Consider the following 68853-nt stretch of genomic DNA (forward strand, 5'->3'; position numbering starts at 1 on the left):
GACAGCGAACAGAACCCCGGAAATGAATCATTCCTTTTATTATCTAAACCCATGATTTGTCTAATGTGACCCGTCAAAATGTTGAACATAAGACCACAACTTGTCACTTTGTTTGTTTGCTTGTGGATTAAAGAAACTGAATATAACATATTATTTAATAAGGTATGTTTTTTAGCTTTGGGCGGAGCTGAGCCAGCTGTTTCCCCCTACTTTCAATCTTCATGCTAAGCTATGCTAACTTTCTCCTCCCGGCTCTAACTCCACACTTAACATGCAGCCATGAGAGTGGCATCGATCTCGCCATCTAACTCCTGCCAAGAAGCAAATAAGCAAATTTCCCCAAAAATGTAAAACAAACAAGCTGATTCTCAATGTGCTCCAGTTAAATGCTTCCATTGTAGCTGCACTGTGTGTGGCAGGACCCACGCTATATTTAGACACCATCACCTGTAAAAAATAAATAAATAAAGCAGACCATCTTAAGGGGTCACAGGCACTACATGACCCCCCAAACTTCGCCTGGTTTCATCTGACCATCACTTTCAGGAGAGGAAGCCCCCGGTGAGAACGCAAGGCGTGATGTCTAAGATTAGAAATCCCCCTCGACCTCCGGCTGAAAGGTCACTGCAACAGAACAGAGGCCACGCGGGACCCAACACGGAGCTGTGTTTAAGTACAGACCGCCCGACTTCCACATCCATGTGTGTGGCGGCGAATCCACAGCTGAGATTAGTTTCTGCTGTTTGTTGAAAGAGCAACAGCCCAAATTCTCATCAGCGTCTCCAGTCTAAACACTTTCCAGGACACAGGTTTTAAAAAAGGCACTTTACACTCTCTCCCTCTCTGCATTTGTCATCCCAGCCATCCATTAATCCTCCTTGTTATATCTGCACAAATGTTCCCGTGCACTATATCAAGCGCTAGTTTCCACCTGTGAGCGTCTGCCAGCCAAAAACAATGCTTTGTCCAAGAGAGATGAAAGCAATATCTTCTCCCTTGTTAACACAGGCTGGCGAACGCATTCCCCTAGACGTCCCTAACTCAATGATTTATGAGATAATTTGACAAAAAAAAAATGCACTTCACCTTCCAACTATGCCCCTCTGGCATCTAACGGTCAATATATTATACCTCGGCCCATTACCCCAAGTAATCCTAAACCCAGCTATTTCGTGCAGGCCGTGCCTAAAAAAGATTGAGTCTCATGCATGTTTCCAGTCTGAACATTTTCCGCCACCGTAAGCTTTAAATAGACACAGTTTCCATCTTGACAGTTCATCTGCCCACCAACCCCATTGTTAAATCTCAACAAATCATCCCAGGCTCCATTATTACTTTCCACTGCTTGTCTCTTCATAGACCCACTTCAAACAAAGTTTCCAAGTCTTTCATCTCAAAGTGATTGACCTGTCCCTTTTCTCCATTGTTAAATTTCAACAGATCACCGTCCCATCCGTTTCAAATTTTCATCCCGATTGTTTTTGCAGATGGGCTGCAAACTGTAAAAAGAAAGCATTTCCCCCGATACGTCTTTATTAGCCTATTTGCTTCGCTGATGGAGCACATTTTGCAGATGACAAAGTGTTGTTTTGCACTTATTCTAGCGTGTTGTCAGGGCTGTTGGCTGGTATTTCTTATGGCTCGTGTGTTGATGGAGATATATGTGATGATTTATCCACTAGCGGAGAAGGCGACATGCCTAAAATGTCAATGAGTTACAAAATAACTATTTTCTCTCCTGTTTGGAAACCATGTTGTTTTCAACTCCTCTGCCCTCACCGTCTCTTTCTTTCTCCCTCTCTCTGCAGGCGGGCAGCCCAAAAAGTTCAAAGAGGCAAGAAATATACAGGCAGGAAAATCATTTTTAAGATTTTGGTTTCGTGTTCAGTTTGCACAGTGGTATATAGATGGTTGGTTTGATGGCTAAAGCCAAGGAACATTCCTCGAATAGTCTGCCAGCCACCACTAATGGAATTCAGTTTAATGGACAGCTGAGTGCAGATAGCACAACCAAACCTTCCAACGTGGACCTGCCCAGTTTGGGAAAAACACTCCGGGTTCGCCTGCATAACCATATGCTGTACATACTCATATACATGCATGTGGTAGCTTCAACCTAAAGTGAATATTTTCATGCATATCCATGTTATTTCGGTGCTGCTGCCCCATTTGTTTTAATGAATAAAGTCCACTTAATCTCACACCTCCTTTTCAAACTGGCATAAAATGTATAAAGTACACAAAAGCAAAATGAAGGACAGATGCTTTTAAGAAAACGCCACACACTGTGTTAAGTTAAAATTCTATATCCGTCCCAGGGTGGGACAAAAATGCGGCCTCGCTGCGGAGTATTTGCCGCGACTGACTGGCCTTTTTCACATATGATGTTTATCTGCCTAATTGGCTTTAAAAGTGCCGGGAAGGGTATGACTGGGGCAGTGTGTGGCAACCATGGAAACGGCTAGAAAGAGGCCTCGTCTGTGACATCAGCAGCAGGTATGACATCGTGGAGCGTGGCGTGATGGAGCTGCACACTCAAGAGTCGTCAAAGAAAACAGGGAATGATATTCAGTTTCCAGGACAGTAAACAAGGATGATGTCGTCACCGGAGGCCGATGTGGGCATTTAAGAACGCCGACTCAGACACCGCCTTTCATCTTCACACGTCCTCGGGTTGGAAACTCCCCCCGGTTATGAACCACTGGTGATGTCACACGGCAGCTATGAAACCGGCAGTGAAGTAACGAGGCTATAAGCGGCGGGCAGTGATGTAAATCCAGGACAGAAGGCAGGCCTTGACCTGGAATGACTACACGGGTCACATGACTGTGACTGCAGGGATAAATTAGGCACATCACTCGTTAAGGGGTGGAGGTGCTGAAGGTAGATTTGGTGTTTTGGAAAAATAATCAGCCGTGAAACAATACGTGAGTTATCAGTTAATTACAGCGGAGTCAGCAGTAATCCAGAGACTGGATCCTGTGTTGAGTGTCACTCATGTCCTGCTGACGTGGTTTATGTCACAAATTAGGTATCACGGTTTAATATGCCAGCATTTACACTTTGGCATTGTTGCTTTTGTGATTTTCTAGACTAATGTTGGTACAAAAAAAACACTTTTTATGTGAGAAACACAGCGTTTGATACCGCCGCACAGAGGCACCCATTGGGCGTCTGCATGCTGCCACCGGGCTTTCAACTAACTCCAATGTAAACCCACCCACGTCATTATCAGACGGTGAGAGCAGCTGACGTGGTATAAAGAGCAGGAGGGGGGGAAGTACAGGAATGCTGTCCGTGTGAAACTAAAAGTAAATACAGACATTTTGTCATGTAAGTCATTAATCATGAAGTAAAACATCAACTTTTCCTCAATAAGTGGTTTTGCTGTCAAAACTTCCTTTGAAGAAAAGTAGCGTTTTGGTTAAAGAGACATTTCCCCTTAGGAGATGGTGGAGACCAAAACAGAGCTAAAAAAAAAGAAGACAATTTGGACCCAAAACCAGCTCTAAATGAATGCTAATGTGGCTCCATATCTGCCAGATGTGTAAATAGGCAACTGTTTGCTAACGAGTTAACCACGTCAACTTCACGAGGTGTTAATAAGCCATTGTTCTGTTTACAGAACAAAAAAACAACCTGTTTATGGAGATTTAAAGGAAATCAAGGTATTTTATTTTGTAGGGGAGCTATTTTGTAATGTTTTACTGGTGTCTATTTTGGTTGGGTTTTATATTATGTCCACAAAATACCTACCAGTCTTACATAAAAACATTATTTTTAAAGCTGCAGGTGTTTACTTTTATCAACGAATCCCATCATCACCAGCGTACTTAGACTTTGCATGCATTGGTTCGATTCATTTTTCAAACGGGTGAAATTAAGAGTCTCAGCCACGGCGATGCCAACACAAAGCCGTACAGACTCCTCCCCCTTCCCTCCGACATTGTCTCGCCGCCACAGTTCCATTACTCGTTTGAACCCGCGGCTACTCTCCTAAACAAATACCTTGGTCTATACTTAGCCTCCACATATCTGGGCCTACCACACACAGAGCCGCGTGTTTCCTTTGGCCAACCCGTCCACTCATCCAGATCGGCACAACAGTGAAGCGTGTGGCCCCTGCCGACGTTCAGCAACAGGAAACCCCAGAGACCGACAGAACAGTCAGCCTGACAACGAAAACAAACCGAGCGCATGACAACATCCCGACCCACGCTCCGATATATGACCGAGAGAAACCATTTTCACTTTGTTTTCTTATAATCCTGCAACTGATAGACGCCTTTATCGTAGTATACCTTCAGCACTCTTGATGCAAAACAACAGAATTCCACTTTATCTTCAAACAAAATCCGGACAAAATTGCCTGTGATGTGAGATAAATCGACTTAATAAACAAGCCGGCAGAAAAACCGCATTACCGAGCACGTACAATAAAGTGTGTTTTGTTTTGCAGCGTGGCCGGAGCACGTTCCTCCATCAGGCTGTTTCCTTTAGATATCATGGAGTTGACCTTTTGGGCCCCCGAGGCTGTAATGACATGACGACACACACACACACACACACACACACACACACACACACACACTTTCTCTGGTCTGTTTGGAGAGACAGAATCCACACACACTCACCACACTTTCACTCACTGCTGTGTTTTTCCTCACTCAGATGGTCTAATAGGAGTTCCTACTGTACTGAGCCAGCATGGAGAAATAACATATCCATATTAGGAAAAGAGCAGGCGCCCTTATATGGAAAAGCTTCCTCTGTAGTAACAGCCCTGTCTGCTGGCTTCTCACTCACATTCCTTCAACTCCAGGTTTCTCTGGGAGTTTTTCATTTCCGATTCGCCGGCTCGAGAAGGAGCAGGGCCGCCTTTCATAAGAGTCTGGTGTGTGATCCCCCTTTTTTGTTTAAAAAAAAAAAAAGAGAAAGAAATACACAAACCTCCGTCTAGTCTCTTTCCTGCAATCCTCTGATGTAGTAAAATGTGCCAGGGACAGGGCACACCTGGCCTTTTTTAACTCCGTCACAGACTAAACCTCATTAGGCAGGTGAGAAGCCGGAGAACATGTAGCCTTTGTTCCCGTAATATCGGCTCCTCGTGCCTTCAACTTACACTCACGTCGACTCAGGGTTTTTAATCACGATTAGTCCTGACTAAGAGCCCTGGAGTCAAAACGTCCAGTCAAATGGGAAATGAAATCCTCAGCCTTTGTTTTCAACACAATCCTCTTTTTGTCAGGAAGTGAAGCAGCCTAATGCATGAACATTAGCCCCGAAGTACCTGTCCTGCATACCTGGGCAAGGTGATGCATTCAGGTACCTCAGGGAAAAGGACCATCGGGTTCAAGTTCAAATTATGTCATAGGACTTTGATTATGTATTTGTACATGTTAAAATTATGTATTTTAATTGACGCTATTTTATACATTTATTACTTTCCAGATGACGATTTTACATTAATAATATAAACGTAAAAAATGTAAAGCATTGTTAAACATTAAACCTTTTTGGCAAACAACACTCGACTGCTTGTTTGTTGCCAGCTGTTTGTTGTTAGCGCTAATGATAGACTTCCCCTGTAAACTTATCAGATGGTGTCATTTAAATAGCTGTCTGCATCCTAAAGAGGCAGACGTTCATATTTTAAAAGGCTAAGATTAGAAAAAAATGTGTTTATCAGAACCCATCAATCATCTCACGACCCCTCAGATTTATCTTTATGACCCTTTGGAGGGGAATCACAACCCTAAAGGTTGGGAAACCTGTGAATATAAAATGCTATCTATGCAGATTAATAATATATTTTGTAATACGTGTGACTATGTATGTATTTAATATGATTTAAAATGCAGGACTTTTATTATAATGGAGTATAAGTTACTTCTTAATACTTCCAAACACGACTACTGTATCTGGTGTGTATATTATTAATCACAAGGGCATAAAATCATAGCGAAAAAAACAACAACTCTGCATATTCTGTTTTTCATAACAAGATTGGAGGAAAATATTTGTGAAGCAAATGCTTCCCTCATGCAAAAGAGATCATAACGTGCTCATAGTGTGTTTTAATGTTCAGTGCTTAAAGCTGCCGCTGATGTCAGAGCACAAAAATGCCACTGCAGCATCCCAGATGTAACCGCACAAGTACACAAGACCGAGTTACAAGGAGTGTATGAGCACCTTGTTAGATAACTTAATGACTCAAATGAACCAACAGTTTACTAAAAGTACTAAAAGTACAGGCTGTCTGTGCCGACCGGACGCAGTCACTGTATTAAATCATCACTTGCTGATGCATCTTTAATAGTTTCTACCTGTCGTCTACTTTTTAAAACTGTGGTGCCTTCACTTTTGAACTGTGCTGATTTTTTTTTCTTCTTCTTTTTTTAAATTAATATTTATAGGTACCGGCTGTCTGTTTGTGAAGTCAGTGTTCAGGAATTCCCAGTGTGGGGTCCCAGGCCTCTAACCAGACTTAACCTCCCATTCCAGATGAAAGCCGCTCTGAGAGAGAGAGTGTTGTTTGGCTGAGCAGCAGAGCCTTGCCTTCAGACGGCAGGAATGTGGGATGTCTGGAGTGGGGGTCAGGAAGTGAGGAAAGAATGCCAAGCATGTCCATGTTTGTCCAGGGCTGGCTCTCCATTCAGCCCCCAGTGACGTGCAGCGAGGGCCAGCGAGTATAAAGGGAGCCGGGCTCCGCAGTCAGAACTCAGATCAACTCCTCTACCGAAGCTAAACTCTAGCTTTCACCAAGACAAGGGAAACAAAAAAAAGGGAAGACTGTGAGCGGGACGAAGGCGAACGCGACAAGAGATCAACTTGATCAGAAAACGGTTTTCTCTCGAGCTCAAAACTGTGAGACTACAGGAAGACTTCCTCAAGGAAAAAAAAACTAACTAGAATCTATATTTCTACAAGGAGAAAGCAAAGATGTCTGCTGGAATGAAGAAAATGATTTTGCTGCCTTTCCTGTGCATCACGCTCTCATACATGGTGAGTTAAAACCTTCACATTGCTGTCGAAGCAGTTAAACTGCAGCCTTCTCCGTGTGCTGGATGTGTTACTATGACTTTATGGGCATCGTGTCTAACCAAGCGTGTGCCGGTGTGTGTTCAGGCTGCAGGTCAGGAGTGCAGCAACCAGTGCTCGTGCCCCTCCGCCCCCCCTCAGTGCCCCCTGGGGGTGAGCCTGGTGCTGGACGGCTGCGGCTGCTGCAGGGTGTGTGCCAAACAGATGGGGGAGCTCTGCACTGAGAAAGACCTCTGTGACCCACACAAGGGCCTCTACTGTGACTTCGGAGCCCCCATCAACAGACGCATAGGCGTGTGCACAGGTGAGGCATTGAACTGTGGATTCGCCCTGCTGTAGATCATTAACTGTCCTGAATGCACGAACCGGATCATGACCTTTTTGGCCCCCCCCTTGCTCCACAGCTCGAGAGGGAGCCACCTGTGTGTTCGGAGGCATGATGTACAAGAGTGGAGAGAGTTTCCAGAGCAGCTGCAAGTACCAGTGTACCTGTCTGGATGGAGCCGTGGGCTGCGTGCCGCTTTGCGCCATGGACATCAGGCTGCCCAGCCCCGACTGCCCCATGCCGAGACGCGTCAAGGTGCCGGGGAAGTGCTGCGAGGAGTGGGAGTGTGATTCTCCCAGCAGACACAGCTTCATGGGCTCAGCTTTGGCCGGTAAGTTAGTCTCCTTTCTCGTTAAATCAAACAAGCGTTGGAGATGAAACATAATCCAGTTTTTCTAATCCGGCGTTTGCTTTCCTTTCTACAGCCTACAGAGAAGAAGAGACCTATGGCCCAGATCCCTCCATGATGAGGGAGAACTGCCTGGTTCAGACTACTGAATGGAGCGCATGCTCCAAGACTTGTGGCCTCGGGGTTTCCACCAGAGTCACCAACGATAACCGCGACTGCCGCCTGGAGAAACAGACCCGGCTGTGCATGGTGCGACCGTGCGAGTCCCAGCTGGAGCAGAGCATCAGGGTGAGTTTTTAGTTTTATTAAACTGCACCGCATTCATGAACTCTCCAGATGACACAGTATCCACACTGGAACATAATTATAATGAAGTTGTTTTTTTTCTCCTCCTGCAGAAAGGGAAAAAGTGCATCCGTACTCCCAGACTCTCCAAGCCCATGAAGTTCGAGATCTCCGGCTGCACCACCACCAAGTCCTACAGGCCAAAGTTCTGCGGCGTCTGCCTGGACGGCCGCTGCTGCACCCCGCACAGAACCACCACCCTGCCCATGGAGTTCAAATGCCCCGACGGACAGGTCATGAAGAAGCACATGATGTTCATCAAGTCCTGCGCCTGCCACCACAACTGCCCCGGGGAGAACGACATCTTCGAGTCCATGTACTACAAGAAGATGATGGGAGACATGGCGTGAGCCGCTGAAGGACAGCTTATGACTTGAAAAACAAACAGAACTCCATCTCATTTTGCAGCTCAGTATAATATGTGTTTTGTCATTTTCTCATTGTTAAAGTAGTCCAGACACTTATCTAAGGGTGTGTTTTGTACGGCTGGAGCACATCGGCCAACTAGACTCAGACAGAGGGTTGCCTCGCAGCTCCGAGAGATTCCTGCACTATAACTTCCATTTTTTTTTTGACAAACCTACTGTCAGGTTGCCGCCCCTTTCCCCCCCTTGAATCCCCTTTACAGACCCGTCCATTTTACTGTATTTTTAAACCTTATCTAAACCTTGACGTCCCCTAAATGAGGGTTTAATAACCCCCCCGCCCTCCCTTTGAGCCCAGACCAGACCTGGAAACTCTAAGCAGCTGTAGATGGAGCACGCAGACCACAGCGGGCCAGTGTTCCCCTGTGCAAACAGGTCTGAATGTGTGCTTGTGTGTGAGAGTGTGAGTGTGCTTGTGTCTGTTAGCAGGTCTGAATGTGGGCCCTTGTCTCTGCCTCCCCCCCCACCACCACCTCTACTCCACACCGAGTAGAGGAAAGGTCAGAGTTTCCGCCCAGCATGTGGATGAGAAGGCAGCGTGCTGAGTTTAAGGTTAGATATGGAACACAGTTGGCGTTGCCACGGCACTGAGAACAAAGAAAATGACGTGTTGACTATTCCTGATTCAGGTCAGAAGGAAGAAAAACCAAGCGGTTAAAGGAACAAAGTGTCTATTTTGTACAAAAAAAATAGAAGAAAAAGACTGGAAGAATTGTTATTTCATTCCTTTTTGTTATTGTTGATGTGTAAATGGTGTATATATTTTGTACAGTTTAAGTTAATTTAAAAGCCAAATTCCTGTGCTTCGAAATGTATCGATAGTGTCACTTTTTTGTCGACAGTATTTTTTACTATTTTATTGAGAAGTGTGACAAAAATGTTACATGTTTCACTTTGTAGCTGGAAATAAAATGTTATATTTTTTTATACAAGCATGAGTTCTCGAATGTTTTCTGTCGAACACAAACTGAGACACATCGTCACATGTTCATGTTCAACTTTTGCCAGTTCAGGTATCAATACATAATCAATAGAAACATTGGAGCCAGAGAGCAGGAAATGGAGTCTGCAGCTGGAGTGAATTAAAGCACAACGATTGTTTTACTCCCACCACAGGAGGAACATCAAAACCAGGGTTTGTTCTTTCCACTCATGTAAAATCATTTACTCTGATGCCGTTTTCAGTAAACAAAGGTTTCAAAAATGCATGAGTTCTTCCAGCAAACAGCATGAATAATGCACAGAACCGCTTTACTAAATTGCTCCCTTGCTGATTTGTTGGATGAGTCGGAGGTGGATTCAATTATATTAGTTCACGCGTCGATGAGAAAGCATTCCTGCTTGTTTTTCCCTCTATCATTGTTACATAAGACGGGATGGAAACAAGTGAATGTGGGTTCTAGTGAGGAGCAAAAACAAACCAACACAACTTTGGAAAAAAAAGGCAGAAGCAGCCGAATGTCGCCATCTGGTGCCTTTTTCTCTTAGTTTTCATGGATTTCAAATACGATTTCCATCTTGTTCTGGCTCTCACACAGAACCTCTCTGATCCACATTTTTAATATTAGTCATAATGGTTTGCTGCAGAAAGTTTATTAAGTAATAAATAATAAGTATTGCCCCAATGGGAAATAAAATAGTCAGCCCGGGATGTAATATATTCTGTTTCTTCATCTTTTGCAACCATTTCCTTCTTGTGTTGAATTTTCTATTTATTTTCAAATAGTTTTAGTATTTTAACTGATGTTTCACCTGATATTCAGACTTTTTATGTATTTGTATTTGCCTAAACTGGCTGGTAGATACTGTAGCCTACATACACACAGATCTTCTTTACAGTGTCAGTGTCTGCAGCATCTGTATTATTAGATGTTATTATTCAAGCTGCCAGAGGAAGCAGCATTTTTATTTATTTTTTTTGCACATTCAATTCCTCCTCTGCCCACATTCTGTTTTTTTTTGTTTTGTTTTTTTAACCTTGTGTTCAAGGGCTGTTGGCAGTTTGTTGTCCAAATACAAATCTCACTTTTATGATTCACTACACCGGCTCTTTGTTCCATAAATGACTGTCGTGGAGGCAGCACTGAGGGTTAAATCACTGTCGTCTTGAATGTACAGTAAACAGCTTGTGTGTCGGAGCGATGATTCATGAGCTTCTTCGCCCACAGAGTGCAGACTAACTGCAGTGTTCACTATGGGCTGGTTTAAAATACACTGCATGAAAATGTCACACCGTGAATAAATCTCCACTCTAACGCCGTTAAAGCAGCTTCACTCATTAAAAAAAGATTAAAAGTGATGCAAAACCACGACATCGTCTTTTAACAAGGATTTACCAAGACACAGATTTCCATTTAAACTATTCAATTTATTGGTTTTCTTACGTAAATTAATTACAGTTCATTAATCTGCTAAAAATATTCACTTATTGCCTTGGCTTAATTAAACTGTATCCACACAAAGTAAACGTCTACACAGTTCTTCTTCAGCTCCCCGTTAGTAAGCAAAGCATCCCAGAAAGAGCTTTGTACATGTATACATGCCGTTACTGTACAACCTGTGTGTGTGTGTGTGTGTGTGTGTGTGTGTGTGTGTGTGTGTGTGTGTGTGTGTGTGTGTTCCTGTATCACATAAATCAACGTGTTGAAATCATTTGAAAAAGCAGGCGAAGACACGTTTGCAGAAAGAGAGCGGGATGATTGTCGGAGAAACGGGAAAGGTTTTTCCTTCACATGTTCTGTGTGTGCGTGTGTGCGTGTGTGTGTGTGTGTGTGTGTGTGTGTGTGTGTGTGTGTTCTAGTGCACAGGACCGGTGCATTGGTTTGTTTCTAGGACGCATGTCTAGCTGCAGTGTGCATCTACTGTCTGCTAATCTACGTGAGGGACGGGATGAGGCTGCAGCAGCGCGGTGGAAGTGAGCACCCTCCGGGAAAAACACACGACGTCGTCACTTCTTCAAACGCTCGAACCGTTGAAAACCAGCAGCTGGTAAAGCGGAGGAGGCAGAGGAGGTTGCAGTGTCAACTTCTTCTTCTTTTTTTTCAACCAATCGATTCCCGTCTCAGCCTCGCCGCATCTCATGGAGTTTCTGGGCAACGTTCTCCAGCTCTGACTCAATGGCTGCCAGGCTTTCGATCTCTGGCTCCTGCAGAGATAATGAGAGGACAGCAAGTGAGAAAAAGGACAATCAAATATACAAGAGCTCTAAAGTATCCGGATACATCATCATACATCAAACATGGAACAATGCGGGGCCGCTTCATTTGAGCTTTTTATATCTTTATGGGATTTAAGTCGTAGGGAGGATTCTGCTTTATTAGATTTTAGTAAAAAAAAAAAAACACAAGAAACCTCATCAGACAGGTTAGCCTTGATATGTAGAATTTAACATAATGCATGGAGTCCTTTAGTAGTTTAACAAAGTGGGGAACACATTTATTCTCTTTCTTTGTGAGAGTAAAGCAAGAAGATGAATATCTTCTAGTTAAACTGGCAGGAAGAAAGTGAATAAACGTCTTTCCCAACATGTGGAAGAGCTGTTTTTATTGCTTGTTGGGAGATTAACAGACGGAGAACACCTCTGACTTCCGGCTGGCGCTCCCCTCTTCCTCCGACCCCCTCCTCTCCTCAGGCGCCCTCCTAGCGATCATCTGCAGCTCCTTCTCCTCCGGACTCCTCTGCGTCTTCTTCTCCTCCTCCACTGCCACCTCTTTTGAGTGATGCGGCGCCTCCTCCTCTCCGACTGCTTTCTTCTTCAGTGGCAACAACTTTCCCCTCTTGGTCCATCGCTTGGAGCTCTCCCTCTTCATCCCCCCTTCCTCCTCCTCCTCCTCCTCCTCCTCTTGGTTAGGCCTATGTGAGAAAAATGCAGATCTCTTGTCTTTCTCCAGGTCATCTTCTTCACCAGACTTCTTCCCTTTTGATTTGATTCTGGGTGCGTCTCTCTTTTCACCGGATCCAGCAGCTGAGGAATATAAAGAATGAATAATGAGAGATGTTTGTACACCAGAAACTCTCCACCATTAGCAAGAGTCCACTTCGGGTAATGAAATATTTCTTGCCAGCTGGCACCACCACCACCACCACCACCACCAGGACTGCAAGCTGTGCTTTATGGGGATTAAAAGCATCACTGGAGCAATCAGATAACTTGGCAGAGGCTGCCTTTAAAACAGAACAGGTATTTCATTGTACTTTTTTTTTTTAGCCGTTTTTAGTGCAAAGAAAAGAAATCATTCTCCGTGAAAAAAGGGATAGCTGTAACCGTGCAGCTCATTTAAAGTCTGGGATGGAGGCATTTAATCATTGCTGTTGTTGTGCTGTCAGCGTGCCAGACATGTTGGGGGGGGGATTTCATCATGTAGATGGGAGCACTTCCATCAATCACCTGCTCTTGTGGTGGCAGGCAATTTTAATCTACAAAACTTTGCACTCGCTCGATCGAGATGCTGCTTAATTCATATTTTAATTAGCTTGGATGTCATTTATTTTCTTGAATAAAACGTCGAGCACTGAATCTGAATCTGCACGTTTTATCTTATTGGTTTCTTTAATTGGAACTTTATGAAGAAACCACAGAAAGAAATGTGATACTTGCCTTTCTTATCCTTGATCATGTTTTCCTCTGAATGAACGTTCTTCTCTTCGTATTCTCCTTCACTCCTCCTCTCAGCGTCGCTCCTCTCAGACTCATGACTTCCTGGACTCTCCTCGTTTTCCTTCTTCTCGTGCACCTCGTCCACGCCGCCGTTGTCGTGCCGGGACTCTCCGTCTCCCGGGCTGTCATCCTTTTCTTCGCTTCCCGTCGTCCTCTTCTTCTGGGACAGGATGGATCGTTCACCCGGGCCTCCCAAAGCCTCCAGCATGGATCGATCTGAGAACCGGGAGGGGGAGATTTGATTTACTCCAGGACATTGATTTTCCCGTGTTGTTAGAAGAAGCAGTATATTTCCGTGTTCGTTGTGTGTCGGAACTGAACAGAACGGTGTACTAAGATTAAAAAACAGTTAGCTTAGTCAATTTTCATCACAAATACCAAATATTAAACGGTTACAGCCTCTTAAATACTAATGTTGTCAGTGTTGTATCATCAGACATCAAGTACTGACATTTCAGACTAAATACTTAACTTACTTAATAATCAACAATGGAAATAACTGTTAGTTACACCTAATAAAAAGTAAATGCATCCTAATGTTATATATAATTATATGAACTACAATAACATACTATAATATATACAATTCTATTTACAGTTATAAAACAATATCCCTAGATAAATAATCAGATTGAGTCCATATAAACTATAACTAACATTTTTTAAAGCTTTTTTTCTGTTTTGACTCAAACAATATCATAATATGACATTTTGATCAGAGCTGAAATGATTCCTGATGCATCATTGATTCGACACAGCAGGTCAGAATGAGTTCACTTCTCATTAAATATTCATTTTACAGACACATTGCCAGTTGCTTGAGTCCTCAGGTTCACGTTTACTTACATACTGTACTTGTACGTCATTGGTTGGAGCCCCTATTAGTGGCTACTGTACTTGTGCTTGTACTTGTACTGCTAACCCACTGTGTGGGAGTCTGGCTCTAACTCAAACACTAAAAAGCAGGCGTGCTGTCAGGCAGAAGGACCTTGTGTTCGTCCGGATTCTGTCCACAGAAAGCATCAGCGGAGTCTAAATACCCCTCAGCACATCTCCTCTGTGTCAGCTCGGCTTCGCTGACGCCATGAAACGGGAATTAATGGAAGCCATACATCATTTTGACAGCTGGCGCGTTTAAAAATTGTTGATTAGAGAACTGGAGCGACTGAATGTTGCTGAAATACAAGAAATGCAGAAACGCAGGGACTCACCAGCGACATCGGCGGCGGTCGGAGGAGGAGTTTTTGTGTTTGGTTCAGGTTTACCAGCGTCTCTGTGCAGCTGAGCTCTCTCATGACCACCTGCAGTTAATACGAGTCTATCAAACGTTCTGTCGTTGCCATATTTCTGGTCTGTATGAACATATGAACGAGCGTGCTCAGCACCCAAACCTGTATGTGTGTGAGACTCACCTCGAACAGCGATCTCCTGCAGCTCCTTCAGAAAGTTATGATGGCGAAGGATAGAAACCAGTCTGTCGTCTGCATCACACACACACACACACACACACACACACACACACACACACACACACACACACACACACACACACACACACACACACACACACACACACACACATCAAAATAAAGCAAGTTAGTGGTTAAAAGTCTAAATAATAATAAGAAGAAGAGACCAAAGGCAACCTTGGGATCCTTCAGGAGGTAAAACACAGGTATATACATCTTTTTCACAGCGCTCAGCGACTTTGCTTCAGTGGTTCATCAGAGTTAATCACCCTGAAATTCACTGCCTTCAAAGCAGGAGCTCAATGAATCATCTGGCCGACAGTGAGTCGCAGCAGCAGTGAGCGCCGGACTTTCTGCTGACCCACAAACTGCTGCAGCATATTGTACGCCGCGAGCACAAAAGGGACGACTAAGTACGGAGCTGCGTGCTCTGATATCGGTCAGTGATCTTTCTTTTTTTTAACACATTGACTTTGAACCCCCTCCATCCCTCTGGCGGTGTACGGTTTCCCTCTCTCGAAGGCTCGGTGAAGTAATGCTCCGATTGATTTCTTTCACAACAAGGGCAGCATCAAGGTAACACACCGGCTATGTAACTGAATATTCCCCACTCAGCGCTAGTGACCCCCTGCTGCTAAAACGGAGCCAGTTTTATACCCGGCAGCCGTCTCATCAATCCATTAACCTTATGAAGTGGGCGTCAAGCCCTCGGGAGGAAACGGAGAGCGGGGATTGGCTCTCCCAGAAAGGCCACGTTGCTCCAGGGAGGGCTGGTTTGTTTCACTCTGCCTACAAGCCAAGTCCTTTATGAATCATCACTGTCTGATTGTTATACAGCCTTACATTATAAAAGACAGCCTGGGATGGAACGTGCAGAAACCATTACATGGGATTATACGGTCAGATTAAGGATTACAACACGTGAAAACACTCCAACTAAACGTTTCCATCATCATTAAATGGATGAAAAGTGTATGTTCTTGTTGAGTTTTGTGTGTTTGTATTAATTGGACCATACTATAAAAAAAAAAAAAAAGTAGATATCCTGACAAAGGAAGGCTGTTAATCTCAAATGTAAATTAAGTATTTGCACGATCCTCTTTTGCTGCTCTAACCCTGTAAATGTCCCCACTATAAAGGATAATAAAGGAGTATTATATTATCTTATCACTATGGAATACTGTGAGATTTAGTGTGTTCTCTTTTGGGTGGGGCTCACCTGTCTTCAGTGTGACCAAACACTCCTGACTGACAGGCTTGGGGGGGTGGGGCCTTGATAGCACATCTGCCAACGCCTCCACGATGCATTTCATCACCTGCAGACACACACACACACACACACACACACACACACACACACACACACACACACACACACACACACACACACACACACACACACACACACACACACACACACACACACACACACACACACACACACACACACACACACACTCCTGATAAGTTCCTAACATCCAAGAGTTGCTCCACACGGATGCTTCATCCTAAAGATGCTACAACAATCAGAATTATTCAAAGATGTTATGATGAAAGAAAAAGTCCTTCCATGTGGGAATTAATTAACACGGCATTATAGATGGAAAAACTCATCCCGCTTCTCTTTGAATGCTGCTCTTGTGCCAAAGTCACCCAGTAATTAAAAAAAAAAGATGTGAAACGCTCCAAAGAATCATTTTCAGCTCACATTGTGCTTTCAGTGTCGAGCCCGACCGTTTCCCTTTTTCCATTTCAAAGCGTTCTGCTTCTGCCTGCCAGGTCGCTGAACCTCACTCAGTCCCATTTCCCAAATCCTCTCCTCCTTTCATACAATGTCCCCCTCGATGGTCTCATCTCTCTGAACCCTAAACCCCCCCTCCCTCTCTATCTCTCTCTGGAGATCTGAAATGGATCCAACAATACTAAATCCTGGTGGTAAGGCTCCATTACTCCCAGAATTTACCCTAACAAGGTCATACTGAGATCCCCCCCCTCCCTCCCCCGTAGAGAAGGCAAGTGAGTTAAATTGCTTGGATTTAATTTTCATAATCACTGCAAGTGGATACACTAATGAAGCAGCATATTCGTCTTCTGCCACATGATTAATAATAAGAAATAGTGCAAAACGCTGCGTTTACCTTCACGTCCTCATTCTCCAGCTGACTCGGAGTCACTGGCAATGACAGAACTGCAAGAGAAGAAGGAAGAAGAAAAGATGCATCATTCTATCATTGTCCCCGGGGGTGGAGGGGTGGAGGAGGGGGGCTGAACGTGGAAGGCTGCAGGTGGATCCACTCCATCTTCCGCCGCAGTTTAAACAGCAGCGTGTCGCTGTCCTCGGTGCTGAAAGCAGGCAGCCGCACATCTCTACTACAAACACAGCAGCGTGACGTGGTCTGCTTACCGCAGCTGGACAGGACGGTCAGGAGGAGCAGTCCTCTCCCGGTCATGTTGGGGGAGACGAGGAGCATGAAGCTCTCCAGGAACAGAAAGATAGCGGCGCTTATGTCGAGGAGGTGCGTTTCCAACACTTTTGGAGGAGACAGCGCGGTGCCTTCACGGACGCATCCTGGACTAAACTCGCCTTTCTGGGTTTCTGGAGAGCTAGATTTCCTGCAGCGGCAGCAGCAGCATCGGTGAGCCGGCAGCCGTCGTCCTCTCCGGTCTCTCACACCGACACCCCGCTGCAAGAGCGCCCGCTTTTATAGGACGACGTGAGAGGGGGGGGGGGGGGGGAGGAGGAAGTGACATCATCATCATCCCATAGGCAAATGATCACTGGTGTACCTGCTCATACCTCCACGGTTGTCAGGGCGTGTACAGGTTTACACAATCAGGTATCCATGGGTGCTCCTGGAGCAGATTATGCAATATCAGTATTTATTTTAGGTTCTAAAACAAGACATAAAATATATAAAAAATACATTTTATTTGTCACCATTACAGTATGTTCCCAAACAAAAGCTCTATCAAAGCTTTCCCTGATCAGTGATTGATTAGTTGATTTAAGGATCAGACACTTTAAATCTCGTGTTACTACCAGAGACGTGCTCGTAGTTTCTGTTAAATAAGTAATAAAGCATGTGAAAAGTGTAAAAAGCCTCGTCTCCGTCAGATTAATCCGTGTCAAGTAGGACCAAAGTGAAGAAGGGGCAGCTCTGTCTGTATTTGCTGATCTTGTCTCTGTCTTGACGTGTTGCTATGGTGACGGTTTATTGAAAATGATTGCCATCATGGTGACTGTGATCTGGTGGCTTGAATGGATAAAAAAAAAAAAAAAAAACGTTTCATAACTCATGACGATGCAGCATTCACTGAGCTGTGAGCTTCATATATTATATATTCCATAATTATGAAGCTTATGGTTAAATATTCATTGATAAATACTTTAAATGCACTCCAAAGATGTTCGGCACAGGCTTTGCCTTTTTGAAAGTGGTTATTAGATTCATCCCGAACAGATCACTGTAGGAACGTTTAAGATTAAAATAGCATTATTTTCTAATAATGGAAAAATACAACTAAAGGGTTAAATATGACAGATTAAGAACATTCAAAAGACAGATCGGCATACCAAGGTTCATGGTTACCAGTTGATTTTACAAATTATGGGACGGCAATGCACGTTTTTGTTTTTATTTACCATTTATTTTATATCTTAGTACTATTGATTATTTTGGATTATTGGGTCACATGACAACATGTAGATGTTTGCATCTGAAAAGCTCCCGTCTGTGTAACTTGGTATAAAATAAGCATTATTAATATTGTATCACTTAAGCATGTGTGTGGGAACCTGTTATAAAGTGTTTCATTAAAATAAAGAAACACATGCATGTTTTACAGTGTCATTATATAAAGGTCTACATATACTTGTACAACCGATGGATCCTCAAAGTGATAGCCGTTTAAATCATAAGCCAGATGTATTTGAGCCTATAAGGTCGTTTTCTCTATTGTTAGCGACACAATCATTTAAAAACCCGACGGACAAAGAAAGGTTTCCACGGCGTGGGCTTGCTCTGTTTGCCGTTTCAAATTTCCTATTGGAGCGTCCACCCGGATCCCAAAGACCTCATTGTGCTGTTGGAGACACAATAAAAGGCCACATATGCGTCAGTTCCTATTTGTCCCACATAAAACGGCAGCAGGCGGCTTTGTTTAAATATGAAGAGGGTTTTCTTTGAATGCAATTATGAGATCCAACAGCTGCGGGAAAAAAAAACCTCATTGCAATTCTGAGAGCTGAATTACAATGAGTTTCTAGTAATAGAAGAAGGCACACACTCGAGGAAAATATATATTTCACATCCCGGAGTGTTTGGTTAACGACATCCTGGGAAAAGTGTTCACTTAATAAAGACATTAGAACGGACCTGTCCCCATTCAGTCTTATGTAAGAGGGGTTCTGGTTCTGCCACCATGAGTAAACACCACACGGCTTTCATCTCCATTCAGCGGCTGAATTAACATTTCTCAGCAAACCACAGTAACCGGAGCGAATCCAGCTTCCACCTGCCCTCCAAATCACACTAATTAAACAGAGTCAATACATGAGGGACTGTACACTCTTAGTGGGATGAATAGGGAGGGAACCGCAGCATCTGCAGATGAACAACAGTGACCCTTCGGTAGGAAGGCTGCAGGACATTTGGGTGGTTTGGCTGTAAAAACTCGGTTACTTCGCCTCTTCGTGAATAACAATGCAGTGATTTGGGAGGACGGAGACGTGGAAAGTGGGCCAAGCAGCAGCCTGGAGATCTGAGCAACAGACGTGTGACTAAGCAGTCGAAAAGTCACACATAATTTAACATGATGCTATTTGATAATATCATAGGAGCTGAAATAAAGAAATAACATTTAAAAAACACATTATTTTTGGGGCAAAGTCTAATGAGTTTAATGTTTTAGGTATGAATGTATAAGTGTCACAAAAACTGATACTTCTACTACAAAATCTGCACTTTATGAGTTAAACAGTGAAGTTAAAAGACACTTCCTTCAAATGACACCTAGAAGATAATATTCTAGAAACAGGAGATCTCATCCTCACAGTTAGTCTGAAGTCAGAGCAGGAAAATCATCATTTTTAAAAGTAAAAATAGAAAAGCTGCTTTCTGCTACGATCCGGATAAAGCTTCTCAGCAACAAACCGACTCCAACTGCCTCTGAAGATGAAATATTTAAGTCTGCAGGATTCGCCGTCACACATGCACGGCGCTTCGGAGCTTAGAGCCGAGTCATTTCCTGTATGCTGCTGCGAGGGGGCCGCAGGACACGCAAAGTGTGGAGCGGCTCGTAGACTCTCCTTTGCAGGCGATCCGCTGCATCACCTCACCAGCGAGCCGTGTTAGCGTGATTGTAAAAAACAGCACCGGTTAAAAGTGGAAAAACTACACCAGTCCGAGACACGTGGAAGCCACGAGGAGCAGCAGGACGACGGACTGGAGGGGAGGCTGACCTGAGCGGGCTGCTATGGGCCGGGTGAAGATGTACGGGTGTTCCTACGGGGGAGACATGGAGAAGATGGGGTGTTAGAATATCATAATCACCTTTATTTTTTGCTGCTGAAAGCCAGACTCCAAAAAAAAAAAAAAAAACAGAATACAGACAATGAGCAAATATGTGCACACACACAGGGAATTTGGTCAATTCGACATTCAAAGTTTGAAGGCCTGACTTTAAAAGACTCAGACACAAAAAATGTGTATAAAATCTAAACTAGGGCTGAGAACGTATCTAAAGAAGGTTTCAAACATTTTCATTCCTTTCCTCTCCGACAACAACGTCCTTTAGAAAACGCAGCTGAAGACCAGTTCCCTCTTGTTCAGTTTAACTCCATCAAAAGAATTCCTGAACCTTTCAGGTTAAAAAGCCACAGGTAACTGCTGCTCTGGTGCCATGGCAACCGGACTTACCAGGGAGGGACAGATGAGGCTGATGGGATCAGAGAAGCTGCTCACGATCATCTTTCCTCCCTCCGGCTGAAACTGGGACGGAGAGACGAGATCAAATAAAACTTATAGTACTACATTTTCTTGAGATCTACAGCTATAAATTATTAGATTATTCATCATCTTTTCATCATTTTGTGACATTTCTGCACACGTGAAATCCCTCTGGATGGGAGTGATTGTTGACCTTTAACCTCCCGTGCCATTAAATACAGTCATTGTTCACCATGTTGTTCCACAGGCCCTTGGCCAGCTCCTCGTGCCCCTTGATGGTGAAATGGAAGCAGTCGTGAGTGAAGAAGGTGGTGTCGATCTTCCCGTTCTGCTCGGAGAGACCAAACACACGTTTACTGACCGAGCATCTCGGCTACAGCCGTCACACTCGGGATCTTAACGAGCCAATCATTACTGGAGGACGGATTACCGGGAGGCGGGGCGGGTCGGCGTGTTTCAGGAAGGGCTGAAGAACGACGGCGAAGTCGCCCTTGAAGAAACGGTCGCTGTTCAGCAGCGACTCCAGTCTCTTCTGTGGATGAAAATCCATTCGTAGTCGGTTATTGTTAATGTGCTATTTTAGGTTCGTGCACCACTTTGTACATTATAGTGAGTTGCAGGATGGTCGATGATGATTTTTTTCCCTCCCATTAAGGATAATATGTTTAAACTGGACCTGGAACTCCAGATTGACTTCGACCAGCTCTCGGAGCTCGGCAGACCTGGCTTCTGGCTCTATCAGGCACGAGCAGAAGGATCTAGAGAATAGGACAGAAAAATCAGTTGCAAAATGAATATAAATGGTGTGCCGTTTAAATGCAATGAATTCCTAATACTAAACATTGCATGAAGAGCACAAAAATGACTCAGGCTACATTTAAAGAACCGATACAGGAGTTTAATGCTCCTGCTGCAGGATTTAGTACTTGAAACTTCAAATTCTGAATATGTCAAGATGTCTCCTGTAGTTTGGGTTCAACTTTCAACAGCACCCTTATATAAAGGTAAGGTAAGGTAACTTTATTTATACCCGAGGGTAGATTTGGTTGCAAGTAAAAAGAGGGCTGCATACACACATTACACATAGGCAACATTGACAGAAGACAGTGACGTAACAGCAAGGTGCTTCAGACATGAAGATATAGATAAAAGGAAAACAATATTAGTGTTAAAATACAGGGGATAATAAAATACAGAATAAGCCACCATGTAATATTCAAGAAAGCTGGGTCAATAACTAAATAAATAGATTAGGAAGGCTGTGCAGTCCATAATAAGTTTCTAATTGGACCACGAATGGCTTCCGAACCAGTCCTTTTATGACCAACCTCTGCAGAGTGAAGGTCAAAACATCACGTAACGGTGTGCAAATCACTGAAGAATGAACGAGGCTCACCTTTGGAGCAGGCACCCCGGGGTGGGCTTCTGCACCTCCCTCAGCGTCTGCATGGGCAGGATCTGCGCCACGTTGACGATCATGCGAGGAACCTGGAGGAACACGGAGGAGTGACTTCCAGCGGCTTCCACGCCGACACCTCGCCAACAACAAACCGCTTTCTGTTTTTACCTCATTCATCAGCATTTCCAAGGAGACGGTGATGTAATGTATGAAGTTATCCACTGAAAACAGAGCCTAGAGGGAACACGGAGACTCTGCAGATATTAATGACGTGTGTCTGTAAAAAGCCCTTTTTTAATTAACATATCTTTTTTCTTTGTTTTAAAGAAAAAGACAGACCGTATCTTTGCAGTAATCGCAGATGTCATTCATTCCCATGAGAATGGTCAAAAGCTTCCAGTCCTCCTCGAAGTTCAGACCCTGAAGGAAGAAACCAGAAATCTGCTGCTTAAAAGACACGTTCAGGGACGGCATGTTCTGCAGGATATCTCAGCTTCCTTCAGATTCTAACAACTCTAACTCTCAGGCATTGCTGTACCTCGTAACCTCGCAGCGTGTCGATCAAATGTCTCGTCTGGCCGGGGAGGTTGCTAAATAATCATGAAAATATAAAACAGAAGGTCACAGAGGGGTCGCCGTGCACATTTACAAAGCGTTGGTCACTCTGACGGCTCGTTACAAGGTGTTGTGTCCGGTCACAGCCAGGTTGAAGCCCGTCTCGCTGATATGAGCCTGCAGCCCGTGAACCGTCTTGCCGGGAGCGGCGCCCAGCAGTTTGGGATTAAACAGCTTAATGATGTCTGGAATTACAATAAGAAAAGAAAAGTGTTAAAACAACATATTGGGTTTGTTTAGCCGACTTATATGGAACACAATGATGTCAAACCATTAGATTAAAACATCTTACTTGCCAAAGTAATGACTTGCTGAAATGAGCCGTAGCCTCCGATGCTGCAAGATGAAGAAATGCCAAAAACTAGCTGTTTATTTATAATTTGTGATAATTAAACGCTGGTTGGAAAATGAAAATCCCCCCAAAAAACAACATTAAGAACATTTAAAAACGTTTTTAAAACCATTTAACGAAAGTATGCACATAATTATGAATTCTATCAGAGCCAGTGATCCATTAAAGGTTTCACACATGATGACATCCGTTACCTCCACGACACGTGACGAAACTCAATAGGAATCCCGAGGACAGTGGTGGCGTTGGCACCGATGGCAGTCTGAAAGGGGAAGACACAACAATGACATTTAAAGGTATTGTCGACTACATTTTTAAAATACACGTAAATACAGATATTTAACAATCCAAGCTTTGGCTTTTTAAATAAAAAAGCTAATTATTTTAATGATATTCAAACAGATAACACCTACTGTCAGTGAGTCTCCCAAAGCAGCGATGACTTTGATATCCGCCGCCTTCACAAACTCGACTAGATGTAGATAAAAAAAAAAGTAGGTAAATCCACGGTTTCGACTGTTTTATTTAAGAGATTTAAATTGGGATGCGACCTGGAACTGACCTGAGGAGGGGACGGAGGTAGAAGGACTCATGTCGGGGCACTGAAACGCAGGATGCTTGAAGCTCGCCGGGCGAGTTTTCTCCGGAAACTCCTGAGGAAGAAACAGAGAGACGGTCAGGACCGAAGCCATTACTTTCAGGTACATTGAATGTGTCCCATATCTCCTATAATGTGTTGACCTTTCACTCACTGATGCTTTGCTCTGTCTTTAGTCTGATACAGCTATGCTGGTGGTGTGCAAATTCCCGACGGTTGGAATCCTGCCTCATGTTAAACCTATAGCTCTCCCATGTTATATACACTCTTTATACACCTCTCAACCAAGGCGTGGATCACAGTCCGTCATCAGCCTGACAGCCTAACATACTTTTACTGTGATGTAGCATGTAATAATGATGGTACCTTGTTGAGGGCCTCCTTGCTGTAGTGTCGTATCCCCTCCTCATACTCCCACCACCAGTCGTTGCCTTAGAGAGAAGCATAACACCACGTCCATACGGAGCTTTTTAAATGGCCTAATTAAACAGGTTTTCCTGACAGGCATTTAAAAAAAAACAAGTTTGCTTTCATAAATGGATATTTTTACATTCTATACACACACACCGTAAACAATCCGTCTAAAAAAAGGCCCCGTTTCAGAGGCTGATGTAACAATAAAATACAGCCTCACGTGTGCCCTCCTGCTTGTTCCAGCACTTACCTTTGACAGAGCAGGACGCGAGCATACATGTTGCCACGGCGATCCAAAGCCACTCCATAGTAGCGCGTGCGGGCCAGTCAATGGGTCACCCCCTGCACAACGCACAATGTGATGGCCGGCGTTCACAGCGCTGTCACTTTGTCTCCCTCGCCCTCTAAAGCTGAGTGACAACCGGCCGGCTCCAGTGAGAGCCGTTCAATCAATGTCAGCAATACAACAATGCACCAGGACGGCAACGGACAAAGCATTCAAAAAAACGGGCCGCTAAATATCCATATATCATTTATTCATTTCTTTATAAACTTGTATTTTTTGCGATGGTAAAAATGCCAGTCTCCTCCACAATCTCCACCAGTGTTTCATTTGGGACAGATTGTGAGTTGTGGGCGGGGATCGAGTCATTTCTTATCATCCTATTTGGACTTCATACACTTCATGCAGACGTATTGTCAGATCAATTCGCAATAATTCTAACATCGAGCACACACGGTGGAACTGAACAAATGGACTTTAGGAGAGGGGGGGGGCAGAAAAAGAAGAAAAAAAAGAGCTTTCTAATATTGTTTTGTTGAATACTGGATGGCTTAATTTCTCAGATTTAGGGCAATGTGAGCTGAAAAGTGGAGGCAGGGCTCCAACTTGGACTTTTGGTGCGGGGGTGGAAACTCTCACAACAGCTGAGGTTGTGTAACCAAACACACAAACACACACAAACACACACACACCGGCTCTCTGATGTAGAAACAATCCAGAGTTTGAGGCGCTGTGCTGCTTTCTTTAAGGCTGCTCCAATTTCAGCTTAATAAACTTTAAAAAAAGAAGATTAGAGGGCAGATGTGAGATGAGAGGAACTTCTACCAACAACTAGAATGAACTCAAAACCTGTTGATGTAAAAATAATCACAAAAAAAAGGTACACGACATCTTCAAGAAGCTGGTTCCTCGGCTCCTGTTTACGTCACATATCGGTTTTTCCTGACTTTTGCTCATCAGATTGTTGAAGTTATAAAAGCCTGTGCACTCTGCTTTCACTAACGGGAGTCGGTGACATCTTCGTGACTTAGACTGGAGCAGCGTCTCATTCTTTGCGTTATATATTGAAAACGAACATCAACCTGTGTGCTCAGAATTAAATCATCTATCCGTACAGCCGTTCTATCAATTAAAGCGAAGCGCTTTTTCATACTAATGACACATCATGGCTTGAGTACATTTTAGCACTATTACTAATGAGGAATCACATTAAATTATTACTTCTCAGTGAATTGCAGGTAGGAAAGAAACAAAACGTACTGACCCGATACATCAACCAAACAAATTATTAATGCGAAAACAATTGCAAATTTGTTCAAAGAATCGGAAAAGGGTACCTTAAATTAGAGTCAAAATGATCAGAGAAAACATGCAAAAACATGACTTATAATAATTTGTATTTTCCTGCCTGATTACTTTTCTTTCTCTTTTTTTTTAAATACTGTGCTAAATTAGGATTGAAGCAGGTCCGATGAGTGTGAGGTTCTCAAAACAGGAACGTGAGAAGAAACTAATGCACATTTTAGAGTCCAACTATGTTGACTAGTCCAAAAAAATGCTTTTGATCTGGCAACCACAAGGCTATTTCCACAGTGAGGACACGGGTGCTTCTGGCAGTATCCTGAGTCACAGTCCAGCAAGTCCCAAGTCTGTGGCGTCCTCTCAATGCTCGGTCCTGTAGCATTGTCCACTGTCTTTTAAATGGAGGAAGGGAGTTGTGAGACTGTTCGGCAGCCATCGGCGTCGTCTTTTAGCACGTGGAGTGGGAGAGGTGCTCGGACTAGTAAGCACCAGCTGCTCCACGGGCCGGGCTGGCAGAGCCTCTCGTCTGTCTTTTTACTCTCCTAGCTCCGTCTGGCGTTCTCTCACTGCTGCTGCTGCTCCTCTTCCTCCTGAGCCGGGCCCTGGGCTTGCGTTTCTCCCTGAGCCTGGGGCTCCGCCTCGGCTTGTGACTGTTCCTGAGGCGGTCTCGGTGGGGGTGCTGGGGCAGGCGCGGGTGGGCGAGGGGGGACTATGATCTGGTGCTGGCGCTGCCTGTAGGCGATGACTGTGCCCAACAGCAGAGCGATGACGGTCATGAGGTAGAGGTCCCACTCTGGGCCGAGAAGCTGGTCCAGATCCACCTGAGAAATCAGCTCCTTTAACTAACAGGAACGGGGAGAGGATGGAGGACAAAAGGCACATGTGATTAATTTAATTTCCCTCTGAGCTTTTGAGTTTCCCTTTCAAAGCCAAATTGTCACAGGTCCAGAATTTAGGATGAAGTACTCACATTAAGATCCTGCAGGTACTGCAGAGTGTAAACCAGGCCCAGCTTGCACAGAGCCAAGAAAACGGGGACTTGGGCGTCAGGACTGGCTTCAGCGGCCATGTCGTAGAAACGCTTGGCTAAATGGATGTCCTGCAGAACCACATGAAACCATTCTGAATCACAGATCAGTCCAGGGACTACATTAACGAGACTCTGCCTCCATATATCAACGGGACTGAGTTGATGTGAGGGAAGCGTTAAAAAAGAGTCACCAGTGACTCACCTGTTTAATGCCAAGCCCCTTTTCATGCATGTAGCCCAGGTTAAACATGGCCTGGGCGCTGTGCTGCTGCTCTGAGGCCAGCCTGTAGTGGATGACGGCTGTCTCATAGTCCACGTCTGTCCCGTAGCCATAGAAGTGGTAGTCCCCGAGTTTTATCCTTGCCACAGTGTAACCTGGGAATGATATGATAGATGATGATTCTCAATAAATAAATAAATAAATCTACTCATACAGACTGAAAACGGATGAGATTGTCACCTTGTGCTGCAGCTCTTGTCCAGTGGAGCAAAGCACGAGGGTACGTCTCATTCTCGGTGAAGATTCTTGCTCCTTCTGTTTGTTATAATCCAAACAAAATAAAATGAACAAAAAAATAACTTTGGGAAATTTGCATTTTCACTTAAACACACTTTCTCTCGTCGTGGTTTCTCTTACTCTGGTCCAGAACGAAGGCGACGTTGCTCTGGGCGACCTCGTAGCCCTGCTCAGCCAGCAGCAGGTACTGGACCAGCGCCGCGTCGGTCTCACCCTCCTTAAAGCTGCCGTAGGCCGACATGAGGCGCTCTGACCAACGGCCACGTTCACACACGTTCTTAAAAAGCTGCGACAACAAAATATGGGGAGAAACGTTTGTGACGCACCAGCAAACTGGCTCTGATGTGACAGATGTGACAGTCCACAGAGAGCGGAGAGGCGGCTCACCTCCACGGCAGTGTGGCAGGAGCGCATCACACCGGTACCAGTAGCATGCATCTGGGCCAGGTTGTAAAAGGCCAGGATGTGGCCCGCCTGGGAGGCCAGGTTGAAGAATTTAAGTGCCTGCTTGTAATCGCGCTTCACACCGATGCCATCTGAGAAACAACAGTGGATCAAATGAGACTGCAGGCCAATAAAAGAAACAGATTATTCAAATCTTCATATTTACCGAAAGGAAGACAAGGGAAAGGGAAAAGCTATGACACACACACTATGCACAGGTGTCCAGACACGGACTCGGCTCTGAACACTCACTGTAATACATCGTGCCCAGCTGGAGTTGTCCGTCCACCCAGCCCTGCTCGGCCGCCTTCTGGAAGTATTTCAGTGCCAGCTCGTAGTTCTGAAGACACAGAAGGATCAACTCTCAAACGGTTGCTCTGATTGAAGCACGAGGGACACGCTGGCAACAAAAATAAAAAAAGGTTTCTTACCACTGGGACACCTCGTCCGTAAAGGTAGGCCATGCCAAGGCCACTCTGTCCCACTGGATTACCCTGGATGTAAAAAGAAACGCGCGACTGAAAAGGAAGTACTGGCAAAGGATGATAACTCAATCAGCTAAGAGGTAAAAGTGTAGAGTAACAGGAAGCTGTTCGGCTCCAGAAGTAATAGGTCAGATCTAGATAACAGACAGTCATTCTTACCAAGTCAGAGGCCTTCTTAAAGTACTGCAGGGCTGTCTCGTTGTTCTGAGGGAGATACTCGCTGCCTTCCGAGTACATCTAAAAATAGGACAGAAGGATTGACATTTCGGATTGATGCCTCAAATATAAATGCAGCGCACCGTCCTCCGTTAAAACAGCAATGCCAAAAACAATTTTTGGATTCAATTTCGACCATCTCCCTCTGCTCTCCAACTAGCCGACTGCTTCTCCCAAGTTCTCCCACAGTTTAGGCAACCAAACTCATGATGTTTACAAACAGAGAAGTGAAACAGATGGGTAATATTAACCGATGAGCTCGAGTCAGTGTAAAAAGAAAGAACTCTAAGAACACAAAAACACATTTCCACCAGCTAAGAGAGAGAGACAAAGGTCATGTTTCACCCACCTTGCCGAGGAAAGCCATAGCATGTGTATTCCCTGCATTTGCAGCCTGGGTGAAGTAGTCATACGCCCTCTGTTGGATAGAAAAGCCTTTTACAGACACACGTTTAACAGTGCAAAAACAACAAAACCATACTTAAAATTAATCTTTAATAATAAAAACCAAAGGTCACCTGATGATTCTGTTCTACTCCGCGTCCCCCGTGAAGGTGCAGCTGACCTAATCCCACCTATCAGGGCAAATAACCAAGTTCACTTCAGTGACACTTAATCAGGGTTATAAATATGAAAGAATACATTTAGATTGATGATGGCTTCAAGGACAGAAACCGTAAAACTTGGGAGAAGATATTAAAAAGTAACCAAGAAACAACTACCTGAGCTTGAACATCTCCTTTCTCAGCCAGGAACTGGTAGTACTGGATCAAGTCCTCCTCCAACATCCCACTGGTAGATCCCGGGTTCTCCACCTCATCCAGCAGCCTGATCCTCTGCACCGCCGAGCCCCCCGTCAGGGACACATCGCTGGCCACTGGAGGAGGAGGGGAAGAGTCGAGTGGAGGATAAGAAGGAAGAGAAAGAGTACTGATCAGGTTGAACAGAGCATCAAACCTGAAGATGCTTTTTAAAAAAATGCAGAAATGCTCACCCTGATTTGCCACAAGCCTGTAGTGCGTTAGTGCCGACTCACAGCTCTGGGGAACACCCACGCCTCCCCAGTATCGGTATCCCTAATGAAACAAGTGTCATTTTCTATACTTAAGAATTAAGGTGACGGTACATTGCTCCATTGACGGACAAATCAACTCACCAGGATCATGTGAGCTATCAAGTTGCCACCCAGTGCGCCGAACGTGTAGTAAACCAGGGCCTGACACACAGAGAATGTAGTTAATAAGTGTTCAGAGTAAGTTGGCGTAAGTGAAAGTCACAGAGAAAACAAAAAGTACCTTGGCCTGACTCGAGTTAACGCCGAGTCCTGCTGCGTACAGAAAGCCAAGAGCCTATGGAAAAGTAACAAAGCAAAGTGTTACACGACTGCTTCTCTTCGGACAAACAGGCCGTGTGATAAAATGTCAGGTCATGGTCTGTCAACACTTTTCTCAAGTGACCTAATGACATTTTTGGGTGAGATTTTTACCGTCTGAGCTTTGGGCGAGCCCTCTATGGCAAGCTTCTCAAACATGTCTTTGGCCTTGGTGACGTTCTGGGTCATGTAGTCTCCGAACAGCATGGCGTACGCCACCTTCTCTGTGGCTTTCTGGTGGCCTTTCTCCGCTACTTTCAGCAGCTTTTCATATAACCTGAGAGTGAAAGAGTGGTTGGATAAGCAGTGGTGCCGTGACAGAAGTCAGATTGACACAGGCGTAAACAGAAATGGTGTGTACATAACAAGCAGCATATCCTTGTGTGCTTAAGATGTACTAAGTCACATGTCATAAAGCACACATAAGAGATATAGCAAAACCAAATTTACAACCACATCAGATACTGTTGAGAGCTAGGTAAATGACAAGCCTCAGGTCACATAATACATTTTGTTTTTTTCCCCCTCTGAACAAAATTATAGTATTTTTATTATTGTTCAACAAATGCAAATGCTTCTTATAGAAATACTGCCATATTCAAAAGCAGGTGGATGCACACCAATGACATAAATCATAAGAATACTCACTCTTTCTTCTGGGTCCTCCTGGTGGTAGAATTGAGCATGCGCAGGACAGTCACATACTGCTCGTCAGCCTCCTCCGCCTGCATTCTCTGCTGTGCCTCCTCCTCCGCTAAAAGGTAAGGAGAGCAGATGTCAATGAGAACATACATATGACACCATACTTTCATAAGCAAATAATGATCTATAACATTTTATCTGAATTTAGGCTTCAAAATAAGACACTAAAAAGGTTATACTTTTGTCACATTTGCTTTAGGGCTGTGTTATGATGGTAAAGGTATTGCATTGAAGACTCACTCTCACAGAAACCCCACTTCTTGTCCAGGTCGTAGTCATAGGTTGTGGCGCACCACAGCCGTCCATCCCCCCGTCCATCTGTGCTACAGTCGAAGTACTCCCTTCCCTGGAAGAGGAAGGGGAAGACGCAGGGATATCCATGCGCCGTACCTCCATTCACCACAGGAACTGCATGAATTAAATAAAAACAAAAAAAAACATAATTATAATAGACAAAACCAGTAAGTAAATGGATATAGTATGATAACATATTTTATATGTATAAAAATGTGTCGTTGTGGAGTGTAATATTAAAAATGAATGGGTTGTCCAGTATTGCACACGTTTAATTTGAAATGTAAGGATGGTATTGCCCCTGCCTTGAGCTGAAATCCTGTACTATACAAGTTTATCCTGCACTACGTTTGCTGGAACAGAAATTTGAAGCAAAAGCTCATTTCCATAAGAGATAAGTAACTAGTGGCCAAAGGGACACGGTAAGGGACTTCTTGGAAACACACTATGTGACATGGCTTTCCTGTTGTTTCATGTGTTCTGTATACGCCTTCCTTTGTCTGGAGTGTAAATAAAAATCTTCAGGAGGAGAAAAAAAAAACATTAAAACAGTCTCGTTAATTTGAATAAATGTCAGTTAATGTCCATCTACATCCAAGCTCAATTATATTCTTGTGCAAGATAGCAGGAGGGAAATGAATAACAATCCCCGAGTAAAATGATGAAACTGAATGCAAGCGGGGCCACAGGTGCAAGGCGCTCTTAATTTCTCATGGGGTTTAACCGTTTATCAAATCTGGAGTTGCCCTGAAACCACAAACGTCTTTGCTCAGAGTCAGCAAAACAGACTCAACAAAGCTCACAAAAAAAGGCAAGAAAGTCAGAAATAGATGCGACATAAGACAAGGTGTGTAATATATGAGATATAAATGCTTAATATAAGAGCTTATGTTCTAAAACTGTACATTGAACATACAAGATGTCCCTCCAACAAGCTCTACCTACAACAAAGTGTTGAAAATGAGGTTATGATATTTAGCTGCCATATTTGATACTGCAGCCCAAGGTTTTAAACCAGATGCCCAGTGGTTCGCCAACCAAACACAGCTATGTGAAGCGTAACCGGATACACAACAGAGATAATCAGCCACTACTCATCATAATCACATTTAAGTGTTGTCCAAATGCACCTGCATGCTGCGGGAGCCAGTTTCTAGTGTCTCTGGCTATTCCAGCCATTATGGCTTTAATTGCACGGGCAAAAGCACTCAGCTGAAAAATTAGTCATCAAATGACTCCAGCTCATGACCTTGTTTCAGACAGACATTTAGAGACGCATTCATAAGCCAAGACAACAAACTACGGACAGAAAAAGCAGAGCATATGTTCGGCAGTAAAACCACAGAAGCAACAATAATATGTTGAAGGATTTCAAGTACTTATATACTCATACCTAAGTATTTACAGCTCACTTTTGAAGCTAAAATGTTGGTCCTTACCCTCTTTAGCTTTCTCCTCAGCTGGAGGAGGCTGCTCAGGCAGGTCCTCCTTCTCCTCTCCCTCCAGTACATCCACAGGCGACTGTTTCTCCTCCTCCGGCTGGCCGACTTCACGACGAGAGGTCACAGAGGCACCGGACACAATTTCTGACACCAGACGGACATCTTCCTCTTCAGAGTCCGGATCGTGGTAAGACTGGAGGGACGAAACAAGAAGTTATTGTAAAAGGAATAGATGGAAGTAATAGATTACTGATAGCTTTGCATAAGGCAAACGCTTTGCGTGGCTGTGTTACAGAACAGTTGTGATATTAATCATTTGTCTTAACTTTTTCTACTTCCTAAAAGTAAATTATGCATTTATATAACACAACAAATTAGCCTCAATTGCCTTAAATCTGTTCAGTTCCTCTTTGCTGCATTAGACTTTTTGATTCGTCTATATACCTGCAACTTTTTGGCACTTCTAATGCAATAAATTGGAGTGAGTCACTTTGTGAGGTTGAAATGCCAGCACCTGGACAATATCACATTTTGTTTTCCTGACATAAATCAAGCTATTCGTCCTCAGGGTTTGATGTGCTAACTTTTAAAAACCAGCATGAAGGTGTACCTTTAGCTCTGGCCCACCATTTCCGTGTTGCTCTTCATCTGAAAAGTATAAACAAAGAGTAAACACACTGTAAAACTTGAGATGGAAGAGAAAAAAAGAAGAAGCTGCTCGCTAAATATAAACAGCTGCTTGCAACAGTTTTAAAGGAACGAAGACACATCTATCCGCGTTATTAGCCAGTTATACATCACACTTACCAGCCGTTATTCCTTTGACGAAGACAAACAGCACAATGGTGAACAAATAAAAGGTCCGTGCCGTCTTTAAACACCTTTTATAGCCCATCGCCGTTGATGTTGACAAGCTAACAATCTGCTAGCCGTTAGCTGCTGCCTGTTTCTACATCCAGTTCCGGTTGAGTAACCGGTTACAGTCTGACACGAAGCATGAATAAATCCCAACACACCGTTCAACGAAGCAGAACCTGAGTTTAGCTCCTCTTAGCTGTCAAAACAGCTAACAAATGCTCCAACGCGAAGCTACGCTAGCAGAGTAGTTACTGACTGAATGACGTGAGCTAGCTAACAGGCTAATGTTACACTGCCAGACAAAAGGGAGCAAACAGCGCAATGTTTGACGCAACTCCTCGGTCTGAAACAAATGGTTGCCGAGCGGCAAGTTGCAAAGCGTACGCCAAGAGCGACACGCAAACGCTTTTAGCCTTTAAATGATATTAAAACCCAAGACACTACTTAGCTGCCCATGTTAAGCCCCCCACTACTGATCGACACTTCCTATTCTCGCCGTTCGACCAATCACAGCGCGTTAAACGTGACAGTAGCCAATGAACGCGCGCCAGAGATATGTCAGCCAATCGGGTGCGTACACAATTATGTTTCCAGTTGATGAGTTTGTCCACGACACCGAAACAGGTAATTATTGTGCGGAGGTTGTTTTTGGAGGCGTTATTAGTATGAGTGCGACATTTTTGAGTTTAACAGTTTATATAAATACATAATTGAATGTGAAATACATTTGTTTTGCCATGACAGTCAGTAATTATGTAATTAAATGCTTTGCTGTGCTCACTACAGTGCACGGTTGTCACCATGCAAATGATGTGGGAGCTCAAAGAGCACCAACATTGAATATATCTTTATTGTCTTTTTTAGATTATACATAAATAAACTTTTAACTAGTCAAAATGACATTAAAGATACGTTAAACTAATGTTGTAGATAACTCAAACTGGAATTATAGAGAGTTATAATTTAATTGTAGATATCTATTATAAATTATAGATATCTTCAAATGAACATTGATTAGAGAAACAACTCCTCAACTACCCAATACCCTTGAGGACACACACATTTGCTTATATTTAAGCCTATTATGTAATCTTTAATTGTGATACTACTGTGGCTATATTCAATGCAGTAGTAAGACTTTATGCAAATCAATGCATTTGCATAGATAATGAAAGCATATCCTCCACCATAACCTGTTAAAATAAACTACAGACTTCAGAGCTGTTATTTCCAGTAGTTTATTTACTGTTTTAAATTGGCAGACAAAAAATAATCCATCCGTTTCATGGAAGTCCTTACATCAGGTAAAGATACATTTACATTTATTTTCCTTTCAGCTGAATATTGTTCTTTGTTTTAGCAGCTTTAGAATAATAGTTTCCACAATTAATTCCTAACCACTCGTTGATGTTATTGCAGTCAGGATTGGTGACTGCTCCCTCACATCTAATGTCTGCCACTGACACAGCAAACCAGTGCAGCTACAGAATAGCCCACTAAAACCATTAGCACTCTAACCATTCGACTAATCTGGGCCATTAATTCTTATAGGAAATCATCAGGACTGTTAGCTACGTGATGGAGAGAGGGGAGGTACTGTAAGGTCTGCACATTGAACTGGTTTTCCCATGTATTCTGTTAGGTTATTTGCATAAATAAGCACTCATACCAGCAGATGTAGTAATTAATAACTGCATGTTTATTTACAGGCTGCTTTAGTGGTCATTTCAGAGGCAATAGACAAAAAAACATTCACAGTAAACGAGAATACAAGGCATGGAGTGACTCAGTTGAAGACATTATTTCTACTCCACAGCTTTCCGCCAGAGAAAGATCTGTGATGTGTGACCTGGTGGTGCAGATAAGATCCTCCGCAGGCTGTCGAAACTGTGAGAACCGCAGTCAGATTAGACAAGAGAAACACAAACTATGTGCCAAAAGAAAGAAAAAAAGAGAAAAATGCAGGTTTCCTTTTTTCCACCAGTGAACGTGTATCATTGAAGCGGTTTTTTGAAGGTGGACCAAACATCAACACACTCGAACATCAACAGTTTAAAGAGTTGTAATGGACAGAAATATTAATGTACCATTAAAAACAACAATGTCATCATTGCGTGCCCCGTTTAACCGTCAGTGACGACTTTATTCTGAAAGGTCACCGTCCCTCACAGATGACTTACAGTACTGTAGCACAACATCACTTCCCCTCACTCTGAAGTCTCCCTCACATACATTCACTCCCACATTCACCCCCTCCTGTTACAGTGAAGTGCTTTGATATATTCACATTCATGACCACTTCTTTTGGGGGCTTTTAATAAAAATATAAATAAACAAAAGCCCATGTTCTCCATTAGTTATATAGAATATACATGTATTTATGTTATGTCATTTAGTCATGATGATTCAATAGATTTTTTATAATATTATTATTGTGCCAAACATGCTATTTCAGCTTATTACTGCAGACACAACAAAGTGATTAGTGGCAAATAAATCACAGTGTGCAACTGAAATACTTACAGTATCACGTAATATTAGGAATCACGATGTTGTGGCTCAAGTTCTGTGAAAAACTGGAATATGGGATATTTTCACCACAGTATAAAAGTGATCCAAAGACGATCTTCTAAAAAAAACAAGTCAAGCTACTTCACCTGAGGCCTGGAATTCCAAGCGTAAGGCAGGCTGGAATAAATGATTCTCATTTCAAGCATGTTTTCCTTGTCTGACGATCTGGTTATTCAATTAAGTGGCAGAATTTCCCGGTAGTTTTCAGGGCAACCCAATCGTGTGAAACCATGCAACCAAACAAGCCGCCCAGAACTAGCAGAAACCAGAGAACCAGGTGTCTTCTCTCATTAGGACAGACTGGTGAACATTTGCAGCAGTCCGTTGTGCAGCAGGGCATGATGGGTAGGGAGGAGTTCATCGCTGCACGGCTTTGATGACCCATTCTGCTGTCGGGTTGAGCTGGAAGAGGTCTTTCATATACGTTTCCCCATCGAGACATCTCTCCTCTGAGGGACGATAAAAGAGGAACATGATGTAGTTACATTCTTCCACCTGTTGGCTCACTACCTGGGTTAAACATCATCATAAATCAGATTTTTAAGAAGCTTGACTTACTGATGTTTCCACCAATCTCATAGAGACACAGCTCCTCCCGTTTCACCGCCACCGAACTGGGAGGAGAAGCAAAGTAAGGATAAGAGCTCAGATAAAACCCGCTGCGTGTATTTGTATGAGGACATGACACATTACCTGTCCTGGCTGAGGAAGCGTGTCAACACCTCAGCAGCCTGCAACTCTCCGGTGAGCTGAACCGCCATGGACACTTTACTGAACTGTGGCGCCTGAACTCGAATGAATCCCTGCGAACTCTCCTGCTCGTAAAAAACGCAGACGGAGACGAACGAGAAACACACAGATATAAACACATGACAACGAAACACAAACACTCACACCCGGCCGAGACTTCAGACGACAAAGAATGTGGACTTGGATCAACTCCTGCTCTTCTGTTTAGTAAACTCTGAACGCCGGCACTTAGCGGAGCCTGCGGGGTCAAGTGTTGCTGGCTTAGCTATAAAACGGTGGCCTAAAAGGAACGACAGTGAACACCACGACAAAATAATGGTTACATATTTCTAACTACATCCAATTAAAGATAAATACACTGTATGAATGGACGGGTGAAAACCATCACACCAGTGTGATCTGATGGGCCGTATTCATAAAACTTCCCAGTACAAAGAGTTGGAAAGAGATGGAAAAAAAGAAAAGAAAGAAAATTCTTTGAATTATGTTTTCTAAGAAATTCCATTAACAGCTAAAATAATAGTAAATATAAAAATGTGTTCACGAAGCATCTGACCTTTAGTGAGGATAAAGCAATCACAGAAACTGATAAAAGCTGACTGATTCACATATATCACCACTAGATGGCACTGTTTCTCTGTTGATAGATGATGACTGGTATTGGCAGTGGCGCAAAAAGTGGGTAAAAAATATATATATATGTATTATTTTTGGGGTATTTTCTATATTAAGCTGCTGTTGTGCGTTTCTAAATCAATTCTGCACTCCCTTAATGTTACATAGAGTTGGAATTGGGCAAAATTGTTGCTTCATACCCCTCTGACATGGGTAGTTGCACCCCTGGGTATTGGTATGTTGTCTTTTTAATATTTAAATTGAGCTATATTTTATGGTCAGTATTAAAGGATGAAGGGAAACCGTTTACTGGTGATATGGCTGTCAACTAAATTATAAAAATTCCAATCATGACATACTTTTTATGTGTTTCATTGTATAAATAATTAAAAAGTTACTGTGAATTTTAAAATTGCAGTTTCTCATTTGCACATTTTCTTCGTATCTCATAAACTCCTACCTCGGGGACGGTTTTCTCAGGCGGTTTGTCGGGGGTGATCTTCTTCAGAAGCTTCCTCACAGCTCTCTCTTTATTTTGTTTCCGATGGCTCTCCATGTTTTGATGTCTGACCTGCGTCATAATGAACTTGGGGATCTGGAGATAAGGGACACAAAAGGGAGATTTCACACCGTTAGTACACGCTGTACCATCATCCACACCTCGTGGGAGAAAAGTCTAGATAGTAACCTCATCAGGATGCTGTGGGAAATAATACTCTCTCCTGATGCATGGATGTTGGCATGGTAACAAAATGTACAGCTTGTTTACATCGGTGATTTGAACGACTTTTATCCTTACTGTCCATAGAAGATTCTGGTATCGAATCAGCAGCCGGACGATGTTGGCTGTGCTGGTTGCCATGGAGAACTCCTGTTGCTCTGTGACCTTGGATCGGAAGCCTTTGAACATGAAGATGTTGGGCGCCATGACAACAGAGACGTTGTTGAGGGTCATTTTATTCTTTGCCTGGTGGTCGATCACGCGCTGAAAAAACTCCACTAGTACCTGGAAATCAGATTCACGACGGAGACGGTCAGAAGGTCTCTTATCTACTGAAGTGGAACGTGGGGCTCAATGCGTTTACCTTCAAAGTGTCCCGACTGGCCTCGGGTAACAACAGGACCAGCAGGTTCAAAGCCTGCAACTGCTGCTTCTTTGTGGGAAGCTCTTTAAAAACAGAAACAGAAAAATGCTTAATGCGAGTGAATGTGGCGTCAAAGCTCTTGTGTTTAACAACACTTCATGGACGTACTGTTGACGGCAATAAACGCGTTGAGGTACTCCACAGTCAGCAGCGGATGGGGCAACTCCCTGATGAACAGCTTCAGAAGGCTAGCAGCGTCGTGCTGCTTCAGCTGTTGCCACGGAAACACCCCGTCGTAGAAAGAGGACTCCAGCTCCTGACACAGGGACTGGATTCGGGGCAGATACACACAACCTCGGGGGGTAAACCTGTGTTTAACTCTGCTGGTTTTTACAATGTGTGTGTAGTGACGACGGACAAAATGCTTCAACCAACCTTGACTCTGGTGGCCGCCCCGGGGATGCGTAGCAGCCCCTCCGTGTCTAATCCTTCCTCCTCGATATGATTTATGAGCTACGAAACAACAGAGGAAGTTTAGGATCACCTGAAAACCTTGATTTGTTAGTCAGATGATGAGAGGATGGCATCTTGAATTGTCTTTCATGCTTTTAGGTTGTAGAAAGTCCTCGTTATAAATCGATGTGATCTTGTAGGAATAATTTGCACACAAAAAAAACAACATTTTTTTTGTGTGCAACCAGAATGATGATTAAAAGGTCAAAGGTCCCTCTGAGCAGCAGCTGATTACAAGAAATTCCCAGTCGTTTGTAAAAGAAGCATCAAACCGTGTGCAGATTTAAAAAGGAACACGTTCCCGTTTCACTCACCCTCTGCAGGATGAATGGCACTTTGGTCCCAGGAGCCCGCCTCTGGTCCTGATCCAATAAAGTGGCAAGGGGGACACCGAATAGACCACTTTCTGCACAGAAAACCAGCACAAATACTTAGTAAAATACCCATGTACATATTTCCCCAGACAAAACATTAATTGTAACTATTTCTAACGAATTGTGTTTGTTTTTATTTGTTGTTTATTTCCTGTAAAGGTCTAGCTTTGTGTCTCTGTGCATGTCTGAGTTTACCTTCGGGGATTTAACTGTGTGTTTGTGTTTACCTTTCGTCTTAACTTTGACAGCTTTCTCAGCCTTCAGGTCGATCCCGGCCGTGTCGAACAGCGCCGTCGACTCCACCAGCACCAGCCGTCGCACCTGACGGATCATTTAAAACAGACAGAGACATGAATAACACAATGATGTTTGAGGAACAACTCCACGAACTGATCTCAAAATGTGTCTCATTAAGGCACCGTAAATGAAATAAACACACACACATCTAGAGATCATGTATATAATTCCCCTTCCTTACCTTTTTCATATCCAGAGGAGACAGATCTCCTACTCTGGTCTGACCCGTTTTATCTCGGAGCAGCTTAAAGTTCTTGAGAGGAAAAACAAAGAGAGAGGCGTCAGAGACTGTGGGAGAAAACATGGGAAGTAAACAGAAAACATATGTCAAATCAGCTTTATGACTTTATTTCTTTTCATATTGAACAATGCATGTGAACTGGATGTTATAAACACTTAAAACACAGGACGTAAGCTGTTATATCAGCTTCAACCACCAGGTGGCACTGGAGCTACTCAAACTGCTCACACTGCTTTCTGCTAATATCATTTATATATTTTGTTTTTTACCGTTTACTCCTTTTTTTATAATATTTGTTCTGTTTTTTTCTCTTCTCTTTGCTGCCGTGGGACTAATAAGGGATTATCTTGTGTTATCGTGTATGCCATAATGTATGCTTAGTGAAAGTCAAACTGTACTGTTTAACCATCACTAACATATTCTAATGTTTGTTTGCATTCTCTGCTCTATATCCTGAGCTCCTAACTGGGCTCATTGTTGATAACGCAACACAATATAACCCGACTGAACTATGATTTAAGAATATTAATTGCAGATCGAGCACAAAGATAAACCTGTGGTCATAAAGTAGATACTTCTTTGGTCGTAAAACATCCGAGGCCAGCTATTTTAATATTTAACCTGTAATTACATGACGTATATGTGCAACGAAGGCATTTTGTTGAAGCTCAGATGCACCGTGAGAAGGGAAAAAAATCAGTGTGTGTACGGTTCTCACATCTGTCCCAGCTAATCATTGACCCCTCGGTGATTAATAAGTGATCAAAACAAGCTTTAATACAACTTTGAATGTAAAAATGTAAATAGGTGGCATTCATATGATTCCACACAATCAGTGTACGCAGTTTAATATTACTATTGGTTCAATGTATCACACACAGCTGAGAATGTGTATGTGTGTGTGTGTGTGTGTGTGTGACTCACAGGTAGTTTGTCGTCAGGCGAGTTGGGGCTTGTGGTGACCTTTAACCTTTGGTGGTTGTCCCTGTAAGTGAGCGCCTGCTCGGAAAACGCCACTTCCACGTTGAGTTCCGTCTCCGTTTCTGCCGAGACACAAAAAGGAAAGTACAAATGTGTCCGTGTGGGCAAAGTACCGTTGTATAAATACACACAGAGAGGCCGTTAAATGTGTTTTTCTGGAGATAACGACACAATGTTTAAGTCACTGCATCATAAAGAGTTAGAAAGAACGGCCCGCTGCGTTTCCTGTGCCTACAACGTCTCTATCGGTGGATGAAGCAACATTTTTACATTTTAAAGAAAAGTCATCATCATTCTGATGTTGTGTAGCTATGAAATGGGGAAATTATTCATCTATCTATTTAACAACAGGCACAAACAGCACTTCCTATAAACATCTGCTGAGCTCTGCAAGCTGAAAAAAACCTGCGTGTCGTTGTTTTCCATTGTATTGTATCAAGTTTAATCGTGTCTATTATATTATTTCTATATGTGTGTGTGTGTGTGTGTGTGTGTGTGGGTTGCTAGGCAGAAGTTTATTTGGGCCTCAGTTGGTCATTCTGCATGGTGACTCACGCTGTGTGTGTGTGTGTGTGTGTGTGTGTGTGTGTGTGTGTGTGTGTGTACCTGCTGAAGTGACATCTTGTTGTCCATTCTCACTTCCCCCTTCCAGTTTACTCGACTCATCATCCTGCAGAACACACACACACACACAGTATAATGTTCAACCTGCAGACTCACACAGACTCCCTCGGTTATATTTTCCACGTTACATATTATCTTATCTGTTAATTAGTGGTCAAACTGTGTCCAAGTACATAACAGTTCATTCTGCTGACCAGAGCCGTGTTGGAGAAGAGGCAGTATTTCTACCCAAATCAATATCTCTATGTTCCATATGCTGAATAAGAATCCATCCAGAGTATTGAAGGGACTTGATTTGGTGACGGCTTGGTATTTGGGTCATGATGACCAACAGACAGAAGTAAAGTTGTGACCGCTTCCTTCCTTTCTTTGTTGTGGTGGGAAGAGACTATGAAGGGGAAATAAACAGTCTCAAGTTTATCAATGATCTGACATGACCTCAATTAATTCTAATTCGGACCAGCTGTATATCCCTGTTTTCAGTCTTTATGCTAAGCTAAGCTAACTAGCTGCTGGCTGGAGCTTCATATTAATCACATGATAGTGTTATCACCCCTCAATTAATTCCCAGCACGGAAACGTGTATGAACTATACCTTTATTGAGGTCCTAAATTTTCAGTTACACATATTAAAATGTTAATATTCTAGCCAATCACAGTTTATAGAGCTGTAAATGTCATTTCAAGTGTATATTCCATGATACTGAGTGTGTGTTTGTGTGTGTGTCCAACCTTTTCAGGAGGTCTGAATATATCCCTAACATCGGGGACGTGTTGGCGGTTGCGTCGCCGTAGCAACGTCTGCTGCAGCGATGTCACGCGGCGTTCCACCGCTGCCACCTGAGATCTGGTCAGCGTGGACAGGAACACTGCGCTGTCTTCTTCCTGTCAGCCAATCAAATCAAGCACGAGTCAACATGAAAACATATACGTATAAAAACTGTGACTCAACCGGAGGGGTATTTAAATGATTTGACACCTGATCCTGGTCCGCTGCGAGCGAATCATCAAACAGCCGCGCCAGCCCCGCCTCCGTAAGCCACGCCTCCTCCTGTTCGCCTTCTGCGGGGGGGAAATGAGAGGAAGCTGAAAATATGAATATATTACTATCACGATGGTACAGAAGAAGACAGGAGTGTTTATAGTAAGACTACAGGTGCAGGAAAGGTGTGACCACACACACATTATACAGGAAGTGTGTGTTTGGTCCAGAGAACAATAGTCTCCATAAACAGGAATAAACACACACAATGTGGAATGAATGAATGGATTTATGTCTGGTTCAGGCCCGTCGTCGGACGCGGTGAATCCTACCCTCAGGGAGTTTCTGCTGCTCCTCCTCTTGTGCTTCCCCTTCTCCTCCACCTTCCCCCCTCCCGGCTCCTCCACCCGAGCGACTGATATTCTCCACCTCCTTCCAATAGTCGTCCATCTCCAGCTCGTCCAGGGAGTCCTGCGAACAGAGTGCACGAGTTTCACATTCCATCTACAAAAAAACAAAACAAAAAAACAATCTATCAAATCTAATCAGCTGGTTTTAACAAGTATCAAGAGTGTCCTTAACTTCTCTCAGATACACTCATCCACATTTGACATGAACCAGCTGGAATTCATAGATCAGAGCATGTTTTCTCCGGTTCCCTCGGCTTCCTTTCAGAGAGAAAGTTGATTTGTGGGTCACGACTGAGTCTCCGTGCTCGTTTCACACAAGCCCGGCCTCCCAGAGAGCCGTAAATCACCTCAAACCATGTGAGGGACTACGATTGTGTGCCTGCCGACCGAAAGCCCCGGTAACATTCTTTTCAGCCGACATTCTCATCCCGGGTCGGTGCGAGCGTAGAAGAGGCTGATCCTACCTGAGAGTTGCACCGCTGGCATGGCGGCCGCGGTCTGGACCTGGTGTTGGGACTGTGTCTGGGGCTGGAGCCCGGTTTGGGGCTGGAGGAGGGCTGAGGTTTGGGGCAATCGCTGCCGTGCGTGGTGAGTAGCACCGGTGGGTCGGTGCCGGTGGGTTTCACACCGGGGGTGGGAGCGGAGGGCCCGGATCCGTCTCCCTGGTGCGTGTTCTGGTTTTGCTGGACACTGTAGTGGCCGGTTCTTCGGCTGCAGGAGAGACAGAAAGATACCTGGTCAACATTCAACAAGAACAACAACTAGTTTTAAAAAATAACATGTTGCCTCCGGGACACAACGGTCTCACTTATGGCCGCGCACTTTGCACCTTGTGACGTTACGATGGATGCCTCGGACCGGCTCGGGGCCCCGTCGTAAAAACAACCCGGCATTATAAAAGTGAGATCGTCGAGAACCAGTCGTACAGCAGCGGTTTTAAAAGATTTAGTTTGATTTAGATTCACGTTGCAATGGGATAACTAGAGAGAGATGTTCTCTAAGTCAGTCACACTGACTGATTTCTCCTTAGGGAGACCAATAAAGTAACTTTGAACTTTGAACTTTTTGGACACAAATGTCACATCTTTAATATTTAACATCTTCTTCTGATTCATTAACTTTGTGCGGTGTAAAAACAGACAGATGTTGGTAAATCCCACTATAACACACAATGCGTGCTTTGTAGTCGTCGGGTGTAAACTCTCCTGACTCCGACTGAATGTCCCCTTTTGTTGTGACAGGAAGTCCCATCTGACACAGCACATTCTCTCTCTCTCCCCCCCCTCGGAGCCAAAGATAGAGTTATCATGGGGCGAGCAGCCACGTTATCCTGCCTGATGACTGACACCTGATCCTGATGATGGGTTTCAAACATACCATGGGGACCAGGACCAGTAAGAAAACATCAAAGTAATAGTTCTAATAACCAGAACCACACGAGGCCGCCAGGAAGTCCAAACAGCATCGAGTCGATATTAATTAATTTGGAATTATCAGCAGAGCATTACACTGAGGGTTCACGCTGAGCCAAGGCCACATACCACAGCAGACTTCCTGCCACACACACACGTTTAAATATACACACACTTTGATATGGTTTGAACAAAGAAAATCTGGTGTTTTAACAACAATGGCCTCCTCCTGTCCTTTCCTTCCCCCTGGTCTGTTTCCTCTCCTCCTCCACCTCACCTTGTGTCGTTCCTTTGCCTTCCTACTCACTTCTCTGTATTCCACCCTGGATTACTGCCCTGTTTTCTCATAGATCTCTCCGCGTGATAACGCATAAACATGCCATCCGACTCCTCTCTGGCCCTGTTTGTTTTTGAAAAACAGCAAATTTAATTTCATCTACACTCATCGGCCTCCTGGAGGAACCCAGATGTTTTCATCTGTGCTGAAAACAGAGAGAATAGAGGAGATATTTGTTTAACTTGGCAGCGGATTTAAACCCGGGCAGACCGCACACATGAACCCAGAGTTAATCATTAACCTTCATCCCGAGCTACAGCCCGGCAGTACAGGACGGTTGGACTGAACCATAAATCAGAGATCAGCAAACACACACCCACACCCACACACACACACACACACACACACACACACACACACACACACACACACACACACACACACACACACACACACACACACACACACACATTATTAGTTGGTCACTCATATGTAAATGAAATTATAAGCAGCGTCTACGTGTGTGTTCCTGCTAAAAACCACAGTATGATACTTATCAGTATCGTTATCTCTGTGTTCACACTGCTCTTACGTTGTACTATCTTTAGCCACACTGGTGTCATGGCAACGTCCCTCTGTCAGTCAGACAACACTGGAGTATCCAAGCCACTACCTGCTGGGTTCGCCCTGAGCTTTATGTACACGCATTCATGCTCCCCAGAGGATGAATCCGTCTTATTTTGACGGCTATGAAATGAATTAATGAAATGTGAGATGAGATGCAGTCGTAGACCGCGTACAGGAAGTGCAAGTTGCAAGATGGAAACACGGCGTCTCCCAGACCGGACAACGCCGCGGTAGCGACCAGCCAAAGATCGACAGAGCCCGGATCATCCTGTCCAATCAGCACGCAGGGCTGTGTTCGTGCACACACAGAGCCCCTCCCCCCTCGGGTCGTTCCACTATCACAGGGGGGAGGCGGAGGGAAGTAGCAACAAGCTTCCAATTCATCGTTAAAAACCCAAACGAGGAGGTCCAAAACAACCAAGGAGAAGAAAACACCGGTGGAAAAGAAGGAAAAAAGAAAGATGGCGACGGTGCCCGTGATAAAACCAGAGTCAACATCGGACCCGCGTTTCAAAGGTGGCGTGATCTAAGGGAGTTCAAAGGGCACGGAGTCGAGGGGAAGGAGCTCGGTGGTCGTGGGGGAGGAGCTCGGTGGTCGAGGGGGGAGGAGCTCGGTGGTCGAGGGGGGAGGAGCTCGGTGGTCGAGGGGGAGGAGCGTGAGAGTTGTAAACATTCAAAATCTGAGTGCCCTCCATTCGCCGGACTTGCCGACTGGGACTTTAATTAAGTGAGAAGTAGTGTCATTTTCTCACATACTTCCATACAATCAGATTTATTTATGTAACCAGAGGAGCCGCCCTCTGCTGGCTATGTGAAAGAATGCAGGTTAAAGGCACCTCTGCATGGGCTTCACTTTTCTTTCACCTTTCATCTGAACTAACGACATAATTAGCCTCGGCCGTACGTGTGTTTAAGATCATCCTCATCGTTTCAGATAATCCTTTATCAGTCCCACAGTTCGCAGGCATCTTAGTAAACATCATTATTAGGTCACATCTGTCTGATACATCAGATCCAAAGTCAACAAGACGTGTGGCACATGGACTATCTGATTGGCTTAGACACCTCGCCTTCCATCCTGTGATAGAAAACATATTTACGACCATGTTGAACATTAATCTTTGAAGCCTCCAAGTCATTAGTCGTCCTCCAGGCAGTGAACTCGTCGTGATAATGAGATAATAATGAGAAACACCGCCGCTAATGTCAACATATTATTCACAGTATTACAAACAACAGGCCACACACACTCCCCTGCTCTCAGAGGTCAGGTGGGCTGCCCTTGTGAGTAAAACAAACACACCTCTCTCCCAAGCATGCACACACAGTAATGACCTTCACAAGGAACGCCGTGCTGCAGCCGTGTGAGCCATCGTTTTTACTCTTTGAACCTCCGTCAGCACGCCGTTTATCAGCTGCTTCGAGCTACAAAGGAGGAGTGTGTGTGTGTGTGTGGAGATAAAAAACACAGCCCTTGAACTTATCCCACGCTGCGAGGTGCAAACAGGATCAGAAAGGAAACTGTGGTTAAGCCCCGATGAGTTGAACGTGCGTGGAGATCCGAGGACGTGAACTCGGTGAGACAGAGCTCGAGTTCATAGAGTCCAACCCGCATTGTTCAGCACGTTTATAGGCAGATTTTGCTGCAAATAAGTCAGATTTTTAATGGTTTTATTACTGCTTTCATGCAAATTCAGTTTGTATTTGCTTTCTTCAAAGGGCAAGCTGAGAAGCCACTCTTATCTGGACGGTAAATATGGAGCTACAGCCGGCGGCACAAAGATGGGGAAGGAAAAACTCACTCACTATTTAACACGTCATATCAAAAACCACAGAGCGAAACTACATCACAGAGCCTCTTATTCATCCTACTGACACATCCGGATTTCCCCAAAAGTGTGGAAGAATAATAGTTGAAGGGATGCGAGTACTTCGTCCAACGATGGAGACGGAAGATCAGATCAGATGCATTGTTTTTGTAAAGATTTGGAGGCTTCAAAAAGTGAACAACGGAGACTCATGTCATGGCGTTCCCACTCAGATCAACAGGTGCCAGCTGCCGTCCGTTGCAAACAGAGGATCCCTCTGTCCCGTCCCCCCCCCCACTCTGACCCTGACTGGTCCCAGCAACGACCCACTTATATGAATCACCCGCCAAGCTCCAGGTTTCCTGCCATCTGTTCCTCTGGATCATGCCGTTCATTTACATTGGTAATTCCTGCTAAGCAAATTTCCCCATGCTTGCCTGACAGCTTTCCTCTTCCTTTCTGCAGATGTCATTTCCTGTGCAACAGGGGGGGGGGGGGGGTTCTCTGATCTGGTCCACCACGCAGTGAATGAATCCAAACCACATGTGTGCTCTGACTAAGTCACACATATGTTGGGGAAGCGTTGCCTCCTACACAAGAGTGGGAAACACGACAGGAACCCACTTCCTGTTAGCTGGAAGCTGAAATCCTCCTCAGAGCGTCCGTGTGCATGACGGCCGGTCTGCACGTGACCGAAGGCTCGGATGTCCACAGCTGGTAAAAGGCCAGAAGTGTTCTGTCTGTCTGCCTGCCTGTCTGTCTGTCTCTCGTTTCCTGACCTGGGAGACAATGACCACACAACTAAAACCTCCACAACAACCTAGACAGGACGCAGTAAGTCTGCCGTGGGAGGTGAGACAAAGGCGAGGTGTAACGTGATGCTGTTCTCGTTAGCTGATGTGGAACACACACACACACACACACACACACACACACACACACACACACACACACACACACACACACTGTATATACACACAGATGCACGTGTGGACTCCTGAATGCCAGCTGGACTGACGCTCTGTGAGTTGTTTAGTTGTTTGCCGGTGTAAAATGCACTGACACATAAACAAGCGCGCCCTGTTGTAAATAAAAGGCCGTACAGCTGTTTCCACGCGAGCTTAGTTCCCATTCAGCGTTTCCTCGGTGTGAGGAGCTGACGGGAGAACGGAGGATGTGAAGAAATGAGTGGAGCAGAGATGCTTCTACACAGTTCAGGCCTCACTGAAAAGGTGTGAGATACTAATTAAACAGACGCCCAACGCCTTGTTTACACACTCGATGTTGCTTTTTTCCTTTCATTTGTATCCATCTGTAAAAATAAATGTACTTTGAAAGTTTACACATCATATTATACTTAAAAAGTCAGTCGTTTATGAAGCAAAAGAGTCAAACATGCTGGTTGAAGCTTCTCTCAAGTGTTTCATGTCACTGAGAATTCAATATCTTTGTTATTGTTATAGAAAACAGAGCTTGTCAAATTTACGATTTATTCATAATTAAGGAGTACTTGCAGGTGTAGCATACACCATCAAAACCTGGTATCCTGCTGCTACACAGTAAGTATAATGTGTTGTTCCTGTTTTTGAAGATACTATTTTCTCAATAAATGAAGGGTTTTATCAGAAAATTAAAAAAAAAAAACTGCACATAAAAACGTCCAAGAGACTCAAGTGATGTCTTGAAATGTCAAAAACCCAAATATATATTTAATTTACAATGAATGCAGCAAATCCTCACATTTGGAGTGACTATTATTGCAGACACTGATCAGAGGTATGATGCTCATATTGCACAGTCTCCATAAGACCTGCAGTGCTGTAGAAGACTGAGAAAGGCCCCTTTGCAATATCCGGACTAGTATAACAAAGTCAAGGTTAACCTGCTGATTAGGAATGTGGTAAAGGAGGGGAAACATAACCCCAAGGCCAAGGAGGGCGGACTTATAGTCCCATCATGGAACATTTTAAAAAGAGTCGCATGAAGCAACTACAGCAGGATGTAATCAACACACTGTCATTCAAGCGCTTTCTGTTTGAAAAATGAGGAAAATAAACACCGTGACCTTTGCTCACTCGCTTTCAAACACACACACACACGCACGCGCACTCTCATATGTCCCACCTGGGCGCGGTGGGCTCGTGGTCCTGCGCTGACGGGCAGCTCGAGCCACACGGTCCACTTTTCGGCAACAGTTCCGCGTTGCTGTGGTAACCCGTTAAAACCACTCCCTGGGACTGCTGCTGCCGACTCATGTTTCTCCTCCGTTTCTTCTTTCTGGCTCGCGCACTGCCGACATCCACTCACTGGCCGGGTTTACCTGTCTATCTATATATCTGTCCGTCGGTCGGTCTATTTGTAAATGTTGCCCATCGCCGTGCCGTCACGTTGCCGACTCATTCTGACATCAAACTCTCCTTCTCCTGCCCTCCTTCTCCTCTAGTTCTCGTCTTGCTCTCCAACTTGTGTTTGTGAGGCAGGACGGGGGCTGGATTAGATGCAACACTGCTCGGGGATTGGTTGAAACCGGGGCAAACACGCTTTATAGGCGATCTGGCGCCCTCTGCTGCCCGGAGAGTGTATTCACTACGTCCTGGTGGAATACTTCATTGGAAACCATTAAAAAATAAAGTGGATTTTTTTAAGGCCGTTTTCACACAAAAATAAATAAAATAATAATAAAAAAAGATGTATTTTTTTGTCCATCTGGACATAATGCATTTCTTTATTAAATGCACATGCAAAGAGGCTGCATAAACATGCTTTTCACTTGTTACTCAAAGCACCAGCTGCTGGCTTTCAAAGTAGCAACGCTACAAGATGAAACATGCCAATGCAACTTTAGTGGGTCAGCAACAAAACTTATCATCCTAAGAAATCGCCATCAAGAATGACTCAATAATTTACATAGATATTTCATTTTATTGGATGGTCTGGATTGGTTGAGCAATGCATCATTTTTTTGTTTACGAGTTTATCATATACATCTTGCAGGTGAAGGTACTTTGTAAAAGTAAGGTGCATAAAAACCTGAAAAACTTCCCCTCAGAATTATTTTTGACTAGTTTCTGTTCTCGTAATGTAATATCTTGTTCAGTGACACAATATGAGAGCTTTAATATTTGTACATTTGAACTACTAAATGAGTTTTTGGGGTAAGAATCTAAACATCCACACTCAAACACGCCTCATTGAAACTAATGAGCAGGATTACGCACATGTCTGTCCTTGCTCACCTGAGATGAAGGTAGTAGGTGAGTCTGGAGACCATCATGTCCGTCTGTGTGCGTGGCCAGTCAGTCTTCTAACAGAGCACGACCTACTGACCATATGCTGGGAGGTCACGGTAAAACACTCACACACTGTGATGAGTGGATTAGCCAAAGAGGTCAATCAGATTTCTGCTCCTCCATCTGCTCCATCTGCATTCATCTTCCCTTCCCCCCCCACTACTCTTCCTGTCCGGTTACTACGAACCACTCACGTCTCTGATTCCGCTGCACCGGGCCAAACATCGCCTCCTCATATAACATGGCAGCATGTTGTGGTGAATGAGAGGAGGCCAGTGGAGTAAATGCTACAATAGGCGGCCACAAAGGCAATACACAATAATAATGCTGCACATGAGGCCTGTCTGATTTTAAGAATATCCTCCAGCAGTCTTTAGAAACCTCATTTTATTATTTTTTCCTATTTCGGATGGTCAGATACCTCAGGTTTAGATGTATTTGGAGTTTTTCCCTGACAAACCTTGACTTGAATATTTCATATGAGCAGAGAGTTGCTGTTCTGTAGGCAGATTGTTGAAGATCGCCCCCTGGTGTTTCCTGGTACACACAACAACTAGCTGCCCTTGTTTCAAAATGCAAATGATCTCAAGATGGATTCTCCCAAACGAGCAGCGTTACACTTTTGCTGCAAACCAGATGTGATGCAGGACAAACAACAGACTGAGGTGAACCTAGGACACTTATTTATCTACACCCTAATGTGTATTTATGAAGCCAACACGTTATGAAAAGCATCTAAGTGGCCACGTCCTCTAATATTTCTATTATTTACACACTTCTGTCACCAGATAACAGGAATTTACATGGAGGATACCGATGTCTACAACCGAGGTCATTTATATCACATTAACACAAAAAACACAAGTGATCAGACGTGGTGAAAATATTTAATACACCAGCTTCACAAGCCTTCATATTTAGGTATTCAAAGTAAAAGCAAATTCTGCAAAGTATCCTCAAACAGAAACAGAACGGTTGATTATCAACTTACATTAAGAGGACTTTAAAGAACATAAGTAATTCACTGTACTTCTGTACAGTATAACATTATTATTTACATAAATAAAATCAGAATTTGCATTAATGGAGAAAAATTGTGCATTTGAACCTTGAAGTTTGTTCTTTATTCTGTCATCTGCAACACAGACATTTCACCAATGAGATCAGTCGGCTAAGTTTGTATTCATGTGTGCCTTTTGCAAAGAATCATGGGAGGTAAAGTTATGTCTTAGTTAAATGGTGAAAGATTAAAAAGGAATCTGGATAATTATTGATCTCTCACCTTTTCAGTCTTGACATCCTCATCTTGGCCCCTGAACATCTTGGAATACATCTCTTTCTCTTGGTCCAAACTGTCTTTGTAGCTCCTGAAACATGGACACGATTTATGTCGAGCCAAATAAAGCACACGGGAGGACTTCTCTCTCAAGACAAAAGGGAAAGCTTGATCGCTATTAAAGTTCCTCTTACGTTAACACTTTCCTCAGCAGGTTGTTGATGTCGCTGTCAAAGGGCTTCTTTGCTTGAGCAGCTATGAGGCAATCCTGGGCGCTCTCGTACTCCTGCAGCTCCATATACGCCTGAAAAACATCAGACACCAGTATGAAGAACGGAATAACGGTTATGTAGAGTGTAAGCAAATAGCAAGACATATTTTCAGCCTCTCAAAATGTGGAGATTTACTGATTTGTCTGTTTTACATCATTTTAAAATTGACAAAACAAGATATTTAACCTAATTTATTATCGAGCACACTTTCAAGAGTAACAAGGGCTTGTGAGGATTCTGATCTGATAAACAAAACAATGAATATCCCCGTCTCACCTGACCACAACGGTAAAGCCCCTTTGTGTTGGCAGGGTCGATCTCCAAGGCTTTTTTGCCATACCTCAGGGCGTGGCGCGGTCTGTCCAGACGGAGCTCAGAGATAGAGATGTTCAGGTAGAGAGGAAGCAGCGCTGCCTTGACCCTCTCCGCCTCGGCATCGCTCAGCGCTTCCCTGTAGCCCAGCAGCTTCGTTGCCTGATGGCCGAGCACAGAATCAGATATGACATACATCCTCACCTTTACCTGTAGGTAAACATTAAAGTACCGGAAACAGAACGTAGTTCCTTTATACCTGTTTATAGTGATCTTTGCCTTTGTCATAACGGCTCTGGTTGAAGCAACGGTTGCCAAAGCTGCGTAGTGTGTCGACAACTTCGAGCAGCGCGGACAGAGGAACTGTGTTCTGCTCTTCCTGAAGACGGAGAAGGTCAAATGAAATGTGTATACAAGCAACAATAACAAGCAAATGCATGCACAAGCTGATAGGAACATCAATAAATCTCCTCTTAGTAGCATTAAAAACAAGCATTTATTGCTGTATCGTGTGATTTCTGATCCCTCACTACTCTCAGACTGAAGCCTCCCTACCGGACTCATTGAGATGAAGTCGTCCATTTGTCCCGAGTCGAGAAAGTCGAGGATCTCGACCTCGTACAGAACCACTGCAGCGGCGGGAATCAACGGAGGACAACCCATGTTCCCGTAGGCATACTGGGGCTGGAGGAGGAAACGAGAGAACTCTCCTTTCCGCATGGTCAACAGTCCGAGCTCCAGTCCGGCCAGCGTCACATCTGTTTGGAATGATAATCTTTTTTTTTTTAAATGTCTATAAAAGAGAAAACCAACTGAAGCTACACTGACCTCGCCCTAACTTCATCATCGGGGGGTACTTGAGGTTCGTGGTGGTTTCAAAAGGCCGGTCAGAATGTTCCAGGAAACCAGAGTAATGCACTGAGGAAGAAGAAGAAGTTACAACGGGACAAAACAATGATTTGGCAAACTGTGTCAGGAGAAGGAAATTGAACTTGTAGATACTCAATACTGAAGCGTTATGGGGTACGGGCGGGCCTTCTCCAGGGTGAACCACCTCTTTCATGATGCCTCCATCCCCCAGGACATCGCTCATCTGCAGGTGGAGCTGCTCAAACGGACTCTACAAACGGCATAATAACAGTTTTCACCACCAATTATTAGTGTTTTAATGTTTATGTCACAGGATTGTTGCTCCTGTGCTGCACGGATTACATTTACAACATCATTTTCTGTTTCCTATTTGGTTTAGTGTGTAATTTGTACACATTAAACCTGCTTTAGAAGAACTTTTCATCCCAATTTCTGATGACTTCATCGTTCAAGTTTGAGAAAATAACGTTAATGTTTAACGCTTGAAACAATAATAATACAATTTTCTTAAAACTTTAGAGAAGGCTGATGCTTAATCATCTGCTGCTGCTGGTTAGCTAGCTGCCGCTTAGCTTAGCCGCTTGTTAGCTTAGCCGCCGCTTAGCTTAGCCGCTTGTTAGCTTAGCCCACTTCTACGTGTTAGCTTACCGGAGTGTGGCTCCTCAGCTGCTCTTCGGAGTTTATTAACCTCCGGATAGTGGCTATTAAACCGTTACCCGACATTTCCTCGGTGTGTAAGTTAACCGCTTCAGGTCGGCAGGTGTATTTAACCGTAGTTAATCAGGCGGCTTCGACTGTGTTTTGGCGCTCAATCGAGTAGTTCACCGGCTGCGGCCCACGGGGAGGGCGGGGTTAGTGGGGGCCGTGAAGGGCGCATCACAGGTGTTACGTTCACTGACCACTGCTGCTGCTAAGTGATTTCCCCAACACAACACACAAACAACACAGATTCTATGTAAAATATATGATGCTTAAAACATAATACGTTATTTTCTGTAATTTCTAATAGTCGCGGTCCACGATATTATCCCAATAATCACCAGAATATGAATAATACTCTAAAAAAAACATTGTATCAATTTACATTTTATTTTAGTAAACATCTTTTTAATATGCACCAAATCATTTCACATAAGATGATCATAAAAAAATAAGGTCTCCCTGCATAAATAAAGGATAAATAAATAAATGTATTTTTTGTACCCTGTATTATTTAAATCAAGCTCTATCTTTCGCTTCTTTAACATGATAGTGAGCTGGACAGCTTTTTTCAAGTCACTCGTGAAGATATTTACGATTGTACTCTGTGATGGAAGTTCACCACGATCAACAGATTGTGAGTGTTCTTGTATATAAATCTTACATCGTCCCATCCCTCCTCCAGACAGGGTCAGGAGCCGAGGGGCTTCTTTGGCTGGGGAATTTCTAGTTTTACACGTATATTAAGACACAAACAGTGCTCTGAGTATTTAATGTAAATCCAATTTTAACTCACACACACACATATATATATATACATATGAAACCAGCATTAAAATACAGGTGATAATTGTCTTTATAGGACTACATCACTACTCTACAACTTTGGTATATGACACATAAATGTAACACTAACATTACAACAATATCGCTGACTTAATTCACCAGTTGATTTTGTCATATTAAGCATCCGTAAACCCAGTCTTTTGACAGAATGCAACCTTTAACTTACAGTATGGCGTTTTTAAAGAAACAATACAAAACAATATTTAAACTGTACAGAAATGCTTTAGAAAATAGACAAAGTTGGGACATTTGTACAAGGAGGGATGTGACTATAAGATACACTATACATAATAATACAGTCTTAGTTGCTCACATGGATGGTAACATGAACAGTGCAGTACAGTCTTTGAAAAGTGAACCCACTGGATGCATCCAGACCTGAGATTAACCAGTAAGCCAATTAAGAGCTTTTCCTCATTGTGTTCATTAGAAGTTCTGTAGTTCCTCTGGATAGACAAAGTTGCTTCGGAAGAGTTTATGGGCCATGAGCTGTCCACCGAATATCATCATCACCAGGCCTGAACCTGCAGAGAGCGGGATTCAAGAAATAAGGGAAAGACATTATTCAAAGAAAGGGTTTTGGTGGCCGGCAGCTCTCCGAAGCCTGAAGAGATGTAGGAAGAAGGACTGGGTCGATATGGCCAAAATATATAGACGATTTGATTTGGCAACAATATAAATCACAAGATGTTTTCTGGTAATTCAATAAACACATAGTCTGTAGTCTCTTGTGTGAAATAAACACATGACAAATGAACAGTACAGACTATTTTCTCATTTAAATGAGAACTTTAGTGCAAAGTTATTAGATTTTTGGACACATTTAATTATTATCAATTTGATAATTGTGTATGTCAATGTCAAATTTGATCCTGATATGATTCCATTGAAAGACCATTAATGATCATATTGGAATTTTGCCCAGCCTGAGTGAGTTATAGTGAGTTTGGGAAAAGAGACAACATATTATAAGATGTTATATCATCTGGCTAATATATTTAATAAAGGAGAGAGAGAGAGGTTTCATGTTCTTCAAACGGGAAGAGGAGATATGGATACACATGGAGGGGTGGAGAAAGGAAGAAGGAAGTAGAAACCTCACCCAGCGCTATCCACCAGTGCTCAGCTGAAGGGAAGTCTGACATCACTGCAGAAACACGGAAACATTGTGTATAAAAAAACTACCTGTACATAAAACATACGGCACACATTATTGACAAGTGAAAGACGTAGAAAAAAAGGATGTAAATTTAGATTATTTGGGCTTTGGATAGTTCCTAATTTCTTTTGGAATTTTTTATTAAGTGTTTGTTTTCTTTTAATTTGGGTTAAATGCCTTCAATAATGTATGTTGGTCCTTTAAATTTGAAAACTGGTGCATGTCTATACATCTCTGAACCACAAGCCCCGTATCCAGTTACATAACCAGGCCTCCAATCCTATCAGCTGTTCCACTCTATTGATCCACTTTGCATGCGTGTGTGTGTGTGTGTGTGTGTGTGTGTGTGTGTGTGTGTGCTTACCTGCGACAGTCATGGCGACATGCAGCAGTGTGACAGTTATGGCGTAATCCCAAACCCACTCCTCTACGATCCAGGCGAACACCAGCCCTCCCAAAACGTACGTCACTTCCGTGGAAATTACACCAACTGGAGGAAGGAAGTATTCAGATATTTTACTTTAAGTAGTAAGTAGTAAAAGTATCATTGCTCTAGTTTACACCTACTGCATTAAAAATAAAAAAATAACGTAGGTAGACGGACTTTCTGGAACAAATATTAGATGTAAAACTATGGAATGTCAATATGATCGACCATATTATACGTTGGATTATTATTACTGATGGATTAATGTGTAAGAAGCTTTTTCATGTTTGTGGCGGTGAAGCTTTCATCTGTAAACAGTGCTTCATATTTCATAAGCGGATCACATTTCACATAAATCTACATCTGCAAAGTAAATAGTACATAAAACTGTCAAATTAATATAGTGCAGGGGAGGAAATGACAAGTTATTGCCTCTGAAATACTTTTCCTTGATCCCACCGGAGCTACTCACCCAGGTATTTGGGGTTCTGCCATGACGGTTGTGTCGTGTAGTCAAACGGAGCCAACAAACTGTTGATCTCATGAACCCTGGAGACGCAGCAGAAGATGATAAACGGCAAGTCTGTCTTCACTCTGTTATTGCAGTGTGTGTGTGTGTGTGTGTGTGTGTGTGTGCGTGTGTGCGTGTGTGTGTGTGTGTGCGTGTACCTGAGCAGTCCGATGCAGAGGCTGACCACCATGTAGTAGAGAGAGTAGAAGCACACCATGCATATCAGCAGATTCTGCAGGACGACCTGAGGAGACGGAGGTGAGAGACGGGAGGAGATATTATTATTATTATTATTATTATTATTATTATTATTATTAATGACCTGGGGGTCGAAACCTGCTGGTTTTTCTGATTCACCACGTTCCTTGTACACTTGCTTACAGTTTTTCTGTCATTTTCCTGTCACCATATTTACAGTTATTTCATTTTTCCTTCATTTGACTGCTGAAAAAGTCTCAAGGTATGTTTATTATCCCAGAGGGCCGATTTGTAGCGCAGTCAGCACAACAAACACAACACTCAATAGACAATATAACACAAACAACACAAACAACAAATACATACAGTCATATTCAACCACATATATAAGAACTATTAATCAGTGGGTGGATAAAAATCGATGTCTTTTGGCTTTTGAAAGGTCCTCCATCGCTCTTCTGCAGATGTTAGATTCAAATAAACAAAGTTATAAGAGAGAAAACAAGGCTGTGAATACAGAGAGGGAAACAAACTGTAATGACGATGGTTTTAATCCGACTAGACAGCTTGTTAATATTTACTGGAAAGACCTCGAGGTTATTTTATGCTTTGTGTGTCTTCCAAAGCTAACAGAGACTCTTCCTCTTTTCCCCTCATGACCCAGAAAAGGAAGCAGATAGCTGCAGACCGTCGCCTTTCATAGATGATTAACCAGCAGCCGTTACAGGAAGTGGTTCGCACGCCGCCCTCGGAGGACAGATATAAGACCTTATTCCTGACAAGCTGACATTTCAGCTTGTCAAACACAGGTGTTACTAATTACATTAATAATGGGCCGCGTTCCAGTCAGGTGTGTCCCGGTGCCAGGACCCCTGCATGTTGGCTTACTGGCACCCGTTAATGGGATGGAGTCACCGTTAATCTTATTACTTACACCCGCGCGTCAAGTCAAACGTCTGCTGCGATTAAGATGAATGACGACTTTCATTGTGAATCACGTCCGTTTCTCACAAAGTAAACGTCTACAACGTAAAAAATCAGCACGTTAGCATGCTAACGTTAGCATGCTAACGTTAGCATTTAGCTCAAAACTCCACTGTGCCTAAGTACAGCTTGCAATCCAATTAGTGTTTCAGCACTGAAGACATTTAGGATATCTTTTGGCATCGTCCTTACACCAGCACTGAACCCCTCTGGGCGATGACATCATCATTTCTGCTTCACCAGGTTTATCCCCCCCCCTGGATACGCCATCATCGCTGTTGGGAATGGATACTGGATTACCTGTCTGGCATATACCACCATCAACCATCTGCAGCCGAGCATAAGCGAGACGAGCGAGCCGGCTTCTGCAGGACTAAGCCTCTGACCCCAGTGCAGTCATGCGAGGCGAGGCTGTCGAGGTGGTTCACTCCTAAAAATACCTCGGTGTGGGCGGCAGGCTAGAGAGGGCTGTGAACACAGAGGCCACTCTACATGAAGGGCCAGACCTGGTCCTACTTTCTGCAGAGGCTCCAATACAACGAGGTGCTGCAGATGCTGGACTAGTTTGTGGTGACCATTGCTTTTAAGCTGCCACGTGGTGGGCAGCAGTGTGAGACTCTAACAAGCTCAGGAGACCAATCTAAAGTTCCCAAAAATGTGGGCATTCAAAATATTTGCAAAATTCTCATCTGTATTTTGAGGCTGTACTAGAAATATGAAGGATGCATTTAAATAACGTCTAATTTTAGACCATGTGGTCTCTCGCCCTGTTCAGACAGCCATGAGGATGTGGGCTCATCTAGTCTGGTTTGGTTGTCTTCTCCAGACTACTTAAAAAAAACAGCTTTGAGACTTTAAATGGACTTTTAATTGTGTTTGGGATGATTACTCAAAACTTAATTGTGACATGAGGACGCACGCCTCATAAACCCCTCAGTTAAATGCTGATTATGACTGTAATGAGGATGACATAAAAATCAAAATGAATTAATTGAACTATAAAAACAGGCAGCGCACACACGGGTCGAAGCAGCAATCAGCGCCATTAGACTGTAAACACCTCGCTGTGCACCGAGACTCGTTAATCCCCTCTATTACAGCACACTCACCAAGGTATCGCTGGGCGTAGTCTTGAGAGAGAAGGGTCCATGGCGTTTGATGAGCGTGAATCCAAAACAACGACAGCAGCAGTCCAACAACATGAATGGCCGCTGGTCTAAATGAGAGAATGTGGGCTACAGGCGTGTGTTTGTGTGTGAGAGAGCATGTTGGGGCGGAGGAGGGAGGATTGGATTAAAAGAAATGGGATTACTACTAAGAAGAGTACTGACAGTAAATCCCAAATAGGGATCATGGTGAACATACATGCTTTTAAAGGCCTGAAGGAGGAAGTGGGTTATGAGGCTAAATACTACATACATATATGTATATTTAGCAGTATTTTCCTTACCTTCTGGTACCTTCCTGATTCCTGCTTACTTCTTCTTTTTCCATCTTCACGGTTCACATTGTGTTGTTTTCCTACTTCCCTCCTTCACGTTCTTTTCCTCTCCTCTTTACCTTCAATCCTTCCTTTTTGTTGCTTCTCCTTCTTCAAATAAATAGTCCAAAAATAAAAGCAGTAAGCAGAAGAACACACGGGTACAAAGTTGAGCTGAAATGTTCATAATCGATGGATAAATTAAGATTTACTTCAATAAGGGAAAATGAAAAATTCGGGGAATTGTCATCTGCAATTTCACTATATTTCCAACCGCTTATAGCCAAAACAACTCATTGCTAATTGAGAAAATAAAAAAATATATCTATTAATTATGAATGAAAATAATTGTTAGTTGCAACTTTAGTGTCTTATATATATATTTTTTACCCTATTTTTTGGTGATTGATCCCAGAAGTCCAGCTTTGGAGAAATCTGCAACAAAATCTGCAAAAAAAAAAAAAAAAAAAAAAAAAAAATCAAAGGGGACACAATTGCAGCTTCAGTATGAACACCAGGTGGCAGCATAGCCTCACATGCACATGGGGAACTTAATCCGTCATTGAAGAAGCAACATGAGGCCAATCCGTGACAACATATGAGAGCCACATGCATGGCACTGATTATCCATCATAACTGTGTTTTATTCAACTGTGATATTTTAATGAAAACAGAGCCGAGAGGGAGAATCCCTTCATCCATCATCTGTTCATGAAAAGAGAGAAAAGAAAAGAGGCTGAAACCGGAAACGCTGTGTTGTTGGAGACGGAGGAATGACGACCGTCCGGCGCCCCTCCAGAAATAGCCAAAGAAACAGCCTTCGTACGTCTGAGTGGTGAAGCACATGCACCTCTGTGTGAGAGGTTGGCTGCCACGGTAACCTGCATCATCGTATCCATGGTGATGGAGAGCAGGGGAGTGGGAGTGGGGATATAGAGCAAGGTAGGCATCATAAGTCATCCCTGTGTGTGTGTGTGTGTGTGTGTGTGGTGGTACATTTATTACTGTAAAGCGCACAAAACGAATCATATGGATTTTTCTTTTTATATCACTAAATGACTCAAACAGGAACAATAAAAAGTGCGTGTGTGATTAAGTTTTTCACTTGTTAGCATTACAGAGTGTAACTCTAATCAAAAAACGATTCCTTTAAAGGAGTCATCACCTGGTTTTATACGTATCCAGCCCCCCTTGGATCGCTTTGGATCAATTCGTAAAACTTATTAGAAAAAAAAAAAAAAATTTTAATCAAACATTGAGCTTGTTCTGACCCTTTTTCGTACCGCGATTTTATCACGCGAGATTACGCGCGAGGTTTTGACTGGTCCGGATGTGCATTGTATAATATGTAATGAGGCGCGCGTTGATTCGCCGCAGGAAGGACAGAGCCGGGGGGGCTTGCCTGCATGCAGACTCCAAAACATAATGGCGGCGCTTCGGCGATTTCAGGTAGCGGACGGGGCGGGGTTGGGTGGTGAAAGAGGGGTGGGCTTATGCAAGTAGCCGCCACGGTGACGTCACCGAAGGCGCAGAATCAAAATCTCGTGCTTTAGGAATGCACACCCTTGTGTGCTATTCCTGTTCGGAAAAAGAGCAGAAGCGAAAAAACGGCGCCACTTTCAAACTCCAGCCTTTCAGGCAAGTTTCAACTGAGGTCAAACACAGATATGCATGTTTTAACAAGAGAAATTGCGATTTCCGGGTGATGACTCCTTTAACAGTTTGCCCTTAAAGGTGCAGTGTGTAGGATACGACACCATCTAGTGGTGAGGTTGTAGATCGCAACCAACTGAAACTTCTCCCTGTGAGCGTGAGAACGTGAATCTAGAGCCAGTGTTTGGTTTGTCTGTCAGGCTGAACATGTATAGAAACACAGTGATTGTTATTGTCAGGTGATCAAACACTAAAGAAATCATTTTTATATTTCCTTCCTGTCAATAGATCCCCCTGAATGCTAAATTGTTCCTTTAACTGCAGGACATGAAATAACCTGCGTATCAGTGCTATGATTTTTTTCTATAATTTAAAACACCTAAATCCTTTTTTCAGCCCAGCACAGCTGAAGCTCAGCGGCGGTGTATAACAAGAACAGTGGAACGTTTGAAGCTTAAAGGCATTGTAGTTGGATTTCAAGGCACTTATGAATTATTAACTTCACACTAAACCTCAAGCGACAAACAACAGGCCTTTTTCTTTCTTTTTTTTGAAGGAGCAAACAATAATTCTGGTTGCCTGTTATTTCAAGTGATAACAAACAACTATGACAAAACATTAGCAGCACATTTGGACATGAAGCAGACCTGATGTAAGTATGAAAAATGGGACAATTCAACAGCGTGCTCCTGTATCTAGAGGGAGTGTTTACGCCACACCAGTGACTTTAAACAATCTGTGTCGTCCACGGCAGCAGAGAAATGAGCACACTGTTCCTCTGCTGTTCTGCTGATCTGTTTTGAAATTCTTTGAAAATGAATTTGACACACAAGAGAGAGAGAGAGAGAGAGGGGGATGCTGGGGCTCATTGACCTACATGTCAACATGTGCTTTGTAGAAGCAGAGGCTGTAATTATCATGTAGTGTGTGTGTGTTTTATTACGAAATGACGTTCCCATAACTAAACTGCTCTCCATATTACGTTTTGAGGGAAATGTATTTTCTTCGGGCTAAAGAATAAAACAAATATGCAACAAAACTACTACTACTAAGACAAGTATTTGGTTGTCATGTGATGTGAGTCTCCCGGGTGTGTTTTTTCATCGCCCTGCCCTCCTCCCGAAACCGTCTCCCGCAGACACATCTGAAACGTATTCTTGATTCGTCAAGATGACGTCCGGGACGAAGTAAAAACACTTTTGTTGTACGGAAAGTACTTGTGTGTGTGTGTGTGTGTGTGTGTGAGTGTGTGTGATGCAGATTTTAAGTCACACGAACATACAGTTATAATTGATTCAAGATACACAAAAATAGGAAACAACGGCAGGGAAGTGAGAGGTTTGCATGACTTTTCTGATATGTTGTTATAATAATGAATGAACCAATGAGCCAATCACTGAGCTGGAAATAACCCTTTGATATATCCTATTGGCTTTCCCCCAGCCCCCTTACTCGTCAATAATTATACCTTAATATCCATTGAGATATCCACGTTTCAAACGATAAAGATGCTCAAAAGGATACAGTCGCTGTTCCTTTGCTCACCTCTTCTCATTTCTCCTCCTGTCACACCTCCCCCACTTCCTCTCCTCCCTTTTCTTTTCAAAACCCCGTCTCCCTCTCAGTTTCATTTTCAGCATGTTCCTATACAGACTCCCGTCCGCAGCTGGTTACAATAAGTATAACCTTGAAAGTCAACGTTTTCTTAATCCCATATTCCCAAATGGGCTTGTAAACAAGAAACCCAACAAGCTAACAATCCTTTTTTCTCCCACACTCTTCTCCACGCCTCTCCCCCCCCCCCCCCCCCCCTGCTCCGTTTCTCTCGGCCGGCGTGTTTTCATTTCACTCCATTGTGGAATGTAAATACAGCGACTGACCGACCGACCGGGGGTACGACTCCAACATGAATCCCAACCAGCTGCCTTACGAGTTACAGAGCGGGTTTGTATAATATTACTGGAGGAATCGGGAGAAATAAAGAAAAAAAGCTAAGCGGGGACGCTGGAGGAGTCTGAAGGTTTCCGTTTAGTGTGTGTGTGTGTGTGTGTAGAGAGGGCTGTTAAGGTCGGAGCACGAGGTTGAGGATGGCACCCGAGGACCAATACGTTGTCCTAATGACGTTCAGCTGTACCACTCTGCCCTCAGGGTGTTTTATTTCTAGCTTACTGTGTGTGTGTGTGTGTGTGTGTGTGTGTCTCTCTCACACACAGACACTTTTTCTATAGCTTATTGTTTCAAAACGTCTGTCTCGCATTCTCTTCACCTCGCCTCAGTTGGTGTGTTTTCATTGAATAAAGTCCAGCATGTAAATACAGGAAATGACACACATGCCAACATCTGCAATGTTTTTGCATGCCCTCCCCCCCCCCCCTCCCCCCTCCGTGTTCACAGGGACAGAAAAGTTGAACCAAAAAAAGAAACCATGCTCTCTGTGTGCGTGGTGATAAACCCTCCAGGCTCCGGGCGTTTCATGGACATTACACACACGTTTTGTTGCAGTTGTCGCTGCAGGAATGTTGCATTTGCATTTAACATCACAAGCTTTTTTTCTTCTTCTTCTGTCTACTCCCTGCTTCTGTCTTCCATCACAACGAGTCACGGTTGTATTGTGTGTGTGTGTGTGTGTGCCCTGAACATGCAGGCAACGCATGGCACAGTGCCTTGTTTCCCCTCCATAAACTCGCCAACACACACACACACACACACTACCAGCACAAATACAAACCATTCACCCCCACCCCTCTCTCTTACACGCGCGCGCACACACACGTGCGCGCGCCTCGGTGAAAGCCTCGCACGTTCCCACAAGCGTACCAGCGCTTTGGAGGAATTGGATGGAGCTGCCGTCTCTCTCTCTCTCTAGATCAGATTAAAAACACGCTCCTCTCGCCGGTTTACTGCTTTCCTCAGAACGCAACAACTTTCCAAAGAAGAGTTGTGTCTTTTCTTTCGTGTCTTTTAACGTGAAATCAAGTTTTTTTTTTTTTTGGACGCGCATACCGGGAGATAGAGTTTTACGCGTTCCAGTGAGGCCGCCACCAGGAGGGACTTTGTGGAGCCGTCCTCCCCCGATGAAACGCGGGGTGTTTCCCCGCGGGGGAATAACGAGCCTGTGCGTTAACGAGTGTGTTTTTTTATTAAGGATTCTCTAAAGAGGAGCGCACGTTCTGTCCACACAACGCGGAAAAACGCGCACGGACACTTTGGAAAACTCGCGCACGCAAAACTGAAACTGGACTGCTCTCCACGATAAAAAGAAGCTGGACCGTCTCCCGTCATGGCACGTCGGTGGAAGTAGCCTTCAAGGTGGACTATGGCTCTCTACTTCAGCCCGGGCTGCCGTCTCACCCCCCCTGCACGCCTGATGACACAGTGGCAGTGAAACACTCGGCTCTTTGCAAAGGTAAGACCCGAGCAGCGTCGGAAACATCCGAGTTGACAGCTCTGCAGTCCGTCCTTTTATTGCCATCCATATTTCACAACGTGTGGTTGAATATTTGATGAACGAGGAAGTTTAACATGAGCTGCAGGCGGTCTGATCATCCATTAGTGACTACGTTCCTTCCACTGTAATTGATGGCGTTTAAGCTTTAATATAATCTAAAATAGTCCAGTTTATTGTCTTGTCTTGCATATTTTTTTTATTATTTATTAGAGATTGAATACTATGATCGCTTTATTATAATTAGCCTAACAAGGTGTGATGTCAATATGTATACCTTCATAGATGGGTCAAAGGTCACCACTTAAGGGTCTAAGGTTATTTTAAATGCACCTTCACTCACGATCCTCCACGTTTTAAGAAAGAAAAGACGCAGAAGCAGCGATTCTTACTTTATCGCAAAGTGTTTTTGCACTGGAAGCTTCAAATTTCACACATCACACACACTGTGTGTTAGTGCTGGACGGCGATTGGTTGCAAGTTGTGATGTCACAAAATCCCGCTCGTATACGTACACTCAGATTTAAGGTGAGACTTCTAGCTTCACGCATATCTTTCTAAGATATCTTAAGTTCCAACACCAAACAAGTGATGTGACGTGAAGCAACACACTTTTTTGATTGGAGGGACGCTTAAACGACAGACGCTGTGGTTCTAACTTCTTAAGTGTGATTTATCAACTGTCTCCTTGAGAGTTGCATGAAGAACAAGGGTGACTCACTGAGCCATCCCTCGCTGCCAAACGCTTCTCGCAGAAATGCATCCGTGTTCAATTTGAGATTCATTAAGAAGTCAGGCGTCGTATCAAATAATCCTCCTTCACACATTCCCAGTAACGGGATAATCCCGTTTAAATACCCCTCCGGGAGGTCATCGTTTCTTCACGTTGTCGCTGCAAAGACTCCTGTTGAGTCAAGTTCACCCGAGGAAACTCCATCTAGGGGAAATAGTCCAGGTTATCTGATTTAGCAAATCATTCCTGTTCAAGTTATCAAAATCACAATATGGCCTGCTGCCATTTTCAAATCAAAAAGGGGGCAAAATGTTGCCAAATATTATTTTAACCATATCTCCAGACTTTCACATCTTTGCAAAAATCACACCATAATCTTTGGAATGTTTTTCAACCCATTGGAAATAATGATGTGGGGGAAAAATTATTCCACCTAATATCGCAAATTGGCCTGCTGCCATTTTCAAATAAAAAATGGGGCAAAATGTTGTCAAATATTATTTTAATCATATCTCCAGACTTCTCCGGAAAACATCTTTGCAAAAATCACACCACAATCATTGGAATGTTTTTCAACTCATTGGAAATAATGATGTGGGGGGAAAAGATATTCCACCTAATATCGCAAATTGTATAAAAATTGTAATATCAGTCAAAACGAATTTTTTACAAAATCGTTCAGCCATAATTCCCTCTGAGAAGGGTCTTAAATGACAAATTAATAAGAATTATGTTTATGGAAAATATTAACTGAGGAATACTAGAATGAAATAATTTCTGTGGAGCCTCTAGAATCCAAACATGGACCCCACAAAGCTCCCAGGACTCCAGGTCATGCCTCAGGATGAGTGTGGGTGACTGACTGATAATGGGGACTGTGAGGGAGACAGAGTGAGTCATTTTGTTTGAATATATTAGAATCAACAGGGGGGATCTCTCCAATACACACAGGCACGGCATGAGCATGTGATGATTCAATTGATTCGATTGAGTAGAGCTGCATTTATTACAGGAGGCAGTGATTCAGTGTGAAGGATGCAAGACTGTATCATCCAAATGATGAGGAAATAATCATTTAAAAAAGAAAAACAAGATGGTGAGGAGGGTGCAGGGTTTTGACACTCCAGCGCTTGCATCAGAAAATGTGCTGCTGAAAGGTCAGCGGGAAAACACAAAGTGACATATTCTCCAGACAGATGACTCACCGCTGACCGTGAGTCTGTAGTAAAGCGATGCTCGCTTTCCGTTTAGGTTTTACTCATCCTTATTGGTCCGATACCAACTCCTGATTCACGTCCAACCGACTCAGCACTCGGGATGGGAATCACAGAGTAACTCACGATACGATAATATCGCCATATTGCCCTCAATATCACGATTCTGCGATACACGATATATTGCAAGACATCATCTACGATACGCATCACGATCTCTGTGTATCTGAAGGAGAAACAAATAGCAGTTGTCTTAGCTTCGTCCCTCTTTAACACACACTGACTGAACATGTCTACGTGTGACATCATTCCAAGTCATAAACTGGCAAAAAGCCCAGAGGAGTCATGAAGTAGTGACAATGGCAACAGGCTTAATGCATGGAATCAGTAAACACCGCCTGCATATTTTAATAAAAATCTATTTTGATATATCAATTTCGATATTGTCCCACCTCTACTTAGTACTGGAAATTGTGATAAAACGATTAAAAGCCCCGGACGGGTGATTTGACCTTTTCTCAGGGCCGCGTCTTTGCACTCTCTATGCTATGTTGACATTACATAACCCATAACTTCCAGCATAGTTTCAGGGGTTCATGTCCTTTCTGAAAAAGCAAACAGAGAATTACACTTCAGGGATCAACAAAACCCCATTCAAACCAGATTGTCTCATGTGTGGTGATCAATGTCTTTGTACCACCTGCCATCTTTCCTGTCACGTACTGTGAAATAGAGTGGCCTTTCATGTGGCGGCCCATTAAGACCAACATTCCTGTTGAACGTTTTCACAAAGAGCACAATGCGAGATTGAATGTGACTTTCCAACCTCTGTGAAGCAGAAATAGGTGGTGGAAGTCATCCTAATGAACGACGTTATTGTGTTGTAATGTCTGTGAAGTCATCCAGGTCATGGTCATCTCTGAAAGCTTCATCATAGGAACCTGGTTGTTGCTTTAGGTCTGAGAAGACTCATCCAAGGGGCTTTTTCAGTTCGGTTTTGCTGTGATTTTATTGCAGAAAGGGTGAGTTTTGAATCCTCCTCCATGGTAGGATGTTTATGGAAGTATCTGCCATTCAACACTGTGCCCAGAAAGCATCACACTACTGAGCTATTTTGTCTAAAAATAAAAAACAGACCTGGGAGGCACGAAGAGCAAACAAGGACAACGTAAAAAGGGATCATGTGAACTTCTTCCATTATAGGTTGATGCTTTATGGGGGGGGGGGGGGGGGGGGGGGGGTTGGGGAAGGTACAAGCTAAGTGGGTTTTTGAAAGACTATTTATGATTATAACGGCTTTTTACTTCCAGCTGCCATTTGGTGAAGTGATTAACTGCGATTAATGTAATATTATGTTTGCAGAATTTGTAGTTAATGGGCTGAAACATGTAAAACAGTATAATCCTTTAACACATAAAAAAATATATATATCTGTGCTTAGACAAATTTAGTCCACTATCCTCTCCCATCCTTTAGTATAACTCGATAGTATTTAATATTATATATTCTTATATTATACTGAACTATACTATTATATTAATTATTACACTAAATTAATTCTTATCCAAAGAAATCAGTGTAGAAACACGCTCTGCTCGCCGTCCTGGACTCTTCATCCTTTGATGATTGTGCTTGACTGACTGTGTAGGTGTGCATGCAAATGAAGTACTTAAGTTTGACCCGGGCAATCAAATGCTTGACAGTCTCTTTATTTCAGTATTTCAAGGTAAAAGTGGTGTCAAGAACAGGTTGTACAAAGATCAGACATCGCTCACTGCATGTTTGCCCTTAATCACGCAACTAATTTCTTGTCTTGGCAAGAGAACAGAAACTAAACTGCCTTTGTATGTTCTGAAAATGTGCCCTTGATATTAAAAAAAAGAAGTAGCTGTGTTGTTATCTGCGTGACTCCCAGCTCCATGATATTATGGCAGGTGACCTTTCAACAGCAGGGGGTGTCTGTCTCCATTTACATCCAGCTCAGGTGAACACAACACAGCCACTGGCCTTTTTCTCTCTTTTTTTTGTACATTTATTACAGCAATTTGGCCTCAGTTAACCTTCACACGGCAGTTTATGGCACCAAAAATACCTTGTAATTATAATGGGAGACGTGATGGATGATCATTTTTCTCTCCGTGCCGTGTTCGTTTTGTGGAGATGCCATTCTCCATGACGTGTTAGTGTGTTAGTGTGCAGTTCACAGACTGAGGGGAGTTATTGAAGACGTGTGTCAGGGTGCTGCTAGTTGAGTTTGTTACATGTAGATCAAAGAATCACCTCTATTCACCCTCTTCCCCCAGTCCTCCCCCTCTGGCTGTCCTCCTCTCGTCCTGATTACTCACATTACTACCTTAATTCTGCTCTAGATTCCTTACCATCCCTCTTTCCTCTTCCACACTCACCACCGTTTTCTCGTTAGCTAGCACTAGCTTCCTTGGGTCCTGATTAATACACCTGCCATGACATAGTAGCTTCGTTCACGGCCAGAAACTCCTGTGAAATACAGTCTGGTTCACAGGATTAAACACCAGCGGCAGCCTTAACCCCAAACATATGGATTTAATATGATGTTTAGATATGAAAAATATTGAATTGTTTGTAATTCTCATTGAACCCCAAACTAACTTACAAAAAGCCCCCAAAAGCATTTAATAAAATATGCTACTTACTTACTGTGTACTTCTACTTTTATGCTTTAATCAGTCACAGTTCTCTCTCACTCCTCCTTTATCAGCTGATTATGGGTGTTCACTCTTTTCATTAAGATAACTAGATCTCGGCCAAAGACTATAAATCTGTTTCTCCTTTCGAGTACTTCTTCCACCGCTGCCAATACCAGCGTTCTCATTTAAGGAAAGGCTGAAAAGTAGGCGAAAATACATTCAGCGGAGTCATTTTCCTTGTTTATTCAAAGTTCATTAATATTGAACTTGTCACGGGTCCAAATTGCGCAAAAAAATCTGACGGAGCACTCGGCGGTCTCCGCGGCAAGACACCTGCCGGGTGTGAGGCAGAACAGATGAGCGCTTCTC

The 68853-nt window shown here is 43.5% G+C and overlaps 8 protein-coding genes across 9 annotated transcripts in view; 2 read left to right on the forward strand and 6 right to left on the reverse strand.

Moving 5' to 3' along the window:
* The first annotated feature begins 6723 nt into the window (after nucleotides 1–6723).
* On the forward strand, nucleotides 6724–9417 carry ccn2a (cellular communication network factor 2a). The gene is made up of 5 exons (XM_084030195.1): nucleotides 6724–7005; nucleotides 7129–7345; nucleotides 7446–7697; nucleotides 7792–8003; nucleotides 8114–9417. The coding sequence occupies exons 1-5, from the start codon at nucleotides 6943–6945 to the stop codon at nucleotides 8408–8410; spliced, it is 1041 nt and encodes a 346-aa protein (XP_083886321.1). The 5' UTR covers nucleotides 6724–6942; the 3' UTR covers nucleotides 8411–9417.
* A 2093-nt stretch (nucleotides 9418–11510) lies between these two features.
* chga (chromogranin A) lies at nucleotides 11511–17301 on the reverse strand. Its single transcript, XM_084030473.1, has 9 exons — nucleotides 17016–17301; nucleotides 16750–16799; nucleotides 15831–15927; nucleotides 14555–14623; nucleotides 14327–14443; nucleotides 14183–14213; nucleotides 13020–13474; nucleotides 12064–12497; nucleotides 11511–11630 (listed from the first exon to the last, which is right to left on the reverse strand). Exons 1-9 carry the CDS (start codon nucleotides 17080–17082, stop codon nucleotides 11547–11549), a joined length of 1404 nt encoding a protein of 467 aa, XP_083886599.1. The 5' UTR covers nucleotides 17083–17301; the 3' UTR covers nucleotides 11511–11546.
* Nucleotides 17302–19501: 2200 nt separating this feature from the next.
* LOC311026937 (phospholipase B1, membrane-associated) lies at nucleotides 19502–24325 on the reverse strand. The gene is made up of 16 exons (XM_084030660.1): nucleotides 24188–24325; nucleotides 23890–23954; nucleotides 23488–23578; nucleotides 23339–23397; nucleotides 23120–23187; nucleotides 22866–22909; nucleotides 22638–22758; nucleotides 22497–22548; nucleotides 22298–22378; nucleotides 22127–22192; nucleotides 21956–22047; nucleotides 21236–21317; nucleotides 20990–21091; nucleotides 20792–20887; nucleotides 20530–20601; nucleotides 19502–20115 (listed from the first exon to the last, which is right to left on the reverse strand). The coding sequence occupies exons 1-16, from the start codon at nucleotides 24243–24245 to the stop codon at nucleotides 20005–20007; spliced, it is 1260 nt and encodes a 419-aa protein (XP_083886786.1). The 5' UTR covers nucleotides 24246–24325; the 3' UTR covers nucleotides 19502–20004.
* Nucleotides 24326–24452: 127 nt separating this feature from the next.
* sel1l (SEL1L adaptor subunit of SYVN1 ubiquitin ligase) lies at nucleotides 24453–33357 on the reverse strand. Its single transcript, XM_084030659.1, has 21 exons — nucleotides 32832–33357; nucleotides 32635–32672; nucleotides 32022–32217; nucleotides 30529–30696; nucleotides 30235–30340; nucleotides 29701–29863; nucleotides 29510–29563; nucleotides 29371–29430; nucleotides 29209–29290; nucleotides 28937–29091; nucleotides 28733–28789; nucleotides 28564–28632; nucleotides 28158–28235; nucleotides 27945–28007; nucleotides 27766–27853; nucleotides 27457–27605; nucleotides 27190–27355; nucleotides 27013–27087; nucleotides 26755–26927; nucleotides 26493–26621; nucleotides 24453–26364 (listed from the first exon to the last, which is right to left on the reverse strand). The coding sequence occupies exons 1-21, from the start codon at nucleotides 32917–32919 to the stop codon at nucleotides 26086–26088; spliced, it is 2436 nt and encodes an 811-aa protein (XP_083886785.1). The 5' UTR covers nucleotides 32920–33357; the 3' UTR covers nucleotides 24453–26085.
* Nucleotides 33358–34558: 1201 nt separating this feature from the next.
* arhgap18 (Rho GTPase activating protein 18) lies at nucleotides 34559–48899 on the reverse strand. The gene is made up of 18 exons (XM_084030965.1): nucleotides 48574–48899; nucleotides 42790–43036; nucleotides 42248–42386; nucleotides 41913–41995; nucleotides 41666–41818; nucleotides 40916–40979; nucleotides 40253–40371; nucleotides 39269–39340; nucleotides 39018–39111; nucleotides 38731–38822; nucleotides 38339–38416; nucleotides 38072–38231; nucleotides 37904–37986; nucleotides 37618–37824; nucleotides 37279–37413; nucleotides 36147–36268; nucleotides 36012–36067; nucleotides 34559–35902 (listed from the first exon to the last, which is right to left on the reverse strand). Exons 1-18 carry the CDS (start codon nucleotides 48702–48704, stop codon nucleotides 35811–35813), a joined length of 2127 nt encoding a protein of 708 aa, XP_083887091.1. The 5' UTR covers nucleotides 48705–48899; the 3' UTR covers nucleotides 34559–35810.
* A 1968-nt stretch (nucleotides 48900–50867) lies between these two features.
* On the reverse strand, nucleotides 50868–53530 carry fkbp6 (FKBP prolyl isomerase 6). Of its 2 annotated transcripts, XM_084030354.1 has the most exons (8): nucleotides 53118–53530; nucleotides 52602–52719; nucleotides 52428–52517; nucleotides 52155–52357; nucleotides 51859–51978; nucleotides 51564–51761; nucleotides 51210–51319; nucleotides 50868–51106 (listed from the first exon to the last, which is right to left on the reverse strand). In XM_084030354.1, the coding sequence occupies exons 1-8, from the start codon at nucleotides 53190–53192 to the stop codon at nucleotides 51007–51009; spliced, it is 1014 nt and encodes a 337-aa protein (XP_083886480.1). In that variant the 5' UTR covers nucleotides 53193–53530; the 3' UTR covers nucleotides 50868–51006. The 2 variants fall into 2 exon arrangements, with proteins under 2 accessions (XP_083886480.1, XP_083886479.1); XM_084030353.1 differs by having other exon boundaries at nucleotides 52428–52719.
* Nucleotides 53531–53653: 123 nt separating this feature from the next.
* On the reverse strand, nucleotides 53654–58559 carry tmem244 (transmembrane protein 244). The gene is made up of 6 exons (XM_084030432.1): nucleotides 58403–58559; nucleotides 56270–56355; nucleotides 56073–56149; nucleotides 55538–55663; nucleotides 55117–55161; nucleotides 53654–54538 (listed from the first exon to the last, which is right to left on the reverse strand). Exons 1-6 carry the CDS (start codon nucleotides 58493–58495, stop codon nucleotides 54441–54443), a joined length of 525 nt encoding a protein of 174 aa, XP_083886558.1. The 5' UTR covers nucleotides 58496–58559; the 3' UTR covers nucleotides 53654–54440.
* Nucleotides 58560–63229: 4670 nt separating this feature from the next.
* The window catches only part of tmem200a (transmembrane protein 200A), a 12905-nt gene continuing 7281 nt past the window's right edge, over nucleotides 63230–68853 (forward strand). The window contains exon 1 of the mRNA XM_084031339.1: nucleotides 63230–63832. The gene's annotated coding sequence lies outside the window, so the exon portion shown is untranslated. The remainder of the gene's footprint in view (nucleotides 63833–68853) is intronic.

This window comes from Eutrigla gurnardus, assembly GCF_963514095.1.
Source record: "Eutrigla gurnardus genome assembly, chromosome: 16".
In the NCBI taxonomy this organism is placed as follows: Eukaryota; Metazoa; Chordata; class Actinopteri; order Perciformes; family Triglidae; genus Eutrigla; species Eutrigla gurnardus.

Excerpts from the sequence above, each read along its gene's own strand:
- ccn2a (XM_084030195.1), top strand. The coding sequence starts at position 6,943 with ATGTCTGCTGGAATGAAGAAAATGATTTTGCTGCCTTTCCTGTGCATC. Across the intron at positions 7,006-7,128 it reads GCATCACGCTCTCATACATG|GCTGCAGGTCAGGAGTGCAG; the intron begins GTGAGTTAAAAC and ends GTGTGTGTTCAG. Across the intron at positions 8,004-8,113 it reads AGCTGGAGCAGAGCATCAGG|AAAGGGAAAAAGTGCATCCG; the intron begins GTGAGTTTTTAG and ends CTCCTCCTGCAG.
- chga (XM_084030473.1), bottom strand. The coding sequence starts at position 17,082 with ATGCTCCTCGTCTCCCCCAACATGACCGGGAGAGGACTGCTCCTCCTG. Across the intron at positions 14,214-14,326 it reads CCTGCGTTTCTGCATTTCTT|CCGAGCTGACACAGAGGAGA; the intron begins GTATTTCAGCAA and ends GCGTCAGCGAAG. Across the intron at positions 11,631-12,063 it reads GCGCCAGCCGGAAGTCAGAG|GAGCCAGAGATCGAAAGCCT; the intron begins GTGTTCTCCGTC and ends TTATCTCTGCAG.
- LOC311026937 (XM_084030660.1), bottom strand. The coding sequence starts at position 24,245 with ATGGAGTGGCTTTGGATCGCCGTGGCAACATGTATGCTCGCGTCCTGC. Across the intron at positions 23,579-23,889 it reads GCAAGGAGGCCCTCAACAAG|GAGTTTCCGGAGAAAACTCG; the intron begins GTACCATCATTA and ends TTTCTTCCTCAG. Across the intron at positions 22,048-22,126 it reads TGGAAATGCTGATGAATGAG|GTTCCTCGCATGATCGTCAA; the intron begins GTAAAAACAGAA and ends GTGTTCCTCCAG.
- sel1l (XM_084030659.1), bottom strand. The coding sequence starts at position 32,919 with ATGGGCTATAAAAGGTGTTTAAAGACGGCACGGACCTTTTATTTGTTC. Across the intron at positions 27,088-27,189 it reads CGCCTTCGTTCTGGACCAGA|AAGGAGCAAGAATCTTCACC; the intron begins GTAAGAGAAACC and ends TATAACAAACAG. Across the intron at positions 26,622-26,754 it reads AGGGGCTTGGCATTAAACAG|GACATCCATTTAGCCAAGCG; the intron begins GTGAGTCACTGG and ends GTGGTTCTGCAG.
- arhgap18 (XM_084030965.1), bottom strand. The coding sequence starts at position 48,704 with ATGAGTCGGCAGCAGCAGTCCCAGGGAGTGGTTTTAACGGGTTACCAC. Across the intron at positions 41,996-42,247 it reads GCAGCAGAAACTCCCTGAGG|AAGGCGAACAGGAGGAGGCG; the intron begins GTAGGATTCACC and ends TCCCCCCCGCAG. Across the intron at positions 38,232-38,338 it reads GGGCGGCCACCAGAGTCAAG|TCCCTGTGTCAGGAGCTGGA; the intron begins GTTGGTTGAAGC and ends CCCCGAATCCAG.
- fkbp6 (XM_084030353.1), bottom strand. The coding sequence starts at position 53,192 with ATGTCGGGTAACGGTTTAATAGCCACTATCCGGAGGTTAATAAACTCC. Across the intron at positions 52,720-53,117 it reads AGCTGAGGAGCCACACTCCG|AGTCCGTTTGAGCAGCTCCA; the intron begins GTAAGCTAACAC and ends TGCCGTTTGTAG. Across the intron at positions 51,107-51,209 it reads CTGCTGAGGAAAGTGTTAAC|GAGCTACAAAGACAGTTTGG; the intron begins GTAAGAGGAACT and ends TCCATGTTTCAG.
- tmem244 (XM_084030432.1), bottom strand. The coding sequence starts at position 58,495 with ATGTTGTTGGACTGCTGCTGTCGTTGTTTTGGATTCACGCTCATCAAA. Across the intron at positions 56,356-58,402 it reads CTACGCCCAGCGATACCTTG|GTCGTCCTGCAGAATCTGCT; the intron begins GTGAGTGTGCTG and ends CCGTCTCCTCAG. Across the intron at positions 54,539-55,116 it reads GCACTGGTGGATAGCGCTGG|GTTCAGGCCTGGTGATGATG; the intron begins GTGAGGTTTCTA and ends CGCTCTCTGCAG.